Source organism: Nelumbo nucifera, chromosome 1, assembly GCF_055504915.1.
Source record: "Nelumbo nucifera cultivar China Antique chromosome 1, China Antique-T2T, whole genome shotgun sequence".
NCBI lineage: Eukaryota > Viridiplantae > Streptophyta > Magnoliopsida > Proteales > Nelumbonaceae > Nelumbo > Nelumbo nucifera.
Window position 1 is genome coordinate 27,149,448 of NC_142649.1, and position 72,089 is coordinate 27,221,536.

Sequence of the window (72,089 nt, forward strand, 5' to 3'; positions counted from 1 at the left end):
GTTCTTGGTTGGGGTAAGGGAGAAAGCTAAAACCATCTGACGTGGCACTTTTTACTTTAGTGTATATATAGATAGATATTTCCTCTCCTCCCGTAGATGTAAGCTACCAAATAGAACCACATTAAACCTTGGTGTTTCTTTATTTCTTCTTCTTGTTTCCTCATTGAGTTGCTATTCTATTTTATGTTGTTTGACATGGTATTAGAGCTATTTTATATTGTTTAACAATTACCAAAAGACCTTGGTAAACTAGGAGGTCGTTTGGAAAATCTTTTTTGAAAGATCTTCTAGAAACTTTGACAACCAAAAGACGATGTAAGCTCTTGCATCAAGATCTTAGTAGCTTGAAGACCATTTGTTTAAGGCGCGTCTATTCACGCGAAGACGAGTTGAAAAAAAAAAGGTGAAAAGCTCCATTTAGAGCTTCCCAAAAATAGATCGAAATGGGCTTCCTGTGTCTTTTCAGGGTCGTGGCTTTTGACGGCTAAATCTTTTCCCAGCCAAACAAGAAATGACCAAAACCCAGGTGATGATGCGCAATCCGGCCACTCCTACCTGGAAGTGATGAGGCTTTTAGCTGGCGATGGGCAAGAGATACTTGCAAGAAGGATGAAGGGACCCGGGGGTTGAATACCCGGCGAGGACTCTCCGATGCTTAAGTTAGATCTCGGTTGCGAGCTGAGAAAGAGAATGAGTATGCAAGAAGATAAGAGCTAGAGAGTGGTGAATATGCGATACCTTGGCCCCTTGGGGGGTCAGAACGCCTATATACTGGCGTCTGACAGGTTCGGTGAGATTGATCCCAAATCTCTACTGTGGTGATCCGCTATCAGGTCGTACCTCGGAGTGGCTGGTCGTTATTGTCAGAGTCGAGAGCAGGAGGGCTACAGGGACCGTTGCATGGTACGATCTCGCCAGTCGGGAGACAGCCTGCAGGCACGACGCCGCCAAGTGGGAGACAGGGGCGCAACCTTCTGAATTGGCAGGTGTTGCGTTGTCAGACGGAGGATGCGGGAGCAGTCTGGCAAGTACGGCTTTGTCAGGTGAGAAACTTCCTGTGAAACGCCAAGCCGCCCCGTAGCGAGCTACTAGTGGCGTGCCGAGGCGATTCTGCCTGAGGCGAGCTGTCCTCGAGGTGGCCCACTTGCTTGGGTCTGGAGCGAACTTGTCGTTCTAGTTCGTGAACTGGGATGAACTTAACTCGAAGTGCAGCTCGGGACATCAGTGTGCTCAAGCTCGCTCAGTGGCGAGTTGATACTTGTTGAGCTATCACCTACGTTGAGTCATGTCCATATGCCGGTCCGCCTATGTCGAGCTGTCATATATGCTGAGTCACGTACACGTGTCACCTGGTTAGGAGGTCAGGCCAAATCACCCTTCATCAATTGCCCCCCACTCCTCGTGTTAGGGGTCCTGCCCTAGCGCGAGGAGTTCATGAAGTGACGGGTGGATTTGGCCTGTAATTCAAACTACCTTGTCAGACCGCGTGAGGTGCACGTGCGGACGTCACGCAATTTATAGATTTTGCGGGTGCCAAAAAACACACTAAACTACCTTCGATCTCGAAGGACGTGCAGCCAATTTTACTGTGAGCCGTTGGATTGCTTCAATCGGGGCCGTTGTTTTTCGGGCACAGTGGCTATAAATAAGATGGCCCCAGGCCTCATTTTCTATAGCAACCAACTTTGCTTTCGGCTCTGAGATCGCGCCTTCGCTTTACTTGCTCGAGCTCTCTCCATCCGCGTCGTTCTTTTCAGCCCGTCTTCTTCGGTGAGTCTTTTCTGCTTTATGCAATTATGTTTCGGTATTCGTATGATGCTGTCCCTTCCCGTGCTGGTAGTCGGGGCGAAGCCCCTTCAAGCTCGGGGGGAGCTCGGGGACTTCTCGAGGGGTAGTCTCCGAAGGCTCGGGAAGCCTCTGGTAACTTGGCTTCCACCTCCCGGAGTCGGGAGCCGGACAGTTTTGGCCCTTTCCATGTCGATGGAGAGACTCTAGGCCCTGGTTTTCCAATACAACCTCCCAAGGGAGCTTACCTACAGCCTTCCGACCAGCAATTATCCTTAGGAGCACGATCATGATGAAATCGTGATCTTTGAGGAGCAGCTCGTGGCTGGTCTTCACCTTCCCCTGCACCCTTTGATAGTAGAGGTCCTCACTCACTTTAATGTCACCATAGACCGGTTGCACCCGAATTCTATTCGGAACTTGGTGCGGACCATTTCATCGTTTTATGAGTATTGTCTTCCTCTTTCTCTCGATACCTTTATCTCCATCTTGTCAATCAAGAACGCTTCCCCTGTAGCTCCTACAAATAGGTGCTCTTATTATTTTTCCCCCCGTCCCGGCTTCAAGCTTCTCCATGAGTTGCCCAACAGGATCCCGACCTGGAACTAGGGCTATTTTGTAGTTCATATCCCTAGGGGTGGCCCTTTCTGACCCACTGGAGGGCTGCCATTCAGGATCCGGGCGTCAGCTTGGATCTGAGGATGCGGGAAACGCTCCAGTCCTGGGCAGAGATCGGCTTCATCTGCACGGACTATATGGCCGAGGACAAGCTCGTGCAGGCTGGCCTGAGCCCCGGTAGGTTACCTTTAGGTTTTTTCTTCCTTTCTTGGTTTTTTGTGAGCTGGCTAATGCCTCTTTGTTTTTTGCAGCTACAATGTCAGACGTGGATGCACGTCGCCTCCTGTCGAACTCTTAGAGGGTCAAGCGTAGATCGAAGAGGTTTCGCCAAGACGAAGCGTCTTATTCTAGGGCCGCCGAGTTTGAGGCCGCGGACCCATCCTTCGTTCCACCGCCGGAGGTCCCGCCCGAGTCTCCCAAGGGAGTAGCCGCGGAAGGCGGTGAAGAAGAGGTCCCTCCTCCAGGGCCGTGCCCGCCATTCGCACCAGCTGACCCCTCTGCCATGTCAGCGTTCCCCACCGAGGGGCGAGATGAAAGAATCACCAACTATGTCTTGGCCACGCGGAGGATCTGGGAATCGATCTTCCACGAGGAGATCGCGGAATGGTCGGGGATGCACCCAAGGCGGCTCCTAGGGCTGGCTACGACTCACTACATGGTGGTAAGTGCTTGCTCTCTTTCTTCTTCTTCTTCTTTTTTTTTTTTTGCTTACTTCGGCTTTCTATTGGCAGTTGAACTCCGCCCTCCATGCCATGGCCTGTCAGATGACAATTCACTCCAGGGATGCCCACGCTCAAAGGACGGAAGTACGGAGGCTCAATCACGAGCTGGACCGGGCCCGGGGCGAGGTCCTCCAGGCCATGAAGGGGAGCGAGGCCCAGGGGCTACTTGTTTAAGACCAAAAAGCGCAGATCTCCTAGTTGATCGAGGAGAATGCTCGTTATAGGGAGGAGTCCTCAAGGATGGTCGAGGATAGGCAATGCCTTTGGCAGGAGGTCCGAAGTCTGGAGGCCACCCTCCATGAACGAGCTCGAACCTTCGACGTTGTTGTGGAGGAAGAAAGGGTCAAGGCGGGGAACCGTTTTAAAGAGTCCTTGGAGTTCCGCGACCATCAAGTCGAGTACGACACGAACTCCTATCGCTCAGGGTTCAAGCTTTGCCGGTACCTGGTCTGGAAGAAGTTCTCTGGCCTTAGCATTGACGGCATCATGATGAAGGGCTTAGCTCCAGAGGTGGCGGACGCAGCGGAGGAGGAGGAGCCTGATTCCTTGGAGGAGATTGACGAGGATGTGGAAGTGGTGGACCCTTGATGTTTGGGGTTGTTCCTTTTTCTTCTAATCTGAGTGCATGTTCCTGGGTGGCTGAGCCCGATTTTCTCTTTTCTTTCTCCTTTTGATGTATTTTCCCAGGTTGTTAGGCCTGGTTTTTATAAAAACCTTGGTACTTAATGAAGTATTGTTTTTTGCTTGGAATGGTTCCTTTTTGGTCCAAGCCGTATGTATATAGGTTACTCGAGCTGTCGAGCTACTAAGTTGGCAACAAGCGAGGGTAATTGAAGTGGGAGTCATCCCGAATTGCGCGAGTAACCTTGAACTATTAGGCTACCAAGCTTAAACCTTAGTAAGAATTTGTCTGTTTGAACGTAGCTCCTTTGATGGACCCGAACTGTGATTGTTGCCGAGGTGATGTAGGCATCATAGAGTTGACGCCTGAGCTGTCTACACTTTGGACTCTGGCGGGCAAGGGGCTGAGGTCCTACACACTATTTGGAGCCTCTGTCAGTTCAGTTTCGTAGCCCTTAGGCTCGGGGAGCGACTTGGAGTCCACTCCTAAGCTCTGCTCATGCCGTACAGGTGACTGGGACTTAGTTGGTGCCGAGGTCCTTATCAGTTCGACATCTTGGCCCTTAGGCTCTAGGAGCGACTCAGGGTCCACTCTTAAGCTTTGCCCATGCCGTAGAGGCGACTGGGACTTAGTTCGCCCACACGGAGCGACTCGGTGTCCACTCTGGGCCAATGGTCACAGGTAGTACTGCCTTAGTTTGCTAATGTTCCAGGCTCAGGGTACCCACTTTCCTTCCAACGTTTCAAGCTCGTACGTGCCTTCCCCAAGTATTTGTTTTACCCGGTAGGAACCTTCCGAGTTCGGCCCTAGCTTACCCGCGGAGGGTTCAGGTACCATTACTTTCCGAAGGACCAGGTTGCCTACACGAAAGTGTCGCTTTCTGACCCGGTTGTTATAGTACCGAGCCACCTTTTGCTGGTATGTTGTGGTCCGGATATACACAAGGTCCCGTACCTCTTCTATTAGTTCGAGGTTGGTGCGGAGCTCATCATCATTGGCCTCTGTGTCATACACTTCTAAGCGTAACGTGGGTACTTCGATTTTAGTCGGGATTACCACCTCCGTGCCGTAGGTGAGGTTAAAAGGGATTTCACCCATGGCAGTCTTAGCAGACGTTCGGTAGGCCCATAGTACGCCGGGTAGCTCGTCTACCCATAGTCCTTTAGCTCAGGCTAGGTGGGTTTTCAGCCCACGGAGTATGGCTCTGTTCGTGACTTCCGCTTGCCCGTTTGCTTGGGGGTGTGCCACCGAAGTAAAGTTCTACTGTATCCCCATCTCAACGCACCAGCCTAAAACTTGATGTCTTCGAACTGCTTACCATTGTCGGAGATGAGAACTCGAGGTAGTCTGAAGCGGCACACTACGTTCTTCCAGAAGAAGTTTTGCACTTTTCTAGCCGTGATTGTTGCTAGGGGTTCTACCTCTATCCATTTGGTAAAGTAATCCACTGCTACCACTAGTAACCTCCTCTGTCCTATTGCTGGTGGGAATGGTCCAAGAATGTCGATTCCCCACTATGCAAAGGGTCATGGGCTGGTGAGGTACTTCAGGTCGGCAGCGGGTTGGTGATGGATATTGGCGTGCCTCTGGCATTTATCACATTTCTTAACAAGCTCGAGTGCATATGCTTTCATAATTGGCCAGTAGAATCCTTGCCGTAATGCTTTCTGGGCAAGGGTCTTGCCTCCCAAGTGTCCGCCACACAGCCCTTCATGAGTGTCGCAGAGAACGAGCAAGGCCTCTGAGGGTCGTAAACAGCGCAAGTAGGGGAGCGTGTAGGATCTTCTGTATAGCCGTCCATCTATAATGACGTACTTGGCTGCCTGTCGCTCTACCCTTCTGCTTGCATTACGATCTGCAGGGAGGGTCCCGTGCAACAGGTAGCTCGCGAGTGGGTCAATCCAACTCGGCTCTGCTTGCGTAACCGGAGCTACCTCCTCTACCCCCCACCCCCCACCCCCGGAGAATGCTAGGCCGAGACAGGTTCTCTATAAACACGGTCCTCATGGAATTGGTGTGTGTGTTGGCTAACCGGGATAATGCATCGGCCTCAACGTTCTCAGATCTTGGAATTTGCCTGATAAAGTACGATTGGAAGCCACATAGAACTTCCCTGGCCTTGGCAAGGTAAGCGGTCATGGTGGGGTCACGAGCTTTGTAATCGCCGGTTACTTGGTTTACCACAAGCTGCGAGTCACTGCAGATGACGAGGTGCTTCGCTTATACTTCGTTTGCTAGCATGAGTCCGGCTATCAGTGCTTCGTATTCCGCCTCGTTGTTGGACGCTGCAAACTCGAACCGGAGCATGTACTCCAGCTTCACTCCGCCTGGTCCGTATAGGATGACTCTGGCGTCGCTTCCTTGCTGATTCGATGAACCGTCTACGTGGAGGATCCAAGGCTCTTCATCCCAAGTTGGCTTCGTTCTAACAGGGCTGGTTCCGTACTGGTGGAAGCTTCCTTCACGTGCTTGATTTTCATCAGTTCGAGCATTGTGGTGCTGAAAGTGCATTCTACGATGAAGTTGGTCAGGGCTTGGGCCTTAATTGTCGTTCGGGGTTTGTACCAAATATCATATTCGCTGAGCTCTATAGCCCACTTCGTCAGCCTCCTAGATACCTCGGGCTTGAGCAGTAATTGCCTCAAAGGCTGATTGGTAAGGACAACGATCGTGTGGGCTTGGAAGTACGGCCGAAGTTTTCGAGCTGCTTTGATCAGCGCTTATGCCAGTTTCTCGATCTCTGGGTACCTAGCCTCGGCATCCTGCAAAACTTTGCTCACGTAGTAGATAGGTCGTTGGACCCGATCTACTTCTTTTATCAGTACTAAGTTGATTACCTCGTTGCTTGCTGAGAGGTACAGCTTTAAAACATCGCCCTCCTCGGGTCGGGTTAAAATATGTTGTTTATATTGCATTTTTGTAAACTTTTTTATTTCAACTATTATATTTGTCTTTTTCTTTTAATAATTTATTACTTTTTTAAAAAATTAAATTGAATTGTATCAAATTTAAATATTCAACGTCTTGATTGAATTCATATTCGAATCAATATTTATGAGATCTGGTCAAATCTTTGGATTAGATCAGATTTGAATATACGTACCCTAATTCAAATATGATTTGATCTATTTGCATCTCTACCAAACCACTTGCCTACGATGACCTAGCTAATTAAATTATTGGACCATTTAACATTGCTAGTCAGGCCATGTGTTAAACATTAGAGCTCTTTATTTTTATCCCATTTCTATCATTAATGAAATAATTCACATTAATCACACATTTTTATTTGATAAATATAATATTATAGAATGTACTCAGAATTATTGATAAATTTCTATATTTTCTAGAAGTTTATGTATTTCATTATTTGATAATAACATCCCATTTGACATGTATGTATGTATGTATGTATGTATGTATGTATGTATGTATGTATGTATGTATGTATGTATGTATGTATGTATGTATGTATGTATGTATGTATATGTATGTATGTATGATGTATGTATGTATGTATGTATGTATGTATGTATGTATGTATGTATGTATGTATGTATGTATGTATGTATGTATGTATGTATGTATGTATGTATGTATGTATGTATATATTTAATATTTGTTACTTAGTTATGACATCATAAATTGACTCATTTGACCCAAAATGTTAGATCATTGACCTACCTACCATCTATATATGGAAATGGTTTCATTTTCAAATGGTTTTAAATTTTGCATTTCATTTATATCATTGATAAATAATTATTATTTATTATACTTATTTTTGTTTATATTATTAGTATATAATATTATAGATGTGCCCAAAATTGTTTCATATTTTTGTACAATTCTATTTTTAATTATACATCATGGGTTAACCTATTTGACCTAAAAGGTTGAACCACTAACCCACCCCCTATATAGGAAGATGGTTTAATTTCCAATCGGTTTTAAGTTGTATATTTGATGTCCATCATTAATAAAATAATGCCTATTTTATCATAGTTATTTTTTAATATGACAATTATGCCTATTTTATCATTAATAAATTTACTTTTCCAAAATTTATTTATTTATGACACCATGAAATTATCCATTTGACCCAAATGGTTAAAATACTTACCCACGACCTAGATGAAAAATATGATTTAATTTCTAGGTTTATTTTAAAAATATAAAATTTCATTCTATTAATAATTACTATGTATGAATTTACTAGTGGAATTTATTAATGATAAGCAAAAGTATTTTTTATATTTCTAAATTTGTATTGTTTATTTATGACATCATGAAATTATCCATTTGAACCAAATTGTTGAACTACTTACCGACCACCTAGATGAAAAATATTATTTCATTTCTATGTTTATTTTAAAAATATAAAATTTCATTCCATTAATAATTATTGTGTATGGATTTATTAGTGGAATTTAATGATGATAAACAAATGTATAAATGTTTGATTCAATTTGAGAGAGTGTGATTTATTTAATAACTTAAATGTGAGACTTAATGAGAGGTAATTGAATGTACTTAATGGTATTTTTTAATTACATTTTCTGCCCTTTCAATGGATATGAAGTAAATTCAAGAGGAGGGGTATTTCAATAAAGAAAAATTCCAAAAGTTAATATACTATTTATAAACAAAAACCAAAAAGTGCATAAAAGTATGAACTTAAATACAAGAAATCAAATTTTTACCATTTCATGAATGACAATATTGCCTATTGAATGCTTTATCACCATGTTGAAATAATATCAAATCTATAAAAAAAAAACTTTCTTCTACAACAACAAAGTTAGGTATGAATTAATCATTAAGGCATTAAAGATGAACCGCTCCTTAAGCGGCACTTATAGCGAGTTAATGAGTTGCCCTTGTTGAGAGAAATTTAATGAGAGAAATATGTAAGAATTAAGGTTTTAGGAAAACTAAGTTTTTTTTTTTTTTTTTTTTGGAAGCAGCCCTTAGGCTAAATTCATTACAGCAAATCTTCTTTCAGTACAGGAATAAGAAAGTCAGGAGGTAAGGACCAAGTAGTGATCCTACACACATGACAAGAAAATTTTGCAATTACATGGGAAGCCCTATTACCTGTACGAGGGATAAAGGAGATTAAAACATAATGAAATTCTTGCAAAAGATTCCTGCAATTGGCAATAACTGTGTGAAGTTGCCTAGGGACATCTCGAGAGGCATCCAATAGGATATCTATTATCTTTCACGCATCTCCTTCAATGTGAATATGAGAGAGGTGGAGTTCCTTCGCCATTTGGAGTTCAGATTTGAAGGCTTGCGCCTTAGTAATGTCAGAATTCGTCCTTTCCATGCAAATGGCTCTACTAAATACAAAACTTCTAGTGTGATCTCTCAAGATGATGCCAATCCCAGAAAAATAATCTGTATTTGCACCATCGACATTAATCTTTACGAATGGGCAAGAGGGAGGAGACCATCTACAATGGTTGTTGATTATTTGTTGTTTTGAGAAGCAAGAATGCTCCCCCTCCTTTTTAGTGAAGTTAGCTCCTCAATATGTGCACGGGCCGATGAAATAGTTTTTAACTGGGTTGAAATCTTTATTCTCTATTGCCTTCTTGCATCTACTTTTTCAATAGTGCCATAGGATTATAGCAAATTTGCTGAAAAGACCAAGATCATCCATTGGATTATCTCTACTATATTCCCAGCAAAATGGCATCCAACCGATAAGAGACTAGTCTGGTTTATCCTCCGTGCACATGGCTAAGCAAGAACCAAACCAAATTGGTCTTACAGCTTGGCAATGGATGAATACATGATTTGCATCCTCTTCCTCAGAAAGACATAAAGGATAAGATCTGTCAATTTACTTAGAGATTTTGGCTAAGGACACTTTTAAAGGTAAAATGCCTTTAAGGCAATGCCATATGAAAACTTGGATTCGAGGAGTGATTTCTTTAAGGTTCCAAAAGTCTTTCCAAGAGATGCCACCGCAAGCTATATGACTTGAGGAAGTTTCAGCTACTCCATCGCTAAGAAGCTTATAAGCAGAAGCACAAGTGAAAGGGCCATGTTGTCACGAGGCTATTCAATAAGGCCCCGTGCGGCACTCGATGGGGTCGAGAAAGCCTACGAATTCAAGCAACAACACACAGAAGGCAACAAAAAGGCACACAAATTAGTCAAAAGGCTATTTGTATTGCATTGATTGATGGTAAGCACAAACACACAGTTCAGCGTCGAGGGAATCTCGTGCTTAACCTTTGCATGCTATTAACTCACTTGACTACCTACCTCCCCTCAAAGAGTATGTTAAGCTTTTGGGGGAATGACAATAAGAAACATAAAAAAAGTGATAAATCATATTACAGAATTGCAATAATGCCATTGGCAACCCCCCCATACAAAATACATGCAATGACCCACCCAAGACACACACTTGGACACTCGGATGGCATGTTGTGGGCATGGTGATGGCACTTGAAGGCGTGGCAAAATGGTCACTTGTGACATTCTCCCCCACTCAATTCCGTCTTCGTCCTCGAAGACCAACTTCTGCTTGTGGGTTGAACTTCTTGTTGGTGAAGGAAGGTTCTTCAACTGCTCCACGAGTAGGGTTTCTTCCAAGGCCCGGATAAGAGGTTGGGTGGATGGCTTTGTGGATGCCCTTGATGGTGGGAAAACCTATGGATAGTCCCAAAGTTAGTTCCCTGCCTGGCTGCTTCAAGGTAGGATTTTGGACGTTTCCCAGTGGTGGTAGGAAATTGGGTGGCTAAGGCTGGGTGAAAATGATGGTTTGGATTTTTTGGGTATTGGTTCCCTTGCATTTTTGCCCAAGGGTGGCTGCTCACTGTGCTACTACGTGGTTTAGCTTGAGGCGGGGTGAGAAGGTGATTCCTATATTGCTTGGGTGACACTCGCTCTCCCTAATGATTGAGGTAGTGGGTACGGTTATAGTTGAGGTTGGCCTTGGGTCTTATCTTGGGCCCATCAGTTGTGGGCATATGCGGCTTCTGCTACAAAGGTGGCTTTCGTTGCTGTTACTAGTGTTGTGGCGGTGTAGGCACTGACGTTGGCGCTGACTTATTCCTGGAGTCGCTACGATCACTTCTGGTTGCAATAGCGGTGGTGGTTGTAGATCTCTTTGTCATCCCTTGAGGCTGAGGTTGGTGTTGGAGTTGCAAGGCTGAGACTTGCTTCTTCTTGGTAGTAGTCGAGGCGCTCATGTTGACCATGCAAAGGTGATTGCTCATCCAAGATCATCAGATTGTCAAGGTGAGGCGTCGGTACCGCTTTTGTCTGTATCATGAAGTCCATTCCGAGGACAACATTGAAGTCATCCATGTGAACAACGGAGAGGTCAATCTCTCCATCCCAGGTGTCGAGTTGTAGTCTTACTTGGCGAGCCATGCCTTCAGTAGGTTTGGCACTTGTGTTAACTGCTTTGAGACAACTGGGCTCTTTGGAGGTGGCCAAGTTTAGTCTCTTGGCCTCCGCAACGGATATGAAGTTGTGAGTGGTCCCCATGTCAACTAGGGCTCTAGTTGGCCTCCCGCCAAGGGTTACATCAACATACCTCAGTCCTCTCTTAACTAAGGCGGGTTGTTTGGAGGTAGCCCCTTTCTTCATCATAGCATTGAAAAGTTGTAGGGCGCCCACTCTCGGTGCCTGTGTACTCCGCTCCCCATCACTATGCCCGTCATCACTCAACTTGGCAATGAGGGCATTTAGCTTCTCCCTCTTCGGGCAATGTCTTGTCAAGTGTTCCTCCCCACAAATGTAACATGTAGGTGGACGTGTTGGTCTACCTTGATACCTGTTGTTGTAGGAGTTGCGACCTCCTTGTGAGTGCTTTCCCTTCTGGTACTGTGCTAGCTAGTTGTGATAGGGTTGCTTCTCTCTCGGGGGACTTGGTTGTCTATCTCCCCCATTCAAGTGTGCAACACGTGGGCTGGCTGGCTTGGTCCCTTCATCATCCGACAATCTCAGTTCACTAAGTTGTTCGGCCATGGCCATGGCAGAGGCAAGGTCTTGAACATTGCATCGCTGGAGCTCGAGCTTGGCCCAAGGCTTTAGGCCATCCATGAAGTTGAATAGCATGCATTTATCTGACATGTCGGTGACTTCTAATGTGAGAGCAGAGAATTCCTTCAGATACTCATGGAGCGAGTCTTCATGCTTGAGGGACTTCATCCTTTGGCGGGCAAGGAACTCCATATTCTCTGGATAGAATTGTTTCTTCAACTCACGCTTAAAATCGACCCATGATTGAATGGTGCATGTACCACGTTCTATATCAACACACTTTCTACACCACCACAATGTAGTTGTATCAGTTAAATACATTGTAGTTGTGCGTACCTGAGTCCTTTCATCGACCACATTGGCTGCAGTAAGGTATTGTTCCATTTGCCACAAGAAGTTGTCGAGCTTTCGTGCATCACGAGTGCCCGAATAGGGAGTTGGCTCCCGGATCTTGATGCAGGAAAGAGTGTGCAAGGCTGAGGTGCTGGCCAGGTTGGCAATTGCTCTCTTTATGATGGCGTATTCCCCCTTGATTTCCTCAAGTTGCGCTTGCACATCAGCAGAGGTGTTTAGGGCGGACTTCAAAGCTGCCCATTCAGTCTTCATCTCATTAAGTTCGGCCTGAGTGGCCATTGATGTGGAGGTGGTTCTTCTCCACATTGCCCACTCTCTCTTCATCTCATCGAGTTGGGCTCGAAAGCTGTCAAGCTTGTCTTGGATATGCGAGTTGGACGAGCTTCCTTCTTGTTGGCGCACGGTGCTGCAGATTTCCTTCAGCATGCCATTAAGTATGTCGCAGACCACATTCATGACTCCGCTTAGGTGGCCTACCACTTCCACCAGTGTACTCTCCATGGCCTCCATGTTTTGGTGTAGCTCGTTTACCGAATCTCGCATCTCACCTACAGTGGCCTCGCAACGTAGCATGCGCAAGTCAATGGCTGCATGCTTGTTGGTGGATTTCTCACGTTTGCTAGGCTTTGGTGCGTTGTCCTTGCCGATGTCGTCGGCGGGTGCATCATCAGGCTCATGGGATATGGAGAGTCCATGCTTGATCTCCTCCACGATGTCTCTGTTGTGCTTCATGCTGTCACTCACGTCGCGGGTCGAATGGCTAGAAATGAGCTCCTGCTCTGATACCAACTGTCACGGGGCTATTCAACAAGGCCCCTTGCGGCACTCGATGGGGTCGAGAAAGCTTACGAATGCAATCAACAACACACAAAAGGCAACAAAAAGGCACACAAATTAGTCAAAAGGCTACTTGTATTGCATTGATTGATGGTAAGCACAAGCACACAGTTCAGTGTCAAGGGGATCTCGTGCTTAACCTTTACACGCTATTGACTCACTCGACTATCTACCTCCCCTCAAAGAGTACGTTAAACTTTTGAGGGAGTGACAATAAGAAACATCAAAAAGGTGAAAATTCATATTACAGAATTACAATAATGCCATTGGCAATCCCCCCATACAAAATACATGCAATGACTCACCCAAGACACACACTTGGACACTCGGATGGCATGTTGTGGGCGTGGTGATGGCACTTGAAGGTGCAACAAAATGGTCACTTGTGACAATGTGGCATAAATTTCCAAATCACTCGATCTTGTAGAAATTGAGCATTAGCAGGAAGCTTAATACTAAGAATCTAAGAGGCGATAGTGGGCTCAAAATTTGAATAGATGAATTGAGAATTCCAGATACCATTAACAGAGTTAAGGAAAAGTAAGTTAAAACAAAACAAAATGATCATAAATAATAATATAAAGGTAGTTGGGGGTTTTAGAAATTTAAAAAACCACACAAAAGTAGGGTATCTAACAAATGGAATTGGGTTAGAAGTAGGTTGGTTAAAATTTGATTTATTTATTTTTGAATTTGAATAAGATCTTATTCATTAGATTAATTTGAATTTAAATGGAATTCAGATTACAATGGATATTGAAAAGTGTAAATAAATTAAACTAAAATTAATAAAAATATTATATAGTTTTAATATAATAAATTAAAAATGATTTTGATATTACCCTTAATAGGATCAAACTCAGATTCCAAACAGACAATCTGAGGAATCTGGATCTCCTGTCCACAAGAACTCTGCCCACCTCTACCCACAACACACTACCCCCCGTGAATTAGGAACATCTCCCCCTACATAATACTATGTAGAGGATGAGATGTTCTCCATGTGTGGCTGCGATAAACGTGGGCAAAGTTTGTGTGAGCAGGAGATCCACAGTCCAATTTGAGACCCTATGTTTTACATAAATTATCTTATATTAATTTAATAATATTTTGTTTTATTAATATTAGGGTTTTGATTTATTTTTGTTATAAATTCTTTACTTGAAAGACTCTAAAATAGGAACCCCATTCCCTAAGGGGAGGTTGAAATGGCCATTCTCCATATAGGAAAATTCCTTCCCAAAAAAGAAAAATAAAGAAAAAAAAATCGGAATCCCATTCCGACCAAACAGACGGTTGGAATCGGAATGGGCCATTTCGGTTCCGATTCCAAACACCTATTCCGGGAGCCAAACAGACTCTTACTCTCTTACCAAACTTGAAATTCCCATTAATATCGTGAGTCCGTGAGGGGCACGACTTCCTACACTAGTAAATACAATAGGGCGGCCGCGGCTCATATGGGAGGGAGAGACTGAAGAGAGAAAGAACCGATCTAGGTTCCTCTATAGTCCTTGGCTCACAACTTCTGAATTCGCGTTTTCTTCTTAACATTGACCAGACGAACGAACGCTAGAGAGAGAGAGAGAGAGAAAGAAGAGAGGAGAAGAGAGATAGCTTGTTGGGTCTGAGATTTTATTAGTGCGTTGCGCAATGATGGCAGTGCGCGTCCCGAAAAGCTTGCTTCTTGCATGCTGGATTAGTCTTCTTTTACCTCTGGGGCAAGCCGTATGGTTGAGCATTCCGAAGTCAGGAGCGAAGTGCGTCTCGGAGGAAATCCAGAACAACATCGTTGTCTTGGCTGATTACACCGTCGTCTCCGAAGACGGATCCCACCAGATCCCTCTCATCTCTTGCAAGGTATGACTTTTTACCCGAAATTTGGTTTTCTCTGATTTGCCCACTTTTTCTTTCTCAAATTCTCTTGTTTTGATGGGTTATGAGTAGGGCTTTTTAGGTACTTGCTTCTTTATATCTTAAACTGGTTTAGTTTTTTCTTTTTAATCCTTTTTGGCGAGAAGGTCTTAAGACTTAAGTCTGTATCTTGTCAGTTATTATCAGTTTCTGTTGAAAAAATTGTGACATGTTACAGTGGTATAGTGTGGTACATGTGAGTGGACTTTGTTATACTGCCAGTAACCCAAGTATGGATTCTTGAATGAGAAAATTAGTCAAAATCGCGATCACATGTTAGCTTCAACAAAGAATTCCACTCTTCTAGTTCTATTGAGTAGCCAGATCACATTAGGAAGGTGATAGAAGTATTACTATTTGCTTAATTTTAAAGAAAGAAAAATAAACCCCTATTTCATTCGGTTCAAGTTCACAAAGAGTGACTGATTCTGCAAGGCATACAGCGAGGTATTCAAACTAGTCATCTTCGCGTTACTTCAAAAAGGAATAGATCGATTTATTTGCTATTCTGTCATGAACCACTTGCCCTTTGCCACAGATCTAGAAAAATTGTTATGCTTTGTTTAGTCAGATGGGAATAGCCTTATGAACAACCTATCTGAATTTAACTTTCGTCATTATTGAAATAAGCTTATGAATCATCAGATCATGGATATCCCTGAATGTCTATCTGGTGAGAAAGCATTACTGTTTAACTTCTACCTCATTTCATTTTCCTATCTTTGTTTCTATGCATGTATATGTTCAAATTTTCCATATTCAACATCCCTTAATGTTCTCCATATACATATGGAGAATTTACTTTTGACTTTCCTTGTGTTACCTAGATAGACTGGTCTACTCATTTTTAGTTCTTATCGGCTGATAAAATGTTGAAGGATTCTTTGGTAGGTTTTAAGGAGGATGAATACTTTCTACTCACCTCTTTTTTCCATCTGGATCTCTACAACTTGTTCACTGACAATGAGGACTTATCATCTGGAAGGAGGTGATTGAGGCTAAGTATGGAAGAAGTGAGCTGGGATGGGATTCTAGGGAGGTGACTTCCTCTTATGGTTGTGCTGTGTAGAAGGGAATTGGGAAATCCAAGCTTGAATTTGAGAAAGGAATTAAAAATAGCATAGGAGAGGGCAACAAGGTCAGATTGGAATGATGTATGGTGTGCAGGGCTTTGAAGGAGTGCTTTCCTCAGCTAGTTAGCTATACAATATAGCTCAGGACAAAAATGATTTGGTGTAGGTAACTATGAAATTTCTAATGGTAGAGCTGTGTGGAGGCCTCTCATTACAAAGAATCTAAACGATTGGGAACTGTTGATGAGAACCGAGCTCCTTGTGCTTCACAGAATGCAGGTCTATGCAGGTCAAGAAGATGGGAGGCTATGGAAGTGGAACAAATCAGGAGTGCTCTCTGCTAGATCCCTATACGATCAGATTATGGGATCTTGAGCCTGATCAATTTCCCACTTCTTTAGTATGATTTCCTATTGCTTCTCCCTCTAAGGTGTTGTTCCTGGTTTGGACAAATGCTCTTGACAATGGACAATTTGATAAGGAGAGGAGTTGAGCTGTTAAGCAATACTTACATCTTGTGCAAGGAGAATCCTGAGACAGTCAACCATTTTTTTTATCCATTGCAAGGTTGTGCATGCTCTGAGGGGGTGGGTGAAAGGAAGCAATGAAGAATTATTGATTGATTTCCTTCTGAATTAGAAGTTTGGAACCTGAAGTGTCTAAGCTAAGAATGCTCCACTGCCAGTCATGTTGTGATGTGGACAATATAGACTGAGAGGAACCTTAAGGATGTATTTTCCCAGTGTACAAGTCCTTGATGTACATGGGTTTTATTAATATGATCTACTTTATGTTTTTCAAAAATAAAAATTAGAGTAGCATCCCAAGTTGTAAATGCCAAAGGTGAACTTGAATTATTGGAATGCAGAATAGCATGACATGCTTTTTGTTCATTTGATTCAAAGTACTACTTTAGGTCTAGGAAAGACAAAGCCACAGTCCTGATTTTTTTTATCAGTATTTTTTTTTTATCAGTACCGTCCTGAATTTATCTCCTAATCCTGTTCCTAGCTAGGCCATAAACTAAGGAATGGGACAATATCAATATCTATCCGCACAAGATGTTCTTACTGAATGGCCTCTAATGATAAAAGAAAAACAAAAGAAAAGAGCAAAGTTGTGTAGTCTCTAGAGGCCATTAGGTCCCTTGTCTTAAACATACGATTATCTACTAATTTTCTTCCACGATCTATAAAAATCTAACATAGATTATCAAACTGGCAGTGGTAGAACCAATGTATCAGATCCAATTTGTCTTCTCCCCTGAACCAACTGGACCTGAAAAATTAATATGGAGTATGCATGTATTGAATTGCTCGCTGTACCTTGCAATTTTCTAATCACATTGTCCACCACAATGCCATGAAAATCCTTTATGATCTTGTCCATTGAGCAACAGTTATGGTGATGAAGTTGATAATCAACTCTAAACTCCGAAGGCCTTTTCCTATCCATTGTGGTATTTTTCTCTTTATGTGGTACAAATCTGAGCCAGACACAGTGGTTGAACCTTTTAAGTGTCATTTCTCAAGTAGTCATATTTGACAAAAAAGTTCAGAGTTGATCCAATCTTTTCTACAAATCTTCAAAACCAGAAAAACAATAGTTCATGGCATCAACTCCAAGGATGGTGGAGTTGTACTTGCATAGCCAAGTTTCATACAAATAATTTTCAATTCATTTTTATCATGATATTCGATATCATAAAGTCATTTTTGATTTTTTATATTAATATCATATAATATTTGAAATATTTTTTATTTTAATGTATTAATTTTATTCAATATCCAATTGCAGTCCTAGTTTGATCCGAGTCTGATATGAATCCCACAGATAAGGTTCAATTTGAATCAAAATTGGATATTAGGTATATGATCTGTTTTGATCCAATCCATTTGCTAATTCTTTTAGAATTTAAAATTTCATATTCTTATATTGTAATTTATGTTGATCTTTTAAGTAGCATTTATTCTAGAAAGTGTCTCTCTTGTCTTGCACTTTGTGGTTCAGACTCTAGGAAATCCTTGCACTTCTTGCTCTTAAAACACTGGATCCCAAGCTGCAACCTCAATCAATTAGTGGTGCAACATGTGGCATGCATGACTGGTGCACACACTTGGATTACAACAATGGTTGAGGTCTGGTCAATTGGTTCCCAATCCCAATGCATTAATCAAGAATGATGTGTCTAGGTAGGGAAGATACAAGGGTTTCTTGGGTTAAACAGGTTTACATGGGTTGCGTTGGACCCATTTGAGCACACCAATTGCCACCACTATTTCTCACAAATTCCTTTGAATATCCTAACATGCTATTTGAAATAGGAATGACAATAATGATTTAACATATTTGTCATGCCATTCTTATCATATCCATTTGCTGGTAGTTAGGTTTAACTGAGAAAAGGTTGGGTTGCTCCATTGCAAACTGGGTGACCCAGGTTCAAATCTTGGAAACAATCTGTGTGCATGTACATGGGTAAGGCTGCATACATCTGTCCCTCTCCAGACCCTGCATTGGAGGGAGTCTCGTGCACTGGGACTGGGCTGCCCTTTGAGAAATGGTAAGTGTCCATCTTTGTGCCAATATAATAAATTGACGTGCCATTCTTTCTACCAGGCTCTAACCACAACATCTTAGAGATTTGGAGATGCTGCTACCATGGGTTAGTTTGTAGGTAGAAAATTTATCTTCCTTTCTTTGCTATGCATACAAAAGACAAGTCATCTTTCTTGTCTTTGCTTACAACCTTCTAGAAAGACACATGTTGCGGTTATATATATATATATAGGACGTCTTTGGACCTTTAGCAGTTGGGCTACTTGGAAATTATGACCCTACTCCATATAAATCTTCATATATTACATACCTCTACATCATAAAAAATAAAATCTCTTTTTATATGTTACTGAAAAAAATTATGAGATATGTATCAGTTTACTAGTATGACGGATTTCAGATGATTTTTTTTTTTCTGAAAGAATTTTCTATTAATTTGATAACTTTTGTAATCTTTACATCAGCACCACACACCAAGGGACTGTACAATGGGAATATACAAAAAGGAAAACCAGAATCAAATGGATTGACTGTTCATAAATAAACTCAGTCTCAAAAAAAAATCATTATATGAGATCCCCCTTTGTAACTTGTGTGTCATGAGTTCAATTTCCCCCTCACCTTCTTTGCTATCATATTCTTAGGACTTAATTTAATTTTCAAAAGTTGCAAGCATTTAACTGAACCCATATAGCCCAAAAGAGTGTTAGAGGTTGCATATTCCAAAATTACCAGCTATGAAAGAATGCTTGTATTAAGATTGGGAAAACACCAATTCACCCCAAATATTCCTTGGAATTTTACCTACAGCTTTCACTGTATCCAGCAGCAATGAGCATAACACATGCATTGTTGACTTGCACCAAATACTTTCTACTTAGATTCTCAATTGTGAAAAACTAGTCTACTGCTGCTGACCAAGTTAAGAAACTAACTTTAGATGGTACACAAGTGACAGATTCCTGAACTAGTGAAAGTGGCCTCAGTTGCTGATTCATTTGATTGAAAAAGGATCTTACAGGAAAATGATCCTGACATGTCCTAGACTATCTTGTTCATTTGGACAAGGCTTTACATCCTGAATTTTCTGTAGTAACTCAATCATATGCCTAATCTCCCAAACATTTAGACTTCTCATGAATTATGGATTCCATGCCCCATTCTTCTATTCATAAAGATCTGCTACATCCTCCTTTTTATGGGAAGCACAAAACAAAGATGGGAACAGCTCCATAAATGTGCAATCATTGTGCAATGGGTGCATCCAGAATCTGACCCTTGACTGATCACAAGTTTTACATCTGAACCCTTTTATGAAATTGTGATAAGGCTCCCTCTCTATTATGCGTACATTCATATGAAGCAGTGGCTTCCCCTGGATCCTGATATTCCTTGTGCCATATTTGGCTAAGATGACCTGCCTCCATAGGTGTCCAGTAGCTCATTTAGTTGCCAAAACCATTATCTGAGGAGAGTGATATCTACTAGTTTACTTTAGTTCACACACCTTAGTCTAGTTAAGCCAATAGCATTTAAACTAATCCTTCCACCCTTTACATTAGAAGTCCCTCTTATGCTTTTCAAGCTGTTTAGCGACAGTAGATGGTAATGAGAACATAGATAAGAAATATGTGGTGAGGGATGATACTATAATAGTACTCGTCTGATGAGGGTGATCTTAACCCCTTTGAAAAATACCTTGTCTTTCATGAAACCAGCCTTTTGTCAAAGCATTCCACCATGGAATCAAGATATGCATGTATTGTCAATTTATCATTGAGTTTTTTCTTCCGCTTGAGATATTACTTGCCCATCTTTGTTCCTTTGCATTGACAAAGCTTTATTCTGTTGCATACAAAAAGAACCTCTCTTTCCTTCTCTCATGTTTCTGATTCTCAGATTTTCAGTAGAAGGATTGATATGCAAAGAACATGAAAGCATTTGGTCCTTAATTCTTTATAAATATCAGTAGGAATGTCCCATAGATGAAAAAGTTTTAGTTTTATGAGCCCTATTCTCCACACTAAAGGCCTCTTTGGGAGGATTTAAGTTCAAATGTTTAAAAGAGTTAAGCAACACTGCAACAGTCTGATGAGCAATTGGGTTTTTCTGTCATTAAGAAAAGATGCCGATGGACGATGGTGTGTTTTCTCAGTAGTATGCTCTCTCTGTACTGAGTTTATTTCTTCCCTGCCATTGTGGTGGTTAATGTGCAGGGGTACACCTAACAAAAGTTTCTATTTGTTACTGAGGGGAAAAGAAGAATAAGAAAAGCATAAAAGGAATGAAACACGTTGAAAGGAAGAGCAAAAAAGGATATTGTCAACTTGTATGGTTTACTTTTTTTTGAATGGTAAATGATGTTGTCTTAAAGGAGGGTGACCTTCCCTCAATCAAAATAAGTACAAGGATATATGTTTCTGTATACATATATGGGCTATACATAGTGTTTTTACTACAATTGTCCCATACAATGCTATTCCAGCAAGTAGTGAAATGCTTGTAAGAAACTTCTTCATTAAACTCCTTGTTGTTGCAGGCCCAAAAGATGATTAGCCTTTCAATTAGTGCATCTATTTCCTTCTTCCCTTAAAATACTCTGCTATTCCATTCTAACCACAAGGACCAACACATTGCTGCCATGTGAACTGCCACAGATTTCTGCCCTTCCAACTCAAACCTTTTGTTGAAATGTATGCCTGTAAGAGGCATTTTTGTCTTTTTGAATATGGCTTTGTAAGTCTCTTGTGAAGAATCACTTAACAGGGGCATTTATGTAATTTGCACATCTATTACAAATGAAATAAAAGTTTAGGCCGATAAAAGAAAACTGGTTTGAATCTTCTTCCTTGGAGACCCTTTTTCTTTCTCTTCTTTTCTCCTTGTTCTCTACTGTACCAAGCACTTTTCCTACCCGTTTTCCTCTACTTTTTCACACCTTTTTTTGTGCCCTAGGAGTCGAGAACTTACTTCTTTCAATACAAACAGGAAAAGGGACTTAAAAGGACTGGTTGTCCCTTCGAAAAAGAGGCTTTAATGCCTCAGGTTAGTCTTTTTGAAGCGTAGTGGTGGTTTGCTAAGTCCTTACCTTGCCACAGTCTTAGCATGAAGACAGGTATGTGTACTTGATGCGGCAGTTCTATGACTTTTGTGTGGTGTGGGAACATCCTTCATATGGTGAATGGAGTATTTGGTACTCTACAAGTACTTGTGTGGCTTGATATTTAGTTTTTAGGGCTGGAAATTACTGTAACAAGATATTGTAGTCACTCTTTTTGGGCTTAAAGTTGTTGTAGTTAATTATCTTGACTTGTAGCTTTCTCCCTCACTGTTTGGTTTCTTATCTTGCCTATGGCCAATTCATTCATCAGGTGCCAAATCCTCCCTCCCTTCCCCCCTTTTCAACCACCCCACTAACTACTTTTGAGTCACCTTCAGAATCTTCCAATACCTATTTCTTTGGCTTTTTCAACCCCAAAAACTGTTAGGAGTTTTTCATTAACTGCATCCCTTGCTCAATTGGGTCTGACTACAAAACAGACGTATTACCTTCCTCATCCTTAGTTACTAATGGATTTCAATATTTTGTAACCTTTATTAATGATCGTTCACAAATGGCATGGATATATTTAATGAAAGCTCAAAATTGTTTTCTATTTTCCTCCCTTTTCATGTTGAAGTTTGGTGTATGCATTAAAGTCTTTTGTTTTGATAGTGTAAAGGAATATGTTCATAGTTCCTTTCAGACTTCAACACTCATGGTATTATACATCAGTCTTTCTGTTCACACACTCCTTAGAAAAATGGTGTAGTTAAATGGCAAATAAACATTATTATTGAGACAGTTTGTGCTTTATTATTTCAAATGGTTGCTCCCAAAATCTGCTGGAGTGATGCCATTCTTATTTCATGCCTGTAAGTTTCTTTGTTATTCCTGATGTCACCGTTGAGAATCTTTCTTATTTCTTTCAACGGGAATCCTCTCCTTCTGTCCCTCTTCTATCTGCTTCAAGTGATGTGTTTATTCCTCTTTCCACTCTCGAGAAGTCTATCTATTCAACCATCAAGTTATAGTGTACATTAGACGTACTCGAGGCTTGCACCAGTTTCTACGTCTTTTTACCGTCTTTCGACCTTCCATCAACATCTGAAGTTCTGAACTGATGGTAGATCCTCCTTGGTCAAACTTGATCTTACCATTGCACTATGTAAGGGCAAGTGTACTTGTACTAAACATCCGACCCCATTCCCCATTATTGCTCTCTTGTTGATTTATCTTCTGCCCAACAGAAATTTGTCTCTTCTATCTTCGGTTTCTATTCCTAAGTCTATTCAGAAATCCCTTGCCTACATGACTAGAGAAAGGCAATGGATGTCAAATTTCAGGCTCTCTAGTGTTGACCTTACCTCCTTACCTCCTGGGAAGCAGGCAGTAGGATGCCGATGGATGTATACATATACCATCAAGCACAATATAGTTGTCAAGGTGATGCCTAGGTGACGCTCTTGGAGGGTTACCTCACCCAAACGTCTAAATTTTTATATGCAAGACACTACATAATGTTTTTATATTTTTTATGTTATTAATAGTAGTGCAATAGCTATTATTATTCATTTGTGGATTTATAGTAACATTGTTATTCTTTTACTAGTTTCTTTTATTTTCTTATTTGGGTTCAATTGACACACAAGTTAGTGAAATAGGGGCCATTTGATAATGACTGAAGTTGATGAACTGAAAGACCTATTGCTTTGTCTATTAGTTGATAAAATAAATATATAGTAAAACTTTCAATAGCAATCAACCCAATTTCAGTTTCAGCCATTAATGAACCTACAACCTCCTTAAAAACTTGTTCACTAGAAGACAAAGCATTTGAAAGCAATAAGCTTTTCAGTTCAACATCTTCAGCTGTTATTAAATGATCTCATGGTCTTGAACCATTTAAGACTTTAAACCTGAATTTATTAAGTAAAAAACACCTTGAAGTTTATCTAATTGACACACAAGAACAATCAATAGGACTTCATCATCATCTTCTACTTCCTAGGACCAAAACACCTTGAAGTTTCCCTTCTTAATTTTCTTCTCATAAATATGTTGATTTTCTATCTTTTGATATGTGGTCTATACATATTTCATGAGGATTATGGTAATCATTAGTTAAAGATTACTACTTATTACCATGAAACCTAGGGAACGACCCTAGAATATATTGAAAATTCGTCGTGAAAAGTATGAAGCATAGAGAAGATGGTAGCATTGAGCGATTTAAAGCATGGTTGGTGACCAAAGGCTGTACACAAACTTACAGTGTTGATTACTTTAAGACCTCCCTAGTGGTTAAATTGTCCTCTGTACGAGTTATTATTTCTCTAGAGGTGTACATGGACAACCTCTAGGGTATGTTTCTTAGGGGGAGGTTGGAAAGGTATAAATTGTGCTAGGCTATTTATGGATTAAAACAGACACCACAAGCATGATTTGGTAGGTTTAACAATGTTGTACAAGAGTTTGGTTTCAAGTGGTGTGGAGTTGACCATTTGGTTTTCAATAGGGATACTACAACTGGGAAGATCATTTTGGTAGTGTACGTTGATGACATAGTCATTACTGGTTGTGATGTTGGTGGGATTAATGATGTAAAACAGCTTTTGCAATAACACTTTCTAACCAAGGATTTAGGTTCCTTGAAATATTTTTAAGGTATTGAATTAGCTCTTTCAAAGTGGGGAATCTTCTTGTTACAATGCAAGTATGTCTTGGGACTAAACTAGTTAAAACCATGGATCCTAATGCTGTGATGTTGGTGGGATTAATGATGTTAAACAGCTTTTGCAATAACACTTTCTAACCAAGGATTTAGGTTCCTTGAAATATTTTTAAGGTATTGAAGTAGCTCTTTCAAAGTGGGGAATCTTCTTGTTACAGTGCAAGTATGTCTTGGGACTAAACTAGTTAAAACCATGGATCCTAATGTGAAGACGACTAATAGTCAAGGGGAGCCATTTATTGATTCTAGAAGGTAAAGGAGATTAGTTGGTAAACTAATTTATCTCACAATCACCCATTTGGATATCTCCTTTAATGTAGAGGATCTAAGCCAGTTCATATAGAATCCCACAACCATTCATTGGGAAGGTGTTGTAAGAGTGTTGAGATATCTAAAAGATGCTCTAGGCCAGGGATTGCTATACGAGGGGGAGAACTAACCTAGGAGGGATATTTTGATGCAGATTAGGCAAGTTCCTTAATGGTTTGGAGGTCTACTATAGGCTATTGTACTTTTTTGTGTGTTAACCTCAACACTTTGAAAAGTAAGAAGTGGAGTGTGGTTGCTAGTAGTAGTTCTGAAGCTGAGTATAGAGCAATGACACACACCACATGAAAAATTGATTTGGCTGAAACATCTACTCTAAGAGATAGGCATTCCTATGGGAAAACCTATCAACTTGTTTTGATAGTTAGGCTGCTATACATATTGAATCCAATCTGGTCTTTCATGAGAGGACCTAGCATATAGAAGTTGATTGTCATTTCGTGAGAGAAAAGATGGCAAACGGTGATATTGTTACTCCGTATGTTACCAAAAGCTTGTGCTGCACTAGGATGGATTATATCTATAATGAGCTGGAGCCAGTGTTTTAAAAGCGCAAGGCGCAAAAAAGGTGCAAGGGCCATTTTGTGCCTGAGGCATAAGGCGAGGTGCGCGCTTTTTTGAGGAAGGCGCACAATTTAAAAAAAAAAAGCTAAAAATTAAAAAAAAATCAAAAAATGCAAAAGAATTCCAAAAAATCAAAAAATTATAAAACATAATATTAATAAAAATATAAACTTAAGTTTTGAAATAAATGTTTTTAAAAACCTATTATCTAAAATGAAAATACATAAACATAATATGTAAAGCATATTCAAATGAGAATTTAAAAATGAAATCAAACATATAAAACATTTTCAAGCATATAAAACCCATAATCTCTTTTTTTCCCAATTGCATCAAGTAGCTAATGTGACATATTACAATCCTAATCCTACGAGCTGCCTTTGTGCCACGCCCCTCGAGGCAAGCCCAAAGAAGTCCATGTTAGGGTCTTAAATTCTTAGTTTTCACACAAAAAATAATGATTTTATAGTTTTAATTGCTTTTAAGAAGATATTTTATTAGGATGAATGAATGGACAACATTACCAAATAGGGGGTTCTTGAAGCCCCCGACCCAATCGCCAAACTCAAAAAGGAAAAAGCGGCAAATTTTCAAAAGGCGAACGCCTGGGCTAAGGTGCAAGGCGAACACCTAGGTACACTAGGCGTGTGCCTTTTGAATGGGCTGCGCCTAGGACCTGAGTGAGGCGCCTACCCTAAAATGCGCCTCACCTGTGCGCCTAGGCGTGCCTGAGGCACACCTTTTAAATCATTTGCTGGAGCTTTATGTTATATATGCTCTAGCTTGGGGGGAGAGTATTGAAATGTATGCCCATAAGGGGCATTTTTGTCTTTCAAATATGGCTTTGTAAGACTCCTTTTAAGAATCACTTAACAGGGGCATTTCTGTAATTTGAACATCTATTACAAATGAAATAAAAGTTTAGGTCCACAAGAGAAGAAGACTTGTTTAATTAAATATTATTTTTGTTTCAATTTTATTGAACTTTGGAATTCAGATGTGACAAGTTACAAGGTTCAATAGGAAAAAAGAAAATTGAGTTGAAATTTCAATGAGTGTAAACTAGACCTGGCAATTGGGTCAGGTCAAAGCAATTTGAAGTCATTTTGGGTCGGGTTGGCAAAGGCTAGACCTAACCCTAAATATTCAGGTTAGGGTTGACCCATGGGTCAGATCGGTCAATGGTTCAGCCGCTTGGGTCAGCTGGTTTTTGACCAAGTCAACAGCTTTTACCAAAATATGGGTTTAACTGTTTGATTCAAACGGTTTGAACAGATCAACCATTCAGGTAAACAAAAAAAAGGGCAGCCCAGTACACAAGGTTCTTGCCATGCGGGGTTTGGGGAGGGAAATGTACGCAACCTTACTCCTATACAGAGAGGCTGTTTCCAAGATTTGAAAATGTTAGTCTAAAAACGCGACCCGACCTAGTTCATGTCTGCTACTTCAAGTCACTAGACAGGGGATCCTAACCCTCTTTTTTTAGGCCAGATGAGGTTCAAACACACTTTGGCCTGTTTTCCCAGGTGAGGGTATGGAAGTAGGTTATGGGATCTAAATGTTGTACATTATCAACCCACAAATTTAGGATATAGAGAACTATGTAACTCAGGCCACGGTTGGTAACGATGAATTTGCCTCTTTAACTTTGAAAAACTTACTTTTTAGAGGTAATAAGCGTTTGGGGTCATGTCCGAAAAGTTGATCTGAATGCCACTTTCAGATCTTAAACTTTAAGACCCAGGCCAGGCATTGAATGCGGTCAGATGCGTTTCAGACCTGGCTGAAAGTCTAAAATATCCTTTATATTTTTAATAATGACATATCATATCCTTCATATTTCATTACCATCAAACGAGAAGGGAGACGGTGATGGAGAACTTAAAGAAACCCTATAATGGAGGTGTCACCGGAAATCTCTCAAATCCCATTCTTCCCTCTCTCTCTCTCTCTAAGAATTCGAAGAAAGGGTTCCGGTCCTTCACGATCATTTCTGTTCAAGTTTCTCTGGTACAAAGAAAAAATTGTCGATCTCCACCTCTGTTGGCATGTTCTTCATCTTCGATCTCTGGCTTCGAGTTCGTCGTCGATCTCCATTGTCTTCTCTGCCCTAGTTGGCTTTGAGTTCGTCGCCGATCTCTATTGCAAGAGGCCTCACTATGAAATCCTGCCACCTTGGTTGCAACTCTCAGTAGCGGCGGTTAACACCCTCCCTCCCCCTCTCTCTCTCTCTCTCTCTCTCTCTCTCTCTCTCCCTCGCCATCTCTTCTCCACTCCCAACCATTGTCTTCTCCGCCCCATTTGGCTTCGAGTTCGTTGTTGATCTCTGTTGCAAGAGGCCTCGCTGTGAAATCCCGCCACCGCCATTGCAATGTTCAGCAGTGGCGGTTAACACCCTCCCTCCCTTTCTCTCTCTCTCTCTCTCTCTCCCTTTCCATCTCTTCACTCCTGACCATTGTCTTCTTCGCCCCATTCGCTACCTCTACAACTAATGTAAGCCAAAATATGTAAAGTTAATTATTAAATATTTTAATAGCTTTTAAGATTTAATTTTCTAATTATGAAATATTTTTAAATTGTTTCATAGACTTTATTACTATTGTTATTATTATTTTAATTCTTAATTTATAAATTTATGCATACTTTCCAATTTTATTCTTATTTTAATTAATTAATTATTAATTTTTATAATTTTTATTTGTATTAATTATTAAATGTTTTAATAGTTTTAAGATATTAATTTGCTAATTATTAAATATTCTCATTGCTTCATGGACTTTATTACTATTTTCAATATTATTTTAACTTTTAATTATTTATTTTTAATTTATAAGTTTATATGTATTTTTCAATTTTATTCTTATTTTAATAAATTATTTTTTATTTTTATAATTTAATCATATTTTAATATTATTTTTGAATTTAATAATTTATTTATATGAAATAGTACAAATTGAGCTCAAATTTACCAAATAGTCTATTTAGGGGTAAAATAGTAAAATCAAGGCATTTTAGATGTTAAAGGTTTGGTCCAAACACAAACAAGCTTAATATTCAGAGCCTCTAAAAAGTAGAAAAGCATTAATGCCTCTTTTCAGATTCCAGACACTTTTAATATCTTTTTAACTTTTCAGATTTCAGATCAGATTTATCAAACACCACCTCAGTCTGTTATTTAGAACATTGCAATTGCCATATAGGTGTGCTTTGCAAGTTATTTGTAATAATTGTTTTTATTTTCTAATTCCTATTATGTTACAATTTGTTAAATGTTTGGAAAACAAGCATACCTGGGGAGGATGGATAAATCAAAATACCTTGAAGTTTAATCCATAAGGACAAGCATACCTAGTGGACTGTGGACCTGCATGGTCTAGAACCATTTGCGGGTTGCACCTTTTGTCATGCCATTGTTTAATTGGCCAGAGAGAACTTGTTAATCAGAAAAGTTGGATGTGCCTTAAAAGATGAAATTTAGATCCCCTATACGGTTATAGTCCACCCTGCTTCTAGAAAGAGAGTCAGCTAGAGTACTTGCTGTACTTAAGGTTCAACTGAATGAGGTGTGCATACCATGAACCAAAGCTGCCACTTCTACAATGTAATCTGTTCACACCTATAAAGTCCTCATCAAACCTCTTGTAGACCTTCCTTGAATTATACTCCTAATTTCCATTAGCAAATGATAGGAACATGTCAAGGTAGCCATTGTGATATTAAAAAAACACTGAACTGGACTAAGATGGATTTTCAATTATTTTTCGGTACTTAAATGCAGATAGACTAGCAGCAGATTACATCTTTCAAACGTCATGTGCTTATTAATTAGTCTCGTTAACAAAATAAATTGAATAAACGTCAATGCTCATTCAGTGTACTTGTATTAATATTGTTGTGACATTTAAAGTTGCTAAAAGAAGGGTTTTCTTTTGGTTAGACTGGGATTACCTGAAGAGTATATCCAATCATCCTTTATTTGTTCTGCAACTTACTAACAGGCTTCACCATACCTTTGTTTTTTTTCTTTGATTTATTTAGGTCACATCACCCTATGGAAACATTCTTCATCACCTGGAAAATGTCACCAACGGTCAGTTTGCATTCACAGCATTTGAATCTGGGAACTACCTTGCCTGTTTTTGGATAAATGACCCTCACCAAGGAGCAGGGGCAAGCATTAACCTTGAATGGAAAACTGGAGTTGCAGCAAAAGACTGGGAAACAATTGCGAGAAAAGAGAAGATTGATGTGTGTGCTTATCCCTGTATTTATAATTTTAGGACTGTTCATTTTTTCTTCCTTAGTCTTGGACAATGTTTGCATGGATGCGTAAATCTTGTACCTTTGTTATACAGGGTGTGGAGGTTGAGTTTAGGAAACTTGAAGGAGCGGTGGAGGCCATTCATGAAAATTTGCTCTATTTGAAGGGCAGGTATTGCTTTTGTTGTGATTCAATACATCCAAACTTAGTTGCTACTGTCTATACAAGTTGAATAGCGTGTGATTTTTTTTCTTGGTTATTCGTTCACAGGGAAGCAGACATGAGGGAACAGAGTGAAACAACCAATGCCCGAGTTGCATGGTTCAGTATCATGTCCTTGGGCGTCTGCATAGTGGTTTCAATTTTGCAGGTGTGGCATTTGAAGCGTTACTTCCGAAAGAAGAAGCTTATTTAGATTTAAATATTTAATTGTATTCTGATGCAAAACTCACCAATATTTCGAGGGATGGAAGGTTTAGAACTGAGTTAGAACTTTTTGTATGTTTTTTTTTTTTATTTTTTTATTTTATTTTCTTAGTTTCTACCCTAGGGGGAAGTTTGTAGAATTCTGGGTTCTGGCCTTGTTGAATGAGGAAAATATGGTATCCCAAAGCTGCTGAACAAAGTGTTTACTGATCATATCTTCTACATGTACACTCAATTTCATTTCAGCTCGAAAAAGTTGAAGATATCCCCAAGATCATGTATACATTTATTACATTTAGTTCCATACTTGAAATTCTTGTCATTTAGTCGTTTTTGCTTAAGGCCTGAAATTAACCCATAAACTATACGCAAGACACGCGTTGTTTATCTAGTTTGTTTTGTAATGCCCATGGGATTTGTTCTGACATGCAATGGAATAGACCTGTGGAATACCAATGTTTTTTCCATGCCTTTTGACTTACTCTTAGGTCATGAGGTTCTTCCACCAGAGCTTGGTTCATGGCTAATGCTATCAACTGCTGCCTTTGATGATTCGTGAAATGAATTCTCAAGAGCTTAATCTGTTGTTGAAAGGGAAAGATTTAAGAATGGCATTTTTAAGATCGACAAATCCTAACAAGAAATATCTTTTTCTTCTAGTGTCAAGAAACAATGTTAGTTGATGTTGTGCCTTTTTTGCCAATAATTCACTAGTCAGGAAGGTCCAATGGTTCCAGCCTGATCAAATGTGAATCCATGCAATGTAAAAATCAGAAGCCTGCCCTCGAGGAGATATGGTTAGGTCAACATTACTTGCAATAAAAGCTCAGCAATTTTAAAGATCACAATGTCAAATGGGACAGGAGACGGATTTTTGTACACAAAAGATAGCATAAAACATGAAATTTTGAGAAACGGAGCAAACATTCAAGTGAACAATGATCTGTTTTCCAATTGAATCGAAGTGGTCAAAGCTTTAATGAAGAAGAATAACCTGAATCAAAAAGTTAAATGGGAGAGAGATCTTGCAAAATTATTCAATCCAAACTACTTTCTTGTTCAAATATCTGAGCCTAAAAATCTCCTCAAAGAAATAATCTGCGCTGGTATGGAAGTTCTTCATCTGACTAATTCTTATTACCATCCTTCGCAGTTCCTTTCCATATTTGAGTATTGACCCTAAGGTCCTCATTTTTTGCTGGGCATTCAGAGGCGATCTCACTGTGATCACCACTTCTTTCAAGCAGGGAATAACAAACCTCGAATCCACCTGCAGAAGAATGCATCAAATTAATATTAATTCTGAGTTTTCACCTGGGTTGAAAAGTTAAATGTGCGTATGATATATATGAACTCACGCTCTTTAAGCTGTTCTTCTGGCACAAAGCAGCAAACATGGCCCCGTGGATTTCAAAAGTCTGCAGTTTTTGATGACTGTTGAAGAAATCAACCAAATCAACTTCTGGGAAAGGTAGTGGATTGTCAGAATTCCCGGTGAACTCCACTTTCATAACCAGGTGCTTCACCTCCCTCGCACATTGCAGGATGGTGCTCACTGCGTCCCAACGCCACTGTACACCCTTGATTGACAAGAATTCCAGAGCTCCAAGTTTTCCGAATTCCACCTTGTGAACTCTACCTGAAAGGCAGTTACCAAAAATTAAATTGCAGATTCTACTTGTTATAATGGGTAGATAAAGATCCAGAAAGTCACCACCTTCACTGCTCGAGATTGAGAGGTTCCTCAAGCAAGATGTTTGGTTAACTCGAATCCAATTGCAACCTTGGATTTCAATTAACTGAACTTTTGGGCAGCTGACAGTGAGTGAGCAGTTTCCCATGCCATAGAACTCCAGCCTACACTGCTCCAGCTGTTGCAATTCAATGGAAACTGATCTCAATCCTTCACAACTACGCAGTAACAAGTTCCTTAAATTTGGGCACACACGAAATGCATCAGAAAGAGCTCTGTCCTCCATTATTGCTCCAACTATTTCGAGATTTTGGAGGTTTTTGAAGACACCCCATTTGGGAGAATGGTCCATGAGCACGCCCCAAAGCTTCAATGATTCCAATCCTGTTGCATAACCGATACAGTCTAATTTTGTTGGCATCCCATTCTGGACATGCTTATCATTCTGATTGTCCAGACGGAGCTCCAGATGCCGAAGGGAGCAGCTTGTGCTTGATAGCCATGAAGCAAGGCCTGCATTAGAGAATGGACAGTAGACCACGAGCTCTTCCAACCAGACTATTGATGAGACCATCCGGCTCACGACAGTGTCTGAATCTGCTGTACCGCAACTGTTATCAAAACAATGGCGGGGGAAGTAGAGGCTCCGGACGAATGACATTGATTCCTTGAAGCGCCTAGAGACACAAGCACAACTTGTTACATCCCTCGCGTTCCTCATGTGGGACAAAATGTATTGAACAATGGCATCTGGAAGAGCTTCCATTCTTGCAAGATGCAGTTTAATACGTACTGAGAAACAACTGAAATTGAAGGGAAAAAGAAGAAAGAATTAATCAGCGAAGTAGATCAATGCAAATTGTCGAGCGAATACCAATTAACAAACACTTGGCAGTAGAACTAGACCTATTACTCCTGTGCAGTATATCACACTGTCTAAGAAATCCAAATTCGAAGTTTATGATTTGACGGAGGCAAGTAGAAGCTAGGAATATGAACAAACTAAATGCTTATTACCTATATGAGGATGAGCATGTGCGAGAAACCATATGAGATTAATCTAAGAAAACACATGGGTATATATGTTATACAGGTAGAAACCGAGCTTCAGTTCTCCGAAGATGGATTCTGAATAGAAACCCAAATGGGGAGAAAAGTAGAAAAAGAGATAACCTGAGATCTAGTTAATGGCTTCTGAGGATGAGTTCTGAGTAATGGGGAGGAATGGTATATATAGAGAAGAGGTAATCTAAGCTTCTGTTCATGGTTTCCTGAAGGTGGGCTCTCTGAGTAGAAAGTTGAAACCGAGACGGAGAGAGGGGGAGGGTGGAGAGAGAAAGTTGTTGATGGGATTGAATCAGCCGAAGCTTCAGAAATTGTGATTTGTGAAGAGGCGCGCATATATTTCGCATGTCTGTTTGCTAGTTTTTGCGGCTTTTTTTTTCAAAATTTAAAAAAGTGAGGGATTTTCTTTTACTTTTTGCCGCGGCGTGCGCCCACGTGGCCCCGCCCAAGACCGAGTCGCAAATCGAGTTATTTTGGGCTGGGCCTGGCTCAATATAACACCGACCCTGTGAAGAGGGCTGTAATCGGGTTGTATTCGGGTCGGGTTCAATTACATCGAATATGTTCGCATTGTCGAAATTCCAAATCCGAAATCCAAAATATTGGCTGCGGATTGGATTTGGATTTATTGTCATTAAAATAAAAATTTTTAATTTGTACAATATATATATATATATATATATATATATAAAGCACTGTTTTCAAAACTGGACCGGGCCGGCAGGAACCGGTTACCTGACCAATTTCATTTTCCTCCAAAATCGTTTTTTCCTTTAAAATCGTTGATTTTGATCAACAAATCGCTGAACCGGCCGATTAATCGTTTGAACCGTTTGAATGATTTTGACCGTTTTCTAATTTTTTAATTTCTTTTTATTTTTTTATTAGAGCAGGTTGGCCATTAAGTCGAACAGTCAAACCGTTCAAACCAGTAACCAAACCTCTGGCCGGTTCAGTCACCAAAGTTGCAAAAATCTATTAAAACGGTGTAGGCACAGGTTTGCCCTGATTCAAGCCGATCTCCAAAAATATACATAACATGTAATAAATATATACATACTTCTTTCAAAAGAAATAAAGCCATGTACTAAAACTGTCTAAGGTGGAATAGATATTGAAGGTGGAAGTGTTGAGTGTATCACGTTGATGTGGTGGGGAAAAGAAAAGCCTTCTCACATGGGTGGGGAAAAGAAAAGGAATATAGCCCATGATTAACACGTCTTGTGAAGAGGACAAAAGAAGGGATTGGAATCATGAATCAAACCTCTCTCTCTCTCTCTATATATATATGTTTTGGAGGAGCTTATTACTATGAGAAAGGGATTTTGCAGAGAAAGAGAATGTTTTGTACAAGGAAAAGTGGGGGTGGGGGGAGCTTATGAATATGAGAAAGGGATTTGCAGAGGAAAAGAATGTTTTGTACAAGTTCTACAAGCCTTTTTTAGAAGAGTTTGAATCTGCCCCCACAAGATTGCACCCCACAATGTCCCACAGCATATTCTTACCTATATTGGAAACATCTCCTAATGATAGTAACAGAAATGATGATGACATTGGGAGATGTTCCCAATATAGGGCGGGGATGTACTGGGAGACGTTGTGGGGGCTGATTTGATGTCTTTTCAGAACAAAGGGTTTATTGATACTAGGTTTCCGATATTCAAATTAACCCATATCAGGTTTTTCCTCATGAGGCTGTTATGGTTTTCAAGCCTTCAACCCTCTTACAAGGCTAGCTTCCTTTCGCCAAAAGTTTTAACGCGTTTCTCCTCCTTTGCTTCAAGGTTTTAAACTTTGGAAATTTTGGTTATTTTGGGCCTTAGGTCTATTTTCCTTTCTAAAAATTGAACAAATTTTTTTAATAAATTTCAATTACTTATTGATATTTATAGTACTTTTAACTGCTTTACATTAATATTATCAATTATTGATTTTTATTATTATTATCAAAAATTGAGGCCAAATGAGTGATCATAATCCTGAAGCTTTGATGTTTTGTCCATATATTTGTTATATTTTGATGACTATATCTTTTATTTCGATGACAATATCTAAATCGAAATTTTGAAGTGAAATTTCATTGAAATGTAGAGTCATCCCTTGATATTTGCTAGCTCTTTAAGAAGACCAAATTGGCTGGAACCTCGAACTCTCAAATGTTTAGGGCTGTAAATGGGTCAGGCAAACCCATTAGACCCGAAACAAACTAGTATGTGGCCATTTAAGTCTTTTATAACTTAAAAAAAATCTTGTGAGTTTAATTCGTAATAACTATGTATCATCAATGAAATGCTCAATAACACATATTTAAATAATATTATATTTGAAAGTTCATTATATATACATATATATATATAAACAAGGCAGTGAAGAAATTTTTTCTTTTTTTTGAATTTTTTATTTTTTATTCCACGTCATTTTTTAAACAATCAATGCGATGCACTTTCCCAACAACCTAAATAATCTATTCCCCTAAAATTTCTCCTAAACTACCTCCCCCACTATTCCCCACTTTCTCCAAAATTATCTCTAATTCCTACTTATCCTCTCTCCTATATTTTATCTATATCTATCTAAAGAAAGTTTGGATTAAAAAATTTAAAAATTATTTAAATATTCTAATAAAATTATATAATAACATTAAAATATTTATTAAAAACATAAAACATAATTTTATATTTTTACAAAATATATCATGAAATTATCTACTAACAAATTAAATTATGTTTTTCCAGATTATCAATTTAAATGTTTTTCAAATATTTAATAATATGTAATAGCTTTAAATAAATAAAATTCAAATAACAAAAATTTAAAATATTTTATAGATTATTTAAATATTTATCATAACTAGATTTTAAATAGTTAAAATAACAGAATTATGTAATAAATTTAAAAACATTCTTAAAAGTAGAAAAATAATTATTACATAATATTGAAATTAATAATAATTTAATATGTTACAAAATTAATAATGAAATTATGTAATAATAGTATAAATTATGATTTTATGGATAATTAAACTCAATAAATAATTAATATTTTAAAGTTTAATTATTTTACATATTATTTAAGTATTTAAATAACTAAATAATTTAAATAACAAAAATATTTAACATAACTAGATTTTAAGTAGTTAAAATAAAGAAATTATGTAATAAATTTAAAAAATTCTAAAAAGTATAAAGATAATTATAACATAATATTGAAAATAATAATAATTTAATATTTTACATAATATTGTAAATAACTAATTTCACTTATATCAAGTAATAATTCGAGAAAATAACTTTCAAAAAAATAATATTTATTAATAATAATTTTAAACTCTTAATCTGGGTTTGTTCTATAATTATATATACTAAAATTAATATTTATTATATTTCAGTAATTATTTATTGTTTTTTGTGATAAATGTATTATAATGATTATGTATAAATTTATTTTGTTTTGTTATTTAACATAAAACTTTCAATAATTATTGGAAATTTAAATACTATTTTTTAATTTTTTTAATTTAATTTATTGTACTTATTGTATTTATTGTATTTTTGTTATAACTTATTGTTTAATTAATATTTATTAGAGATTAAACTATTATTTGAGATTATACTATTTATTGACTAACTTAATATATTTTTATTACTTATTGTACTTTTGCAATTATTGTAATTATTGCATTTTTTCATTATCAATATATTTTCAATAATTATATATTTTCGCTATAAATTTTCAATAATTATTGGAGATTAAACTAGTGTTATTTAACAAGGATAAGACTAGTAGTTTAGATAAAATTATGAGTGTTCATGAGTTGGTTTGGTTCGGTCATAGGTTATTTGGCCAACCAAATTGACCTAGTCAGGTTGGGGAGTTGGTCAGTTGAAATCGACTGACCTTTTGTGAAAACCAATGCACTCAAGTTGTATCAGTTTGGGTTGGTTTTCACAAAAGGGTAGTCGGTTCAAAAGATTTCAACTTAAAAATTAAATTAAATTTTAAAAATTATAATGCAATTATTAAAAAAATAAATTTAAAAATTAGATTTATGAAATAAAACATTTTAGACTAAGAAATATGGGAAATTTCTCACTTTTCTTATTAAAATTTATATTTAATATATATATATATATCCATGGTTAGGTCGTTCAATTTTGGTCAGTTTACAAATGGCCAAAGTGAAGCTTATTCGAATTGGTCGAATTGTGAATTTTTTGAACCAAAGCTAACATAAAACTCTAGAAAACCGACCAACTCGGGTCAAGTTGATCGGGTTGGTCGGTTTCATAAGTCTGATGAATAAACCTAACTGAAATTAATTATTGTTATTTTTGTATTATAAAAAATTTATTAAAAGTAGTATATAAAATATGAATAATTATTAATTACTTAAAAAGTTGAAAATATAAAACAATTGTAGGATCATTTACTAGAACACACCTTATAATTTTACATATTTACTTAAACCTACCTTATAATTTTCATTTTACTAAAACATCACATATGTTTTACAACTTATTTACTTAACCAACCTTTAATTAAGGAGTGTTTGTTTTGCCATTAGGCCCATGATTTTTTATTCTAAAAATACCCTTAACACTTTTTTATATAGAAAAAAATAGCCAAATAAGGGAAAAATGATATTTTTTTTCTATTTTCTTTTAATTAAATTTATTTAAATGAACATTAGGGTCAACACTGTCATTTTCCACTATCATCTAATGGAAGATTGATTAAATCCGTTGCAAATTATAAGTGGTGTTTTAGTAAAATGCTAACTATAGGGTAGATTTTAGTAAACCCATGAAACTATATAGGTTTTGTAGTAAATGAACCCTTTCTATTATTTATGTTTCGCTTAATAAATCCCATCCCCGCTAGTATCTAAAGTAAAACTTTAAAGTAGGAGTTGAAAAAGGTAGAAATTAGATTTTCTTTATATGTAAGAAAAATTTTATATGCATTCATTCTTGCATTATTTCTAGAAACTTTTTAAAAGTTCTACATGTATAATTTACCTAGCAAATGCTTATCTCCTTTAATCTTTTGAAGATTGAAAAATGCCATATAACCTAGATGTGTTTGCATTTTGTGTTTGTATGAATCATTTTGTTGCTTGTGTCTCTACATGTGTCTTCTTAAGGCTGTGTTTGGAAACAATGCAAATGAAGTGTAAATCCCGGTTCAGGGTAAATTTGTACTCTGGTTCACTTTTGTCTGTGTTTGGCAACATTACATTTTTGCATTGACAAATGATAGACCAATGCATATTTACATTGATAATAAGATGTAAAAGTACATAAATAAAAAAAGAAGTAAATTTGCATTCAAGTGGCATTTTGATAAAAAAAAAAGCATATGCTTTATTGGAATTTGTTTTTGCACCATTATGGCTAAAAGTCTGTTTGTTAAGAACGTAAATTTGTTAATGCAAAACTAACCCAACTTTACAATTTATATGAACCGTTTTACACTCCACATATTTGCATCGTTTCCAAAAACAACCTAAAGCTCAGTTTGGAAAGAGTACAAATGCAAATATGCACAGTACAAATACATACAGAATATAAAGTTTTACACTCTACATATTTGTATTTGTACTCCTTCCAAATTAAGCCTATACTCTTTACAAACTGAGCTTAAATGTCAAGTACCGCCATTTGGATTAGCAACTAAAATCTTTTTTATTTTTTGTATTTTTGGCAAATGACTCTCATAATCTTTTCCCACAACTTCTTTCACTATGAAGTAAGCCCATACTTCACTAGCTTTTCTTTTCCTTCTCATTTCACTAGCACCAACTTTAGTGCTATCATATTGGGACTAAGAAAATGCTTCATCAAAGTCATGGCCATAGGGAAAGGGTGTTTGGGAAGAACCAAACATTTTAGCAAATATAAAACATTAAAGCACTAAAAATTAGAAAAAAAAAGAAATTTAACTACCCCTTACCTAGTAAATATGGTTTAGTGTCCTAACTTGATTTTAATAGATGAAGTCTCTCACTCTCTTTGTCTTGGCCTCCCAAATTACTAACTTAAGACAGTTGAGTAATTCACCTTATCAAAAGAAAGTTGAGAATTTGAGAATTGAGATTGATTGTAAAGATTAAAGAGTAAGAGAAATTAATTGTAGTAAAAGAGCATAAGGGAACGTTAAAGAGATTGAATGTTTTTGTGATGAAAATGAGTAAGGGTAAGGGTATTCATAGGAGTTGGGAAATATTGGATTAATCAAAATACCCACCTAATGATGGGTGGGATATTTTGATCCTTTTGGAGTTTTTATAGAAGTTTCTATCAAAATTCCTCCAGACTAGTTAATTATAATAGTTGGGGAGGGGGGCATTTTAAGGACCTTAACTAGTTGTATATAGCCGTTGGGGACATCTAAGTCATTTAAGCCCCCCTGAATAACCATTGAAAAGGGAGCTCCAATGGCTATAAAATTTGTGTGTCAGGCCATGTTATGTTGGCCCATGGGGCCCTGCCACAGCAAAAGCCCATATAGGCTGCTAGTTGTCCTGGCATGTGGACCTCTCCAAGGGTGTATTCAAGCTGAGCAAAGTTGAATACCTGGCTATTCGAGCTCAACTTGCCAAAACAATGCCAGGCTCAAGATCGATTCGAGCTAGAGACTTAAGCTTGAATTCAACTCAGCTTAAGAGCTCACAAGTTTGAACTCAGCTCAGCTCGGCTTGAGCTCGATTGCTAACCAAGCTTCTTATAAAAAATAAAAATTATACATATAAAAATATCTTTTTATTTTACATACAAAAAATTAAGAATTATGAAAACTATTTATTATCATAAATATAAAATATAAAAATATTATATATGATATTTATTATTATACATATAATAAAAATTAAATATATATACATACATACATACATACATACATACATAACATACATACATACATACATAGTAGGCTCGATTAGGCTCACGAGCCTCATAAGTCACGCTTCACTAGGCTCGAGCTTGGCTCGAAGTTCAATTAAAACTGAGCCAAATCAAGCTTTTCATGAGCCGAGCTAAAATAGCTCGTGAGAAGCTTGATTCATTTCCACCCTAACCTCAACCCCCTGGCCTAGTCCAACACGAGGGTTCACAAGTTTGGTATGGCTATAGTTGATTCTTCTTCTTTTGAGTTGGAAATAAGAGCTAGAAGGGAGATAGAAATGTAACTTGATCAAAAGGAACTTAGGGCAAAACTAAAGTGTCATTTAGAAGGCAAAATAGGTGTATAGAATTCCACCATGTGACTCCCTTTAACAAATTCAATCTCTTGGCTGAAGGACTACAGTGGAAACTGGACTTCCTCTCAATAAGTCATTCTTTCTACCCTCTCTTCTTTCTTTTAGCTACTATTTTGCACCACACATCCTGATCTTCATGATTTTTTTCCAAATTTGATTTCGTAAATCTAGCCTGCCACTATTGATATTTTATATTAGTTACCAAATGCTTTTGAAATTGAAATTGTTGTATTTAGTATTAGGCCTTCTAAATCCCTTAGGCTTGATGGCCTTAATTCTTTGTTTACAAAATACACTAGCCCATTATGGGCGCTGAGTTAATATCTTCCATTCTAGGTTATTTTTGGGATCTGACAAGCACATAGGAAATTAAGGGGTTCTCACAATTCACTTAACCAGACTGTGGGCCTTTTCTCCAAACTGAATTGGTCTTTTGGTGTTTGGAAAACCAAAAACCAAAACCAATCGGTTAACCGGTAACCAGTTCAGTTCTTTTGCTTTTTGAATTTATAATGTATATTATTAATAAATATATAATTATGTAATATAAATTATAGAAATATATTTAATATATTATATTATAAATATAACCGATCAATTCGATTAACCGCTTGGTTTTTCATATTGTTTAATTGAAACTGAACAGATAACTCCATTTCCAAAACACCAAGCTAGAAACTGAACTGATCAATTTGGTTGACCTGGTTTGATTTCATCGATATGGTTCAGTTTTTATTCTTTCAATTTCTCATGAGAACCCCTAATTTATATGATCCCTATGATGCAAATTGTGGAAAAAGTCAAAGACTTCCAACCTATTGGCCTCAACAATGTACTATATAAGATGATTGCAAAAATCCTAATCTAGTAGTTGAAGTATTTTATACCTCAAATCATCTTAGCATACCGATTAGCATTCACTATATGCTAGCAAATTTCAAACAATATTGTAATTTGCCATGAGGTTATTCATACTCTAAAGAAGCAGAAAGGGAAAATTAGCTACTTCATGATTAAATTCGACCTAAAAAAATCTTATAATAGAATGAAATGGGCCTTCTTGCTGAGTGTTTTGCATAGTTTAGGATTTGGCAACCTATTTTGTAACTTCATTTGTCACTATATTTCCACTATTAGTATGGCTATAATGGTGAATGGATAATAGGGTGAGTATTTCTTTCCATCCCACGGACTCAAACAAGGGTGTCCATTTTCACCTACTTATTTATCCTTCACATTGAAGTACTCTCCCAAATATTGCAACAAAAGTTGGATTCCCATAACTTACATGGTATCCATTTTATTAATGGAGCTTCACCTAAACCATTTGTTATTTGTTGGTGATTGCCAACACCCATTTTTTGTTCAGTCCCTGCACCCTACTTCTTTATACCCTATTCTAGGGCCCCAACACTTGAAAATATAACCAAATTAATTTGAGACATTGAAACCCAAAATTCCTATTTTCAGTGCAATTCACACGTCAATCACCTAACTAATAAACTTAACTCCCGATTAACGAGGACATTAAGATTAACATCTAACACTATGCATACTTTAGTAACCTAGTTAGACACAACCCTTGGACTTAGAACACTTTAAATTTCATGGCTAAACTCTAAAGACACATCGCTCATCACATCAACTTCCTCTCTAATGGTCCCAATCTTTGCAATGTTCAAACCTTGACTCCACAAAATCAAATCCAGCACATCCATTGCCTCAAGGTCACTAGGATATGATCAACCCCAAACCTCACATCAACTCTATGATGGTCAACATAAAAAATAACAAGATTCCATTTTGATGTCTCTAAGTAAATAGAGATGACAACCAAGATTAGTAAATTCCTTCTCAAATATGAACCTTACACCTAACGCCTCACCTTAATTTGCACCAATACACCAAATTTTGACTCAAAATTCCGCCATTTGACCCACCATCTAGTCAAGATTTAGTCTCAATAAATCTTATTGATTAGAGTTTATCAGCCATCATCCAAGTTTTATTTGACCGATCAAACCTCACCGTCATATTCAAAGATCCAAAAATCCCCTATGTATCAAATTTCATGACTTAACTACATTTAGCCATTAAACAAGCAATATTTCACTTCAAGCCTTTTTGTTAATTGATAATAAGCTAAAACCTTGATCCACACTATATTTTTTCAATCTACACCTCTGATCAAAGACCCACCACTTTCATCCCAAAAATGCCTACCCACCAAATTACATCCCAAAATTCCCAAAATATGAGACTATAATGTCAAGCATGTTAGATAGTTTTGTATGCCCTTAGCTTCAATCAGAATGATGTACTTTATGAGTTTATTGTAAATGAATAAAGATACATATTTGATTCATGTTCCCTTGGTATGTTTCTGTGTAATACCCTTAAACTGGACACTTAATGAGACTCGTGTTAGTTTAGAATGTTCACAGCCAGTGGGTCGGTCTGGGGAGACCTATCCTGACAAGGCTGACACTGTAGTGCCACCAAGTCGGTTGGGGTGGCTTGTCTCAGCTGCCAGGGTGAGACCCTAGGCACATACAGTGTAGGATTAATTGAATCTTTGAACTGTACCAGATTTCCAGTATTGCCCTGGACCTTGGAGATTGATGGGAAAAACTGGAAAGTTACACCCGACCCCTAGACTCGATTATGATACTACACTAGGTGTCGGATTGGGCTGTCTTTGATGTACCAATCAGTGAGATCCTTAGCGGGGGTCAAAACCTGGGTATGTTGGGACAGTCCGAGAATTCATCTGAGTGGGTGATCATAGTGACAGGATCAGCCCCTTTGTCGGACAAAGGTAATGATCGGGGATGCACTCTCACTGATGGAAACCAAGACTGCCGGCAGCCGATTTCAACCGTTGAGATTTGTTTTGCAAAATATATTTTATATAAGATATAAAAGTATATATGTATGGTTTCTAAATTGTTTACAAGAAGGTTTTAATTCCCGGGATCCATATAAGTGGAGAGTGCAACACTGTTCCTTGCAGCCGAGGGAGAGGTCCTCTCTTGTCGGGCAGTGTATGATCATTGTGGGCTGAGAGGTTAAGTGTAAGACCATTGAGGATAATGCCTGATGGGCTAATTTTGCATCTGCCCACAGTCCCTGGGTGTTACAAGGTGGCTTGGCCCAGGGACCACTTAGTGTAAGTGTTGGGCCCATAGAGCTCATCTGATGGGTTTCAGGGGGTACACTGTCTTCAGTAGTGCATTCGGCCAGGCCTTGTAACAAAGGCTGGGTTGAACCCATGTGGTTGATGTGTAGATCAATGCTTGGGTCCCACGCCATACAAGGAAGCCCAACTGGGCAGCAATTTGGAAGGTTTTTTGAGTACATAACCTTAATGGGCCTTAAGCCCATTTCGAACTGGGCTGATTTGATCAGTCATTTAAAGGGGGCGAATTCTAAAGAGGATCAGCTGAAAAGATTGGGCTTAGACCCTATCCACTCAGAGAGTCCAAGATCTAAATGGGATTTAGATCTGGAAACCTCCTAATTAGATTAGGAGACAGTTGATCTTATTTGCAGATAAGATAAGGGTTATCCCTTATCACTAAGGGACTTCTAACCCAAATATGATTTGGATTAGCAGCTCCTAATCTGATTAGGAGCTGATCCCTTTTGAGATTATAAAAGGGGAAGGGGGCGGCAGCCTACTACACAACAACATCCATAGCATTCTTCTCTTTGAAGAAAGAGAGATTGAGAGATTTCCTGCATACTGCGAATTCTCTCCTGCCGCCACCTTCCTGCTTTTGCCATTCCTTCAGTTCGATCTCCAGTTCTTGGGAGCAATCAAGATTGGATCTTGATTTCAATCTTTTGTGAAAAGATTGGTTGGAGCTGTACTCAAGTCGTCTAGTTGATCCTTACGAAGGATCAAGTTCTTTTGAAGAACGTTGCTGATTCTGCTCCACCCTGCACTGCGCCATCTTCAGTGGGAGCAGATTTTGGATTCTTCCTTGGGCGTCAACACCTCCATTGGGAGATAGTATTTCTCCGTATCAGGTATAATCCTCTCCCACTCCTTTTGGTTCAGATCTGGTTCAGTTTATGGTTCAAGATTGATCATTGAAAATATGATTTTCTAAATAGGGAATACGATTCCCAGTTGAAGGGAGAGATAAAATTTCTGAAATTCGCCCCTTATTCCGCAATCATTGGGCGTCCATGGGATGGATCTCTCATCCCTTCAAAGCACGCCCCAAACTCTTATTGAACACACAAAACACTTAGAGATCCATTCCAAATTGGGGAAAACCTTGCACAAAGAAGGAAAAGTCAATTGCAAGCCTTTTCCTTTCAAAATTTCTGTCCTTTTACATGAAAATTCTCTCCTGAAGCCCAAGCTCTGTGATTGGGCGAGATTCAAACATGATTTTCCCTCTTTTTCTATAAATAGAGATCCAACTTGAGCCTAAATGGAGGAGGAGAGACATCAGAAGCACCTTTTAGCCTCTGTAAAACCTCCATTTGCTAGAAACCCCTAAGCACTTAAACCTCAAACTTCAAATCCACCCCTTTTTTCACGTTAGAGATTATAGGCCAAAAATACTCCCTAACTTAATAGTTCATCCAAGCTTCACTCCAACTTGTTTTAGTTGCTAGAAAACTCTTACCAAGGTCACACACGAGAGGTAAGCCTTTCATTCTACTATTTAACTTAAGTTTGTATTCTTATTTTAGTGTATTTCTAGGTTGCTTGAAGTCCTAGAATCGTGAAGAACTCGCATTATTGGCTTCTTTCAAATTAAAATAAGGTAGAGAGATGAGGGTCTTAGGGAAATTAGTACCTAAGACCCAATAACATCACCTCAAATCTATTCCGAAAAAAACTGGGAGTGTTTTCACCAGATTTCCGGAATTCTTAACAATAATTTTTATTAGTTTTTTATTGTAAATTGAGCCTAAAGAACTCTCGTATTGAACTGCTACAAGAGCTTGGAGAGAGGGGCGCCTAACACATTCCCTCTTATAATCTTTTGGATTTCAAAATCTCTGGATTAAGTGCATTTCCCGATGGAGAATGGAGTCACTATGTAGAAGATAAATCAAAATTTCAAAGTTGAAACAAAGGCCCATTTTCTTTGAAAAATGGGTGGTGACTCTATCTTCTTTGAGCCAGCCATGAAATTCCCATAGCTTATAGTGATCTAGGTAGAACAATATTGTTTACCTTGGAGCCCATCCCTATGTATCATAAGCAAACCCAATTATTGCTAAAAGTTGTTTGCATGGAGATCAACAAATTATGTAGGGATTTCTATTGGAAAGGAACTTATAATTCAAAAAAATTCTTACCTAATGTCTTGGAGTTCCATGTTATGTCTTAAAGAGGCTGGTGGTTGAGAATTACTGAATGTTGAGTGGAAGAATAAGGCACTGATGTGCAAACTTACTAGCATTTTTGCACTAAAGAGGACTCTCTTTGGGTTAGACTTATTAAAGCTAAGTACCTCACAAATCATTTATTTAACTAGAAAGGTGAAAGGGTGAAAGGGCATGCTTCTTGTACATAGGACTGGAATGTTTAGTTCTAGGGCCTTACTTATGAAAGGTTGTAGGTGGATTCTTATAGATGGTTAGAAGGTTAATGTTGTGTGATGATCCTTAGTTCCCTGCTAGCTTGCATTTTTCCGATAATGTTGATCTATTTGTTCCTTCTCCATAAAGTAAAAAATCTCATTAATCATGATCTGATGAAAAGGCATTAAGAGCATATTAAGCTTATGTTCCCCTCACTATTGAAACTATTTTGTAGATATAACTCCCTCTTCCCACATCTAATAGGTGTGATCATTTGGTGCGGTTACCTACCCTTCATAGTTGCCTCTCCATAACTTATGATCCTAGTACTTCTAATGCAGAGGCCATTTTGGGTAAGTTGATCACTTGGAAGCAGCTTTGGAGGTATAAGAAACTCTCTCCAAGATTTATTTTGTTCTTATGGTGTTGTATCCATTGTATACTCCTCACCAAGTCTTGTCTGTATCACCATTCTAAGCTAAACAAACTACATTTTTTCACTCAAGCAAGAAAGAATGGAAATGGAGCGGGTTTGGGGCAAGGCACCCACTCAGTTTTGCCCCATTTTTAGTGTCGAGGGAAGGGCACCCACTCTCTATCAGGGATGGGGAGTCCTCAAATTTTTTCTTGCCTTGAGGCAACCACTTTAAAATAATCTAATTGGTGGGTATTTTATAAAAAAGGTTATGAGAATTTGGGGGTATATTAGGAATCAAATTATGACAATTGGGAGTACTTTAGAAATGGGATTATGGGATCCTAGGATTTTAAGAATTTGAGGAAAACGTAGGTATATTTGAAAAATCTATATTAAATCTAGGGATATTCTCTTAATTTACCATCAGGTTTGGAGCGGGTTCAAAGAATCATATGCAAACCCCATCCCTGGTTCGGGGCATAAATATTTTCCCCATCCCTACCTCGTCTCCATTTAAGATTGGGGAAAACCCATCCCATTTAGAGTGGGGCCTTGGTTTTATAGGAAAAATTGCCATCCCTAATGTGGAATCTATAAATCACATCCATTTATATTATAAGGTGGTTCGGGTCAACCATGAATCTAAGAATCAAGATGCACCCCTCATCGACATGTAGTTTCATGGTTATCTTCTTGATGCATGGCAGTTGTTGTGAGTGACTTAACTTCAAAGAGCTCTTCTTAGGTCAAATTGCTGATTGGTTGGTTGAAGATAAATATTGATGGAGTGGTGGGAGTTGACAAGGCTGTAGTGTTGGATAATCCCATACAAGTGGATAATCCCGAGATGTGCCTCTTCCCATGGATAATCCCACACAAGTTGATGCAATGGATTTTCTTCATGGAATTCAATTTGTGTTGGAGTTGCATGTAGTTTGCAATGTGGCTTTTGAGGGTGATGCGGAATAAATAATTAACTTTATGTTGGTGGAATCTTAAACCCCACTGTAGTGTGTTTACACTTTAATTGTTGATTGTAGAGGTCTCTTTAATTTCCTCCATTCGTTCTCAATTTCCCATACTAAGTGATATAACAATATGATTACACATAAAGTTGTCCTAACTTCTTATTAGTCGTTATATTTTTTGAAAGTCAAAATTGATATGAATTAAAGCTTTTTTTTTTCTTTTCCCATATTCCTTTTTGTAAACCTTATAAGGTATAGTTTTGGAAACAATTCTACACATTTACTTACCGGGTTGGGATTAGGTCTACCCTGAATGAAACTAAACTCACTCATTAACAACACTAAAAATGCTAGGTAGAAGCCATAATCCTCATTATACGGCTGTTGGTTTTCTTATTAAGATAGTTTATAGGGGTAAGAAAATGGGTAAGTTTTACTCAGAACCGAGTGGAACTCGTCCTACCCAATCAATTATACGATAGGGGTTGGTTCCACATTATTGGAACCAACCCCCACCCAGGCTGGTTCTAGAATCTAGGGGTTTACACTACTTGAATCAACCTAATGAACTGGCCTTGGAACCAAACTCTTGCTTTAAAATAAACTCTAAATTACTTTTAAGTATGTGAAGATTTGAACAAAGCACTCATTGTTACATGTTTTCATTTTAATACTTGAATGTGTGTAATAAGTAAAGTAAAAGTAATTTTACAAAATTTAAATTGTAATGATAAGCTTTGAACCATATATTAATATATTACAACAATCTACATATTAAATTACCCAATTTAATCAAGAAAGATTATATAAATTTTAAACTATATATTATGTATATTGAAAATCAAGTTTTTAAAGAACATGTCAATTTTTAAGGGGGAGAGTAAAAAAAGAATAGGTTCCACAGGTTGATCCCGAAATTGCCAAGGCCAAAATTGACTTTGGAAATAATGTTCAAAGGGTAGGTTCTAGTTCCAAAAACCTAGAACTGACTCCTACAGGGTAGGTTCTAGTTTTTTCCATGGAACCGAACCAAATCAACCCGTGCTCACCCCTAAGTTAGTTTATGATGGAGTCTAAACAACCAAGCAAATAAACTCAGCTTCTATCATCCCATGATTTAATAACATAGGAATTGTTTGACATTGTTATGTAATTTAATATGTTCAACTTTTTGGTTTAATCTATATACACATATAGTCTTTTTTAAGAAAAGAAAAATGATTTTTTGCCTTATTTTTCTATTTTTTTCTAACTATTGAATATGTTTATGGTTGTTTTTATTCTAATATATTTAGTTTCCATGTAGTAAATGCCTCTTAAATATTCTAAATTATTTTATAGCACATATTGTGTAAATCTTACATCCATTTAAAGAAAATATTCTAAATGGCTTAACTATGAAGGTTCATACTTCATACTTTTAAACTCATTTGCACTTATAGGTAGTGAAAATTTTGCATCCAAAAAATTAATGCAAAAGTTATTTTCTCTTATATAAAGTGGGGATTACATTTTATTTCCAATCTTATTCTTCCCTTCTTTGGTTGAATAAATGAAGGTGCAAGACAAAAACTTCAAAGGAGGTCACCCATCTATGTATTACTCCACTCACGTACGTTTGACTTCGAAGTTCTAATGGGATCCTTATTGTTTCAAATAAACAATATTCATTTTCACCTTTATTTCCCCTTTTTATAAAATGGAGATTACATCACTTTTCTTATTTTATCCCTCTCGAACAAACCTTGAAGCAAAAATAAACCAAAACTTGCACTTAGGGCACTTGCATTTTTATACATTTACTCCTAATGCAAATGAAATTTGTATTACAAACAATTCTATTCTATAGAAAGAGTAGTGTTTAGATGCAAATGGTCCTTTCACCATAGTACTCACAAGAACTCCTTTGAAGTTAAAGGACCAAAGTAACCTTAAATTTTGATAGACGCATTACACTTTTTACTAAAAAGAATCTTTGGTCATTATTAATGCTAATAAAATTATGTAAATATTCTTGTTGTAAGAAATTTACTCATTATTTAATGCTATTAAAATTATGTAAATATCCTAAGTTATAAGAAATAAACTAGCCACTGCTAACTTTGTTTGGTTTGAAAGAAAAGGTATCTGCCAGTACCTAATTTTTGCTTGGTCTCTTCACCTTACCTCTTTTACACTCCTTTTAAACCCCAAAACTTGAAAACATAACTAAATCAACTTGAAACTTATGAAAATTAAAATTCATTCTTTTAAGAACAACCCGCATGTTAAACGCCTAACTAAGTTATACCAATAAAGTTAACCTTTGATTAACGAAAACATTGAGATCAACATTTGACACTTCATTGGCTATATTACCCTCAATCAAACATAATCCCTAGATTTAAGGGATCCTAGGATTTTAAAATTAAAATTATGGGATCCTAGGATTTTAAGAATTTAGGGAAAACTTAGAGATATTTTAAATATCAATATTAAACCTAGAGATATTTTACTAATTTACCTTTGGGTTTGGGGTGGGGATGAGTTTTGTACATAATTCCCTGAACTTGCCTCCAACCCAGTTTGGGGAAAAAATATTTTCCCCGTCCGTATTTAGGGTTGAGCAAAACCTGCCCCGTTCGGGGTGAAGTGGGGCGGGACCCCAATTTTACGAGGGAAATTGCCATCCCTGATAAAGCCTATCAAGTAATTAGCCTTGTAATGGTCTCTTACACCCAACCTCTTGGTCCACAATCATCAGAACATTATCCATAAGGAAGGACCTCTTCCTTGACTTAGGTGCGCAAATGGATCAGATCATGGTCCAATCTGATCCTATTTGGTCGGATTTGGATCACCTTTGGTCAGATAAGATCGGATCCAATGATTTGATAAAAAAATCAGATTGGATTCGGATCACCCCTATCTAATCCAATGTGTTATATATTTATAAATATAAATATATAAAACATATATATGTTATTTATTTATTTATAAATATATTATTTATATTGTGTTTATATAATTTTGTTATATTATTTATTTTTTATAAAAAACATGTATATATATGATGAAAATAATTAAAAAATACTTGTATTTTTTGTTTTTTCTTTATTTAAATTGGTATATTTTTTTAATAATTTATTAATTTTTAAAGAAAACAAGTCGGATCAAATTAGATTCAAAGATTTGAAGATCTGATAGGATTCGAATTCAAATCGAGTCCTATCAAATCCGATCGGATCTGACATGAACAATGTTGAATCGAATTCGAATATACCTTGATTCAAATATGATCCGATCCGTTTGCATTCCTACCTTGACTACAATATGCAGTGTCACACTCTCTACTCGAATGGATCCCAGGTTTAAAACGTTACACAAACCTTTGTTATAAAATAGTAATATAACATATAAATGTATTTTGTAAATCATATTTCAAATATAGTTGAAATCCACTATTGACAGTTTAGGTTTCCATCATAGAGAGTGTAAAGCTTGATATTTACTTTGTTTGACAAAGGGATTGATACTATAACTATGATCACCCACTTAGGTAATTTCACAAACTACCCTAACATACCTAGGTATTTAACCCTTGATGGATCTCACTAGTCCAGTACCTATTGCAATATCATAATCAATTTTGGGGTTAAGTGTAACTTTCTAATTTTGTCCATCTATCTCCAAGGTCCAAGGCATAACTAGAAATTGGTTTGGGTTTAGTATTTCTTCTAAACACCCACTGGTTGTACTTGGGGTCTAACTCTAGCAACCAAGACAAGTTGTTCCACCAGTCATAAACAATAATTACTTTATTCATTCACTAATAATGGTTTATGTATATCAATTTGATTGGAGCTAAGGGCATACAATGTTTAACATCCTTTTCTTTAGGCCGGCCATGATCTCCTTAAGCTCACAATAGGGAAAGATAAGTAAACTTGTATTGGTTTTCCCTACCTTTTCTTTCAAACTAAACATAACCTAAGGGTAATTATGGTTTTTGTTAGTTATTGAATTGTTGTGTCTGAAAGAACATTTTACTCTAATCTTTCCTTCCCTTTTTTCTAGCAATTCCAACCATCTATGTTGGAATGTTGCAATTTATTTCAATTTCATAATGTCCTTATCTTCCCTTTATTTATTTCCAAGAATTAACTATAGCACTTCTCTTTTATTATGCTTTTATCCCTCTTTTAGGCCCCATTTTTTTATTATTAAGTTATTTATCTAGGTAGGTGTTTCCCAAGTATGTATGTTTATGTGTTCTTTTCTGTTAAAATTTATTTTGGTAAATTTTCTCCATTACCATGTTTACCTTTAATATTTTTATTTTTAAAAACTTGTTTAATGGTCATTTTTTTATCTCATTAATTCTGGCAGCTTCCCCTTCATGGGAAAATAACTCAAAGAGGAATCAGCCGGGAGATATATCCGACCCTTATACATCACAAGCCCATCTGTAAAAGCCCAATTGGAGTCTGCAGTTCCAGACTGAATTTTCTGAACAAGAGTCATCCACTCTGTTGATTGTGGCATCTCTTTCTTGATGTCATCCAATAAGGTGACTCGAGGATGTGAAATCCCACAAAGGAGCATAGTGTCCTCTTCGCGCCTAGACAATGCATCTGCTGTGCGATTTAAAGATCCCGCCTTGTAATCCACCCGGAAATCAAACCCAAGTAGCTTGCTAACCCAATGTTGTTGGGGAGAAGTAACAAGTCGCTGCTCCAACAAGTACTTGAGGCTATAGTGATCAGTTTTGACAACAAATGATCTTCCCCACAAGTATGGTCTCCAGTGTTGGATTGCTCTAGCTAACCCAATCAATTTGCATTCATAGGCTGGCAATTTCAAATGTCGATCAACTAGTTTACGGCTGAAGAAAGCAATCGGATGCCCTTGTTGCTGTAAGACGGCGCCAATCCCTATTCCGGATGCATCACACTCAACTGTAAACTCAAGATCAAAGTTCGGTAATTGCAAAACTGGAGTGGTGGAGAGGGCATTCTTTAAATTTTCAAAAGCCGTGTCAGCTGCATTGTCCTAATAAAAGGCATTCTTCCTTAGCAGGTTGGTTAATGGGACAGCCATCACGCCATAATTCTGTACAAATTTGCGGTAATATCCTATCAAACTGAGGAACCCGCGTAGAGCCTTGGCGGATTTGGGCATGGGCAATTCCTTGATTGCTTGAATTTTGGAATTGTCCACTGTTACTCCCTTGCCGTTAATGACATGACCCAAGTAAAGGACCTGTCGCTCTCCAAAGGAGCACTTGGATCGTTTAAGGAAGAGCTTGTGTTGGCGCAGTAGCTCAAAAACAATCCTCAGATGATGTACGTGTTCTATCCATGTTTTACTGTAAACCAAAATGTCGTCAAAGAATACTAAAACAAATTTGTGAAGGTGGGACTGAAATACCTCATTCATTAAGGATTGAAATGTTGATGGGGCATTCGTGAGACTGAACGGCATAACTAAAAACTCAAAGTGGCCATGATGAGTTCGAAAGGCAGTCTTCTCAACGTCTTCGGAAGCCATTCAAACCTGAAAGTACCCCGATCTTAGATCTAATTTTGTGAAATACTGGGCACCATGAAGTTCATCCAACAACTCGTCCACAATGGGAATGGGAAATTTATCCTTGACAGTCCGATTATTAAGCTCCCTGTACCATGAAGTTCATCCAACACAAAATCTCCAAGTACCATCCTGCTTTGCCACCAACAGGACCGGGGAAGAAAAAGGGGAACGGCTAAGGTGGATGATCCCCTACTCTAGCATTTCATCACATTGCCTCTCTATCTCATCTTTCTGCAGGTGTGGGTAGCGATATGGCCTTACTACTACTGGTTCTGAACTCGTCACCAGAGTGATCCGGTGATCGCAAGCTCGGGAAGGAGGAAGTCCTTTGGGTTCTTGGAATACATCTGAAAAATCAGTGAGGAGCCTCTCCATGGTTGTTGCATGTGTCATTTCATCTTGGAGCACATGAACCTGTGGGTATTTGGCCTTCACCACTTTACCCTGCCAAGTGACTTGCTTTCCGTTCAAGTGGAAGGTCATCGTTAGGGCGTTGAAATCCCATAGGATTGGGCCTAGAGTGATCAACCATTTCACCCCAAGAACTACATCAAATCCATCCAAGGATAGCACAAACAAATCAGCAAAGAAGGATTCAGAATTGACCTATATTTGGACTCCCTTACAGATGCTCGGGCTGTGTACTCTTTCATCGTTTGCTACGGCTACCTGCATTCTCGGTTTGATTTCCATTGGCAGTTCCAACTAGAGGGCAGCTTGTTCACTTACAAAATTGTGTGTGCTTCCTGAATCAACAAGGATCAGTATTGGTTTCCCTGCTACCTGCGCTTGCAATTGCATAGTTTGAGAGGTTTTTATTCCAGTAATTGCGTGGAGAGAAATCTCGGGTTCCAATGAAGAGGGTTTATCCTCATCTTCCTCTTGTTCATCCACCAGGAGGCAGAAAAGTCTCTTGCACTTGTGCCCTGCTGAGTAAAGTTCATCACAATTAAAACACTGTCTCCTCGCCCTGTGTTCCGCCACCTCAGCCCTGGACAAGTGCTTAATAGGGGGTGCAACAACGTTGCTTCCCACACTGGATGCCGAGTTGGAATTGTTGCTCGCCTGTGGTTTCTGTTCTCGGCTGGCTGCTGAAGATGGAGCCATTCCGAGTTGTTTTAGGGCTGCCCATGTTGTTTGAGGCCACCCTATACTCATACTTCCGCGGTTGAGTTGCAATTTTCGTTCAAAAGCTCGAGCCAAATTCATAGCAGTAACCAGATTGGGGGGATTTTGCATCTCCACATCCACCCTCAAAGTTTCCACTAATCCCACGGTGAACATGTCAACCTGTTGGTCTGGTCGTACCGAAGTTACTCTTGTAAGGAGGGTCTGAAATTGGCGCTGATACTCAACCACAGTTCCAGTCTGTTTGAGGTTGATTAGTTCGCCTAATGGATTGCTTGTTAATGGGGGTCCAAATCTAAGAAGGCAGTAGGACTTGAATTGGGTCCAATTGAGCCCAGGTTCCTCCTGCTCCAATTTATAAAACCAGAGCTGCGCCTCCTCTGTCATGTGGAATGCGGCTAATCCTACCTTTTCCCTGTCCTCTGTCCATTGGTTGCAGAAATTCCAGCCATCCCGAAGGATCTCCAGCTCCATTATAGGAAGGAAATTCCAGCCTGCTATATTTGGGAATGATCGCGGTTCCCTGGGCAACGACCTGTTGCTCGCCAGGCGATTCTACCATGTCTGGTCGGCGGCCGTCTGTGGTTGCAGCCCCTTCTGAACTCTTTTCCTTGCTGGAAAAATACAACTCCATCAAGTGTCTCAATTCTCAGACGTCGTCCTTGATCTCGCGCACTTCCTTGCTGTTTTTCACGAGTTTGTGCTCCAGACCATGAACCCTAGTCTTCACTTGCTAAAAGTCACCCATGACGCCTTGCTTTGATACCAAATTGTTAAGGGCCTGCGAATAGGATCTCGTCACAGGTTGGTTAACGGGAAAAACTTCTTGTTTTCCCTTGTTTCTCCCTTTTTTCGAGGAACCTATCTTTAGAGCCTTAATGGTGATTTGTTAAAGAGATCACCGACTCTCCTCTGCTCTTTCTTGATTGAAAATATCGATAATCTTATCGAATATCATCTGCTCCTTTAAATAGGAAATTATAGGAAGGTAAGAGTCCTTCTTTAGGAAAACTACCTATTAGGAAATTAGAAGGTAAGAGTCCTTTAGGAAAACTACCTAACAAACATTTATCTTTAAATAGGAAATAATAATGCTACTGCCTAATTAATAGAAAAATATGGAAATCTTAAAATTTAGCTAAGAGATAAGATACGAATACTGAATTTAACGCCCATTACTGCTGTTTGCGGCTGTACTTATTTCCAATAAAAGCATCCACAACATACTATTGGAGATACTAATCCTCCTCCACTAGTATCCTCTCCATGTTATTCATTTATTAATTTTTCAAAATAGTTTTTTTTTTTCTGTATTTTCTTAATTTCTTGATCTTTTATCAAGACTCTTTGGTCTTCCTCTTTGATGCATCTAGTTTGATTTAAATCTTTGCCTTTTCTTTCTCTCATTTTTGCCAATTTCTATTCCATTTATTTTGTTCATGGTGTTGAAATTCCTATTATCCAAATTTAATTTCAAATTTTCAATGGTTTGAGGCTCTGCAAAATTGTTCTTTTTTAATTCTTTGCAAGATTTGAAATAGATATTGAACAAGTAAACTTTGAATAATGACAATTAATGTGGGTATTTGGATTTATAGTTGCTTAATGTCTTAATATGTATTTTCATAGAATACTATAACTTTGTTGATAATGAAGTGAAAAGGAATGTTGTATCTAGACATTGATATTTTTCATTTGCGCATATAAGAGGGGTAAGCTTAATTTTCAAATTGGATCTGGAAAATCAAGGAGCCTTTGTGGAAGGAAGGTAAATAATTGACCGAATTCTAGTCATTTAGTGGCTAATTAGTGTGTAGCAGAAAAGAAAAGACAAGGAGGGGTAAGCTTAATTTGCAAATTGGATATGGAAAAATAGGTATGGGAGAAAGATGGAGGAAGTGGATTTATGGTTGTATTAGCTCAACACACTTCTAAATTCTGATCAATGGTGTGGTAAAGGATTTCTTCCCGGCTAAAAGAGGTTTAAGGCAAGGTGATCCTCTATCCCCTTTCTTGTTCACCCTCATTGCAGAGGTCTCGAGTAAATTGATCACTAAGGTTGATCTTGAAAGCCAATTCAGAGGGTGGAGAATTGGAAGAAATGAGGTTGTTATTACACATCTGCAATTTGCTGATGACATAATCACTTTCCGTGAGAGTTGTACAGGGCTTGATACAAGGAATTTGAAAGCCTTAGTTGATTGATTCCCAAGAATATCAAATCTGAAAGTCAATTGGGGGAAAAGCTGTGTGATGGGGATAAATTTGGGAGAGGAGTACATGTCAATTTTGGCTGAAATCCTAGGTTGTGAGGTGAGAACTTGGCCCCTAGAGTACCTAAGTATGCCGTTGGGAGGAAACCCTAGAGTAGAGAGTTTCTAGAAACCATTAATGGAAAGATTTGATAAAACATTAGCCTCTTGGAAGAGAAACTATATCTCTTTAGGGGGAAGAATTACATTGATCAAATCCACCTTAGCAAATTTTGCCACCTATTACCTTTCCACCTTTAGAACCTCGGTGAAAATTGCAAAGCAATTAGAAAAATTAATGAGGGATTTTTTTGTTAGAGCCAGGAGATGAAAAAAAAAGATCATTTGGTGAAGTGGGAACAGGTGTGTAAACCAAAGGAGCAAGGGGGCCTGAGAATTGGAAACTTGATTAAGAGGAACACAACTCTTTTAGGAAAGTGATTATGGAGATTCCCCTTAGAGGAAGACAGGTTGTGGCACAAGATCATTGAAAGCATTCATGGTGTAGCGGAAAATGGCTGGGATGCAAAACTAGTGCCTCACACTTTTGCAATTTCCCCTTGGAAGGCAACTTTTGAGGTCCTACCTACTTTTTTAAATTCTATCTGTTATGATGTGGGATGTGGGAACAAAATCTTATTTTTGGAAGACCTTTGCCTTGGGGACTTACCAGTTATCACTCAAACTACAATTCCCAGCACTATACTCTCTAACAAACCTCAAGAACAAACCGGTCTCTTGGTTTGGCAGGCCTTCAACACATGGTTTAAATTGGGATTTCAGGTCCAGAAGGGGGTTGAGGGACAATGAGGTGAATCCCTTATCCTCCTATTCTCTCTCTTGGAAAAGATTTTCTTGGATCAAAATCTCTTGGATGGTAGAGTTTGGTACCCCTCCCCTGATGGTCACTTCTCCTGTGCTTCTTTCTTTAACCTTCTTATTAGTTCAGAACCCTTGGTGGTAAATCTCCCAGTGAGAGAAATTTGGTGCAAACCAATCCCTCCTAAAGTGCAGGCTTTATGTTGGGAAAGCTTCCCCGGGAAGATTAACACTTGTGTCGTGCTACAGAAAAGAAGGCCAAATAATTGCCTCTCTCCTCATGTGTGTCTCCTTTGCAAGGCCAGTGGTGAGACCCTTCCTCATTTACTACTCTCTTGTTCATTTGTAACTTGTATTTGGGACTACTGCTCTCTTTTTGGTTGCAGATGGGTACCCCCATAGGATGTGCTTAGCTTATTCAACTCCAGTTTCTTGAGGCAGTAGAAGAAAAGGGGAAGATATCTTTGGAAAATAACAAGAGTAATCCTAGTATGGACCATCTGGGAAGAGAGAAACCAAAGAATCTTCCAAGAAAATAATAGGTTAGTGGAGGATGTGATTGAATCCATAAAGATCAGATCTAGACATTGGGCTAAAACAATAGAGCTTTTCAGAGATGTTTCCACAAATGGCTTATTATGGAAATGGACTGAAGTGGCACAAATAGATATACACAAAGAAGTAGTGATAATGGAATGGAAACCTTCAAGGCCAAACATACTAAAACTAAACTTTGATGGGAGGTCCTTTGGGAATTCGGGGAGGGTGGGTATAGGGGGAGTTTTCAGAAACCATCAAGGTGCAGTTGTAGCCTTATTCTCTGAGCCAATTGGATTTGGTGACTTGGTTAAGGCTGAGACAATGGCTCTGTTACAAGGACTAAAACTGGCAAAACAGCAAGGTGTTAGAGAGCTTGAAGTGGAAGGAGATTCCTTATTCGTTATTTCCTGGGCAAAAACAAATCAATTCAGCTCCTTGGAAATATAAATTTGCCTTAGGGAAATTGACTACCTTGCAAAATGTTGTAACACTAGCTTTGGATGGGTAAAAAGAACAACACATGGGTTGGTAGATGTTCTCACAAAACAGGGAGTGGACAAATCCACTCTGTTTTGGGCAATGTTGTAATTTGTAATAGTAAAAAGGGGCATGGTAATTAGGGTGGCTAATCTGGTTTCTGGTGTATTTGGGCTACTATGTAGCAAATATTGTAAACTTTTTCAATTATTAATAAATAACTCATTTTGCTGATAACAAAATAAAAAAAAAATCAAATCCTAAGGCATCTAGAAAAGTCTACTAATTGCAGATTCTCAATTTGATAGTGAAGCTCTTTATGTGCTAGAGAGTTTCTATTAGACTAGGACCTTCCTAGTTTATCTCAACCTTAAATTGGAACTTGCCTCTTCCTACTAGATTCAGAGTATCTAGTGAGAGAGGAAGTTTGACGATGTGTGGGACCCATGGGAGTCTAGTTTGAACCGACTATTGAAGTCACACTTAAACTAGGATTGAATCCTAGAGTGGAACCCATTATGGCTATGTTAGATGAGTCAAATTGAAACGTGTTCATCAGCTATTAGGCCTAATAAACACTTGCAACATAATCCTTTTGCCATTAATATCCAACATTGTGGAGGACTTATTCTCCACTTTGTAAAATCCAATGTTATGTCTTCTACTATGATGAAATTCTAGGAAAAACCATTTGCAAATTCATTTAGAAAATAAACTATTTATTAATATAAATATATTTTGCAAAATAGATTTCAAACCAATTTGAAATCCATTACTGACAAATTTAGGTATCCATCAGAGAAGTCATATCCAATGGTATTCTCTTTATTTGACAAAAGTAATAGATTCTATGACAATGATCACTTATGATGATTCCATCCTTGTCTACTCCAACATACCTAAGTATTGATCTCAAAAGGATTCTATTTGTTGGCATATCAAAAGCAAATAGGTCTGAGATCTAGTAGAGTAGCATTATCAAGTTTGTGGACTATATGCAACAATATAGATATTCTACTAATTATAAAGTCTAGGAATCATCTAAAACAATCCAATTCAGTGTTTTCCAAACACCCACACTCTTGCTTTCTCATAAGGAGTTCAGATTTCCTCCTCAAAATTGGTCCTTACATCGATTTCACAACACTTGCAGCCATGCATTGGGAACATTTCCTTACTTGTATGTTTTCATTCATGGGAAGATGTTCCCAATGCACGGTTGGAAGTGTTGTGAGGTCGGTGTAAGGACCAATTTTGTGAGGAGGGAAATCCGGATTCTTTTACAAGGTAGTATAAGTGTACCAACCTTGTCAGAATAAATTGCCTGAGTCTATTCATTAGTTGGGGTACTTTAGTCTACACACCAATTATGATTGTCTCTGACCATTGTTATTATGATTATCATAAATTCATAATACTGTAATATAGATCAAGGTTTGATTCATAGAAACATACCCAATAACGCATATAATTGTACAAGTACCTGGACTTTCATTTCATAAAGAACACTTAGGTCAAATATTGAATCCTGAGGGCATATATTGTCTAACAAAAAATATTTTTTATAATTCTTATACTAGTTTCTTTTTATTATTTCCTGTTTTTTGTTTGGGTTTGATTGACACACAAGTTGGTGGACATTGTTTTGAATCCTTTCTTTTTTTTGGCACAAAAGTAGGGGTTCCACCCCTTCCTATTTTTTTAGTTTTTTTCATTTACTTTTTCTAAGATAATCAATAAGGGCTCATCCCCTATATTTTCTATGCTTTCTTTTTTTCTTTTGATAAATATGTTAATTTTCTATGTTTTAATATGTGGTTTATACTTATTTCTTGAATATCATTGGTAGTTATTAGTTAAAGATAACTCCTTGTTGCTATGAAACCATGGGAACTGCTCTAGGATTTATGTTTTATACTTTATTTTAAAAACTTGTTTCGGATTTTAATTCGAATTCTTCGACTCTTGACTATCAAGCTCAAGACCCTTCCCCTCTAATTGAACCTAAGCCTTCTTGACAATCAAGATGCAACCGAAGTTTTAGGCTACGCCAGTTTGGTGCAGTAGTAAATTAAGAAAATAAGAAGTTACACTTGAATTAACCTTACTACTGAACAAGAAAACCTGCAACTACAAAACAAATATGCAATATAGAAGCAAGAGCTGTAGCGGTTAGTAGTTAACACTTAAGAACAATAATAATGACTACTAACAAAAAGATAGTAGCTAAAAGATAAGATGAACTATTAAGAATTGTATTCTGCTATTAGTTAGTGGTTTTACAGTTAATAAAATAAATCAACAATGAAAGCAAATAATTGTATAAAGTAAAGTGCAACTGAAGGTAAATTAATGCAAATGTAAATGGAAGCTACACCTAGTAGTGTGTGCCTTAGCAGTTGGAGAGAGAGGACCGGCCACTAACAGTAGAAGAGAGGACTTTCTACACAAGGATAGTTGAGAGATGGACCAACTATCAAATCTACAATCAACTCGGGATTCAAGCAGTGATTAGCTGCTACCGGAATCTCTTTTTTTTTGATCAATCGTTTGCTACCGGAATCTTAAGGACAAATCTAACTATTGAAATGTAAATACTGTTGGAATGTAAATTAACAATAAAATAAACAATAGAAATAAAGTAGTTACTAGAGTTAGTGAAGTCAATAGGGTTAGTAATGTTAGAGCTCAGTAACTGCATTAGTTGACCTTGTATCTTGCAGATATAAAAGAAAAGAAATAAAGTAAAGAGCAAATCTGCAAGATCTCAAGGATTCAAGATTTCAAGGGTTAGTAATGTTAGAGCTCAGTAACTGCATTAGTTGACCTTGTATCTTGCAGATATAAAAGAAAAGAAATAAAGTAAAGAGCAAATCTGTAAGATCTCAAGGGTTCAAGTATTGCAGTTGTGAGAATGTTAGCACAAAGAAAAATAAATTGCAAACTTGAAAAGAAAAGAAAAGAAAAGAACAAGGATCATAGAGATTTTTATATAGGTTTGGCTAACCTTGCCTCCGCCCTCTACCTCAGACCACCACTGAGGATTTCCACTAACCCATTGAACTTTCCGGGCGCCAGCCAAGCCTTTACAACCAATAGGACTTAACAGGTGCCTGTAATATTTGAACCAGTTAGACTTACATGGGTGCCAACAAGACCCAAAACATTAGGGCTTATGGGTGCTTGAAATACTTTGTAGTTGGGCTTAGTAGAGGTGCTAACAAGACCTTAATGGTGTTCAATAGGTTGAGCACCTACCTGCTCAAACATTCTTTACTAATATAACATAAGAGCACATTTACAACACAAGGAGTGTCTGAATAGGTAGATATAAACAAATACAACACAAACTAACTTAGTTGCTAGAGTTCTACACAGATGCTTTGCATAGGGAGGAAGATCCTAATAGTTGGGTGAGAACGAGCTTAATGACTTCTCAAACAAAACTCACCCTGAAACTGATGAGTCACAGGGATCTCTTCCTCCAAAAAGACTTTAGCTCGGCTTCTCTCTTTGAAAAACAACTATTTACAATATGTACAAGTGAATGCGCAAGTTGCTTTTCACAAGCCTTGCTTCAAAACTTTTCTCTTGCTTTCTTATATTTTGAATAAAGTTGAACTCCTCTATTTATAGAGGATTTAAGAGCAAGTGACCATTTTCTAGCCATTGGAGGGATTTTACCTTATTTGGAAATGATTCATATTTTCTTCAACATATTTGAAGGATTTCCAATAATAGCAGCAACCGTTGGAGCCTTCAAATGGTCTGATAGTTGACTACAATACGAAGGAAAGAATCTTTTTTTTTCTTAGTTGACTAGTTCCTCCTTGTTAGTTAGCTGGTGTGAACTCAATCAGTTTGAGTAGTCACAAATCTTTAATGTGTATTTGATACATATTCTCAGACTGGGCATTTTGCATGCCTTGACTGTCATAGATGGTCAACACATGTATTTGAGGTAGTAGATAACTTCTTACAGTCGTAGCAATGCATGCCTAAATTGTTATACTTCGTCGACACATGTTTTTGAGTAGTTGACTACTTCTTACAGTCAGGATTAATTTGATAGACAACCTAAACACTTAGAAACCTTGGCACATTTTGCCCAAAGGTTTGGAAACACTTTCATTGGGTTTCAATAAGTATTTTCTTGACCTTTTCATCTTTTTTTTTTCTAAGCTCAGGAAAGCCAAGGAACCAAATAAAGATTATGGTTTCTAAGGATACTTGATTGAGTCCGGTCTTGTTGAGCATTTATGGAGTGCATCATACAATTGATTTACATCAAGATTCTAGAAAGATAAAAACAAATAAGTACAACTTCATCTAGTCTTCTTTTTTCATTGTTGAGATGTAGTAGCAGATCCTTCTTCAACAACTCCAAAGCCTTTAAGTTCTTCATCAACCTTGGTGCTAGATTTTCTTGGAGCTTCCTTTGCTGGAGAGATGATGATGATGGTGTAGACACTTGTTGAAGCCCAAGCAACCAACTTAGCATAGTTTCCAGTTCATTAATTGTATTATTCTAGCTTTTATACTCTTTAAGCAAAAGAAGCTTACTAAAGATGCTGCACACTTAGATACACCATTAGTATTCTCAATCAAGGATTAAAGTATCGGTATCGGGTATCGTATTGAATAACTTGGGTATGGATACGGATACAGATACGCTTGGGAAATGCATGGATACAAATGAAAAATATGGAAACACTTGGATACGCAAAGGAAATGCATACAAATTCCATAAATATATTAATAACATTAAGTTTAATGTCAAAATAACTATAAATAATGTATAAATACATAGGATTGTATATTTAAATGATATATATGAAGAAAATATATTATCATTAATATAGCGGGACACGTAGATATTATACAATTTTATTAATAATGCATCAATCAAATGTCCAAGGCACATATTATATAGATTTTTACAAATTAATACATGCAAAAAAGACAATATTATTTTATTATCTATTAAAGTGTAAGGCATAAAGCATATGCAACTATTATATCAAATTTTTTCTATTTTTCTATTTTTATTTTTTAACATTAACAAAAAATTCAACTAAAGAATAATTCTCACATGTTTGGTAAACAATATTTTTATTTTTGTAAAAAATAAATATGTTATTATAAAATGTCAATTAAAATATCAATTAATAATTTATAAAAATATATAATCTTAACTTAAAATATATCAAATCTATTAAAGTTTTGAAGATTGATATCATATGAAAATTCATAAATTTTAATTACTAAAATAATTATTCCATTATTAATAGTTTATTTTTATAAAATTTCTAAATTAAAAATTATTTTTTATATAAAATGCAGATTAATGGACTTGATAGGTTCAATTTATATTATATTTTCAAATACTTTGTAAACAATAGTTTTGTTTTTATAAATAATAAATACATTATCATTTAATGCAAAATAATATATTAATTAATAATTTATAGAAATTTTAAGATATATGTCATCTGCAAATTTATCAATTTTAAGTATTAAAATATTTATTCTATTATTACTCTAAAAAATAATTATTCTATTATTAATATTTTATTTGTATAAATTTTTGAAATTAAAATTCATTTTTTGATATATATGTGGATTTTATAAATTATTTATTCCATTGATTTATAAAATACTAATTTTGAATATTGTTCTTTTTAATTTGTAGTTGGACTTGTTGAAAATAAATGTATGTTGTTTTTTTATTTGCATGTAGACATTGCTTTTAATAAAAGTTAATTTATTACCCTTATTGACATGAAATATGAAGCGGCTTTCTGGTTGAAGTTTGTTGTGCGCTTAGGCATTGATGAACCTGGGTTTGAATCATGCCACTTCTCTTTTTTATATGAGAAGTGCTCGTTTGTTGAAACCAGGGTCGATATGCTTCCATATCGGTGCGTATTGGTCAATGCTATACGATACGTGCCAATACGGTGTACACCTGCAGTCGTAGCGTATCCCGTATCTGTGCAGTCCGATAACGAGTATTGTGTCGATATTTTAATCCTTGCTCTCAATGTGTTTGTTATCATCAGAATACATAGGGTCAACATTAAGTGGGTCCTAGGTGACAAGACACTCCCTCTGCTACCTAGCTTTGCCTTGATGCCTTGGAAACCATGGTCCTACATCAATTTTTTTTTTTTGAAAAGGTAAGATAAATTTATTAAATGAAACTCATAAAAGTACAAAACAGAACCTGCCAACAACCAGGTAGGCCTAAGAAACCCCCATTACAAGCACCAAATTGACTGATTTCTCAGTAAATGAGTTACATTTATGTGTCTGAATTCTGGGGTGACTGATATTCAAGAGATCAGTTTACCAACAGCCATATGAACCATGGTCTTACATCAAATAATTGATATGATCTTTAAGGTGTTGGTGTGTCAAGATCTGTGAATAAACCCTAGTTGATTCTAGGTCAAAGTAGAGAAGAAGAAAGAAGAAAGAAAAGAGAAAGAAGAAGAAGGAGAGGAGAAGAGTGTTCGGCCAAACTAGAAGAGAGGATGTTCAAAAATCACTCTCCTAGCCGACCCACTTGACTTTTATTCATAAAACTTGAGTTACAAGAAAGACAATTTTGTCCCTCATAGAAGATGGGACACATAACTTAAACTCAGATACAATAGACCTTTCACTTTCAATAAGATACACCAGAATGACCAAAATACCCTTGACTCGAGCATTCTAACACACCCCCTCAAGCTGGAGAGTATATATCATATAGTCCCAACTTGTTACAAATGTAATCTGTTCTTCCCTGAGACAATCCTTTTTGTGAAGAGATCTGCCCATTGATTTCCTGAGCTCACATGAGATGTAGTTATTACCCCACTTATCACTTTCTCTCTCACAAAGTGACAATCCACCTCAATATGTTTAGTTCTTTCATGGAAGACAGGATTGGATGAGATGTGAACAGTAGCTTGGTTATCACAGTATAGTTTCATGGGTTTGTCAATTGAGAAACCCATCTCCTGTAGTAGGTTCTTCAGCCATACTAGTTCACATGTGGTATGGGCCATAGCCCTGTACTCTGCTTCCGCACTACTTCTTGCCACCATTGTTTGCTTCTTGCTCTTCCAAGTTACAAGATTGCCACCCAGGAAGGTACAATACCCTGTGGTTGACCTCCTGTCTGATATAGAGCCAGCCCACTTAGCATCTGTGTACCCTACTATCTCAAGAGTTCCTCCCTTTTGGTATAACAAACCACGACTTGGAGCACCCTTTAGGTACCTAACAATTCTCAGAACAGCTTCCCAGTGAGGAACCCGGGGATGTTGCATAAACTGACTCACCACACTCACAGCAAATGATATATCTAGTCGGGTAATGGTTAGGTAGTTCAACTTTCCCACCAACCTTCTGTATCTTCCAAGATCATCAAACTCTTCACCTGCATCCACACTTAACTTGGCATTGAGTTCCATAGGAGTCTCTGCTGGTTTAGAACCTAACAACCCTGTTTCTTCAAGTAGATCAAGAACATATTTCCTCTAACATAGGTTGATCCCCTGTTTTGACCTCGCAACTTCTATTCCTAAGAAATACTTTAGCTTCCCCAGATCTTTCATATTGAAGTGGTCCTGTAAGAATTTTTTCAGCCTGTCAATTCCATTGCTGTCACTTCCAGTTATGACAATATCATCCACATACACGACTAGCAAGATTTTTTCATCTTTTGAGTTATAGCTGAACACAGAATGATCAACCTGACACTGTTTCATCCCAAAGGCCTTCACCACTTCACTGAACCTGCCGAACCATGCACGAGGAGATTGTTTCAGTCTATAGATTGCCTTTTTGAGCCTGCACACCTTACCAGCCTCCCCCTGAACAACAAACCCTGGTGGTTGCTCCATATACACCTCCTCAACAAGATCACCATGTAGGAAGGCATTTTTGATGTCAAGTTGTAGGAGAGGCCAATCATACATAGCAGCCAATGAGATCAACACCCGAACTGAACCAATTTTAGTCACAGGAGAGAATGTCTCCATAGTCCACACCATATAACTAAGAATAGCCCTTGGCCACTAACCGTGGCTTCAATCGTTCCACACTGCCATCAGGAAGATGCTTCACTGTATAGACCCATTTACACCCAACGGTGTGCTTACCAGGAGGAAGGGTGGTGAGTTCCCACGTATGATTATGTTGTAGAGCAGAGAGTTCTTCTTCCATGGCTTGCTGCCACCCTGGGGAGGTAAGGGCTTCCTGTACAGTCTTGGGAATGGGAACCGATGAAAGTAATGATATAAATTTGCAATAAGAAGCAGAAAGGTGAGCAGTGGAAACATAGTCTGAAATGGGATGAGATGTACAAGTACGTTTACCTTTCCACAAAGCAATAGGGAGATGAAGATCTGAGGGAGAATGAGCAGTAGTAGGATTTGTCGACAGGTGCTGAAGTGGAGGAGGAGCCGAAGCACTTCTGCGGGTATACACCTGAGTAATTGGCGGCCTCTCTATAGTAACAGGCATATGATGTGCATCTGCAGTAGGAATGGGAGCTACGGGAAGGGGTTCCACAACTGGAACAGGAAGAGGAACCAAAGAGGGAGAAGAAGAGACACCGACATCTGAGAAAAAAGGAACTGATTCAAAGAAGGTGACATCAGGGCACACAAACGATTTATGAAATTTAGGGTTATAACACTTGTACCCTTTTTGAGTCCTTGAGTAGCCAAGAAAAATACACTTCGTAGCTCGAGCATCTAGCTTGTCTACTCCAGGCCCCAAGTGTTGAACAAAACAAACACAGCCAAAGACTCTTGGGGTGAGAGGAAAGGGAGACAAAGTGGGAAACAACACGGAGAAAGGGGATTGACTTCCAAGGATTGACATGGGCATCCGATTTATCAGAAAACAGGATGTAAGAACAGCATCACTCCAAAAATGCTTTGGGACATGCATATTGATCATCAAGGACTGAGTAGTTTCAAGAAGATGTCTATTTTTCCGTTCAGCTACACCGTTTTGTTGCGGGGTGTAGGCACAAGAAGTTTGATGAATTATTCCATGATGTTCTAGGTATTGCTGAAATGGTGAGGAGATGTATTCTTTGGCATTATCGGAGCGAAGTATTTTCATATGAACACCAAATTGAGTGCGTATTTCAGCATGAAATTTCTGAAAAATAGAGAACAATTCACTACGGTCTTTCATAAGATAGATCCATGTCATCCTTGAAAAGTCATCAACAAAGATTACAAAATACTTAAACCCATTGTATGACACCACTTTAACTGGACCCCATACATCAGAATGAACTAAAGCAAAAGGACTTGAGACACGACTATCAATTCTTGGACTAAATGAGACTCGATGATGTTTTCCCAACTAACATGACGCACAATCTAACGATGAAAGATGACTCAAGGAAGGAACTAGCAGCTTCAAAGCCTTGAGAGAGGGATGACCAAGTCTGCAGTGCCATTGGAGAGGAGTAAGAGATGACTGAAAAGCCACTGGGGGGCCACCACCATCAAGGTAATACAAACCACCTGCTTCATGCCCTCCACCAATCTTCTTCCCCGTCTTGAGATCCTGAAACACACAAGAAGAAGGATAGAAGGTTACAGAACAATTAAGGGACTTGGTTAATCTGCTAACAGACATAAGGTTAAAAGGGAACTTAGGAACATATAAAACAGATGCTAAAGACAATGAGGAGAGATCAACATCACCAACACTACAGATAGGAGATGTAGAACCATTAGCAAGTGTAACTGTCTGAGATGTGGAGGAGCGAGAAAGGGAAGAAAATACATCTAGAGTCCCAGACATATGGTCTGAGGCTCCAGAACCAATGATCCAAGGTGAGGCTTTGGAAGCTAAACAAGTCATACCTGAATGGGCAAGTGTAGCTGTGTTCTGCTGAGATGTTTGAAGGAACTGCTCATATATTGCCCGTGGTACACTCACCATTTCCTGCCCGGAAGCACAAGTGGGTGTGGAGGGGGTTGGGGCAGCTTGCTGGCTTTCAGTAATTGTGCTACTACTCTTAGATGTAACATGGTTAGCCCAACTGTTGGGTGGATCACACAAATCATAGCAGAAATTAACTGTGTGACCCTCTAAGCCACAATGTGTACATTTTCTTTGAGCATTACCCCTTCCTTTTCCACGGCCTCCCCCTGACTCTTGGCCTCCAGTCTGGCCACTAGCTCTATTAAACATGTGTCCACCACGGTTGCTTGGAGGGCCACTGCTGCCACCACCACTTCTACTTCCATGGTCACTCCCTTTAGTCACTACCAAACCAGATCTATCAGAGAAGGAAGAATGTTCCACCGGCTCAATGGATGTTCTCTTAAGACGGGCAAAAACTTCTTCAAGTGAGGGGAGAGCTGATCCCCCCAATATCTGTGCTCTGACAGGCTCATACTCAGCCTTCAAGCCCACAAGAAACCTAGTCACATCAAGCTGTTCACGTTGTTGTTGTTGGATCTGGACATCTGATGTTAGAGGGTGATACACATTTAGCTCGTTGCGGATGTTCCTCAAACTTGCATAATACTCTTCTAAGCTTTGACTTCCTTGCTTCAAATTGAAGTACTCTTGGTATAACTGATATACCCTAGTTGTGTTGTCTTGTCCAGAGTACAACTTTTTAGCATGATCCCAGATCTCTTTGGCTGTATCTAGGAACATGAAGTTCACACTAATCTTTGGTTCCATGCTGTTCCAAAGCCATGTCATTATCTGTGCATCATCTTGTTCCCAATCACTGAATCTAGGAGAATCAGAGGAAGGTTTCTCCTCCCTCCCATGTTTTACTTTCCTCTTGGCCTTCAAGAACACTTCCACAGATTTTGCCCATGGTAAATAGTTCTCACCGTTCAACTTGATGGATGTCATTTGAACACTTAGATAATCTGAAGAAAGCATGATGCCTATTTTGTTGTCATTCCCAACTACAGTTGAAGCCATTTCAATTATTTCACCTTTGAATATACACCACAATCTCACACTCGTCACAAGACTTATCTCACTTATGATACCACCAATCCACTTTCTTCAACTGCACATTACACACTACACTCTAAAGCTGAAATCATTCAGTCAACACATCAAACACTTGGACTGCACACTGCAGGACCATTTACCATCAACACACCACAACTGAAATTACTCAGTCATTTCATCGAACACTTATTCTTCATACTGCAGAACTGATTACACACAAGGTCTAGGGGCTTACTTTTAAGCATTTAGAATCATAGATATGTCAGCCACCACAACACAATCAACACCACACCACTGCTGTCGTGGACATCAGCAGTCTACTACTCTTCTTTCATCACACATGCGAGTAAGAAAACAAAAAAAAAAAGACTGATATGTGTATCAGTTTCACCCAGCACCACAACAGCTAACTTATGAAGCACACAAAAAAAAGGTAGCATTCACAGTCCATTTCTGAACACACAACAGCAGTGCCCATACCTGTATACGTCCAGCCCTCTTCGTACACTGAATAGAGGGTCTAGTATACCACTTCAACAACCACCACAGCACCGGCCAGAGGCATTCTCACCTCCAGGCCCTCAAAACGGAAACTCCTTTTCAGCCCTTTATTGAGTCTTCAATCAGGTCAGCTGTAAGATGATGAAACCTACTGTGAAGCTGGCGGCGAACCCAGGAAGAAGACAACAGCAAGAAAAACACGAGACCTTAATGCTCTGATACCATGTGAATAAACCCTAGTTGATTCTAGGTCAAAGTAAAGAAGAAGAAATAAGAAAGGAAAGAGAATGAAGAAGGAGAGGAGAAGAGTGTTCGGCCAGACTAGAAGAGAGGATGTTCAAAAATCACTCTCCTAGCCGACCCACTTGACTTTTATTCATAAAACTTGAGTTACAAGAAAGACAATTTTGTCCCTCATAGAAGATGATACACATAACTTAAACTCAGATACAATAGACCTTTCACTTTTAATAAGATACACCAGAATGACCAAAATACCCCTGACTCGAGCATTCTAACAAGATCCATAGCACATTATTTGTGCTTGGAAGGGTTGGGTTTGAGTTTGTGATGCTGGTAATAGGCCTCTTTACCAGACCAATGTCAAAGCTCAAAAAGGAAAGAAAAAAAGTGAAGCGGGCTGATAACATTTCAATTTCTGAAAAACAAGAAAAAATATGACAATGAATTGGATTGTTCCGTCATTCTTTATATTTATTAATTATGTTTAAATATCATTATTATGAATTCAGGCTTTATGGTCTTTATGAATTTGGGATGGCAATCTTTTATTTTTTATTTACATCTATATAATGACATTCTACTTTGTCATCCTTTGTTTTCTTTTGACGCCTCAGTTCTTCTTCTCAGCTACTGTGCAAGCAAGCTTCAGACTTCAGAAGCCAGTTTCAGTGCTTGTTCATCACCTTCAAACACTAGAGAGTGACATATTGGGGGAAATAGGAGTGCCAAACACAATGGTACTGTTTCAAGCTTTATTTGTTTTGTTTTTGATCACCCATTTTTGAAATTTGAAATGATTTACTATTAATTTGACATGCAAACTTTCTTCACAGGTTTCTATTCTATCTATGCACCAATCTATTGCATCAAACTGTACCAATGTGGTTTTTGGTCTCCTTCCCATTCCAAAGAATGTTCCAATAAATCTCGTCTCCCTAAGTCTTCTGAGATCATCTCTAGTAGAGCTGGTCCTTGGCCAAACAAATTTGTCCTTGACAACATCAATTTTTGGGCTACCATCTTTCTTCCAAATTTTGATGTTCCCTGGAGGAGTCACAGTGGTCCCTGGGAATTTTGCTTCAATATGGCAAATGCCGCAGACTCTTTTCAACTTTACACTATACAATTCAGTTTCTCAGATACAGAAAAATTTTGGCCAGTTCGAGGACCAGCTAAGATTTGGGTTGCATTTAAGATCCTATGAGGTATTTTCCCTATGCTTTAATCTTTTGCATGATTTTTCTATAAAGTCTACATTCAGTAGGAGCTGGATGTTGAAACTATTTGTTTACGAGTGTATTTTTGGTATACAGAATGTATATGTGCAAGTGACAAACGAAAATGGTTCAACATTGACTCCGCCTGTAACTGTACAAGCTTCTGTTCTCTCAGATATAGGTAGCCGTGATCTTCTGCCACAGAGGCTAAAGCAGCTAGCAGAGACGATAACAGGATCTCCTGCAAAGAATCTTGGCCTTAATTACTTAGTTTTTGGTAATGTAAAAGAGATAAGCTTGTCATCTATCTTAAACCATACACTCCGTGCTTCTCAAGGCTCTCCATCTCCAGCTTATGCACCTGCTCCATCACCTGGTCGTCATCAACTCTCACCTTGTTTACACTGTGATACTTGTTCACCATCTTATAATGCCCTCATAGATGCACCAGTTCATGAACATTGTCCACAACCTCCTTCGGTGGAAAAAGCACCTTCTCCCTTGGTAATACCATCTTGTTTCCCTAGACATGGTCCATGTGGTGGTCTGACAATCATGCCAGGCCCTTCTCCAACAGCTGATTATGACACATCTTCCCCAGATTTATCACCTCATGCTGCTTTTACACATCATACTCCCTTGCATAGCACACCACAGTTGGCCCCAGAATTGTCAACTACGTCTACTGTGTTTTATGGCTCCAGTCTTGGACTTCACAAGAGAAATGAAGTGTCAGTTCCTTCGTCATTTGTCTCATCACATATTTCAACATCCCGATCTTGTAAGTTAAGGCTGCTGATATAATTTATATTCTCCTGTTTTGGTTCATGTAGTGAAAATGAATATTTATTGATGAAGCTCATTATTACATTCTTTTTGTTTTTTATTGTTTAGCGATTTAAATAGTTTCATGATTGTTTTCATTATTATATATCATTATTTTAAAAATGTGATTGAGAGGAGCCCAAGTCCTGACCCATGATAGTGATGCTATGATTCCTCACATCTTATTTGAGTCCAACAAATAATTTGTGCACATCTGTTGGGTTCTTTCTTCTTAGAGGAACTAGTTATAGTATGTTTCATTGCATTGGCACATAGAAACTTGTACAATGTTCTTTAACTTTGGAGAGGTTTAACTAGTCTCTGTGTGTTGCAATACTCATCTCTGTATGTGTTTTTGCTTTCAAATGCTGTTACAGTGCTATGTTTCAAGTTATATAGCAAGGACATGATACAGTTGATGAGTTGATTGATGGGAACTTTTGATTTAAAGATTTGTGATCGATATTGCATTTAGATTTTCTGTATCTATTTTTTTCAATCAATAATCATCGAGTGCTGTTATGACTGAGGACACAGACAAGGGTGTCAAACTTTGTCACCAGTCCTGTAGGCCTTAGGCACATCACCAACTGTCCCACCTCAGGGTCTTATTGGCATATTGGCCCTTAGTTGATTTCCTTCAAACATTATGACTTAAACCCAAGTCCATAAAACCAAGATGTGCTTCATTCATCATAGGTGGAGTTCTAA

General features: G+C 38.0%; 3 protein-coding genes across 5 annotated transcripts in view; 2 read left to right on the forward strand and 1 right to left on the reverse strand.

The window, feature by feature from the left end:
• The first annotated feature begins 14,553 nt into the window (after positions 1–14,553).
• LOC104609652 (transmembrane emp24 domain-containing protein p24delta3-like) lies at positions 14,554–30,168 on the forward strand. The gene is made up of 4 exons (XM_010276014.3): positions 14,554–14,808; positions 29,198–29,407; positions 29,515–29,591; positions 29,691–30,168. Exons 1-4 carry the CDS (start codon positions 14,602–14,604, stop codon positions 29,833–29,835), a joined length of 639 nt encoding a protein of 212 aa, XP_010274316.1. The 5' UTR covers positions 14,554–14,601; the 3' UTR covers positions 29,836–30,168.
• Positions 30,169–30,778: 610 nt separating this feature from the next.
• On the reverse strand, positions 30,779–32,966 carry LOC104609653 (F-box protein At1g10780-like). 3 transcript variants are annotated; one of them, XM_010276015.3, is made up of 4 exons: positions 32,557–32,966; positions 31,564–32,342; positions 31,205–31,485; positions 30,779–31,116 (listed from the first exon to the last, which is right to left on the reverse strand). In XM_010276015.3, exons 1-4 carry the CDS (start codon positions 32,586–32,588, stop codon positions 30,880–30,882), a joined length of 1,329 nt encoding a protein of 442 aa, XP_010274317.1. In that variant the 5' UTR covers positions 32,589–32,966; the 3' UTR covers positions 30,779–30,879. The 3 variants fall into 3 exon arrangements, with proteins under 3 accessions (XP_010274317.1, XP_010274319.1, XP_088752381.1); XM_010276017.3 differs by having other exon boundaries at positions 32,713–32,965; XM_088896255.1 differs by having other exon boundaries at positions 32,446–32,965.
• A 24,295-nt stretch (positions 32,967–57,261) lies between these two features.
• LOC104609700 (uncharacterized) overlaps positions 57,262–72,089 on the forward strand; it is a 19,502-nt gene continuing 4,674 nt past the window's right edge. Inside the window, exons 1-4 of the mRNA XM_010276071.3 lie at positions 57,262–57,510; positions 69,951–70,073; positions 70,170–70,541; positions 70,650–71,334. Coding sequence (XP_010274373.3) covers positions 57,262–57,510; positions 69,951–70,073; positions 70,170–70,541; positions 70,650–71,334 — 1,429 coding nt within the window. The remainder of the gene's footprint in view (positions 57,511–69,950; positions 70,074–70,169; positions 70,542–70,649; positions 71,335–72,089) is intronic.

Bases quoted from the DNA above. Each gene is read 5' to 3' on its own strand.
- LOC104609653 (XM_010276015.3), bottom strand. From the start codon at position 32,588: ATGGTTTCTCGCACATGCTCATCCTCATATAG. The intron at 31,486-31,563 runs GTGGTGACTTTC...ACTGCCTTTCAG, and splicing joins CTCAATCTCGAGCAGTGAAG to GTAGAGTTCACAAGGTGGAA. The intron at 31,117-31,204 runs GTGAGTTCATAT...ATTCTTCTGCAG, and splicing joins AGAAGAACAGCTTAAAGAGC to GTGGATTCGAGGTTTGTTAT.
- LOC104609652 (XM_010276014.3), top strand. From the start codon at position 14,602: ATGATGGCAGTGCGCGTCCCGAAAAGCTTGCTTCTTGCATGCTGGATT. The intron at 29,408-29,514 runs GTGTGTGCTTAT...TTTGTTATACAG, and splicing joins CGAGAAAAGAGAAGATTGAT to GGTGTGGAGGTTGAGTTTAG. The intron at 29,592-29,690 runs GTATTGCTTTTG...ATTCGTTCACAG, and splicing joins TTGCTCTATTTGAAGGGCAG to GGAAGCAGACATGAGGGAAC.